General features: G+C 41.4%; 2 protein-coding genes and 1 long non-coding RNA gene across 9 annotated transcripts in view; 2 read left to right on the top strand and 1 right to left on the bottom strand.

Moving 5' to 3' along the window:
• Window positions 1–12,599: 12,599 nt before the first annotated feature.
• On the bottom strand, window positions 12,600–19,081 carry LOC142160262 (uncharacterized). Of its 3 annotated transcripts, none has more exons than XR_012693119.1 (4): window positions 19,016–19,081; window positions 16,816–16,966; window positions 13,880–14,085; window positions 12,600–13,195 (listed from the first exon to the last, which is right to left on the bottom strand). It is a non-coding gene; the product is annotated as an uncharacterized LOC142160262 (long non-coding RNA). The 3 variants fall into 3 exon arrangements; XR_012693120.1 differs by having other exon boundaries at window positions 13,880–14,079; XR_012693121.1 differs by lacking the exon at window positions 13,880–14,085.
• Window positions 19,082–19,108: 27 nt separating this feature from the next.
• ZFAND4 (zinc finger AN1-type containing 4) lies at window positions 19,109–44,898 on the top strand. Of its 3 annotated transcripts, none has more exons than XM_075216550.1 (10): window positions 19,109–19,246; window positions 22,566–22,851; window positions 29,202–29,277; window positions 29,391–29,458; window positions 31,144–31,330; window positions 33,524–33,671; window positions 34,217–35,314; window positions 38,670–38,724; window positions 42,060–42,177; window positions 43,285–44,898. In XM_075216550.1, the coding sequence occupies exons 2-10, from the start codon at window positions 22,668–22,670 to the stop codon at window positions 43,418–43,420; spliced, it is 2,070 nt and encodes a 689-aa protein (XP_075072651.1). In that variant the 5' UTR covers window positions 19,109–19,246; window positions 22,566–22,667; the 3' UTR covers window positions 43,421–44,898. The 3 variants fall into 3 exon arrangements, with proteins under 3 accessions (XP_075072651.1, XP_075072650.1, XP_075072652.1); XM_075216549.1 differs by having other exon boundaries at window positions 19,109–19,370; XM_075216551.1 differs by having other exon boundaries at window positions 19,115–19,172.
• A 23,266-nt stretch (window positions 44,899–68,164) lies between these two features.
• MARCHF8 (membrane associated ring-CH-type finger 8) overlaps window positions 68,165–72,089 on the top strand; it is a 177,065-nt gene continuing 173,140 nt past the window's right edge. Inside the window, exon 1 of one of the 3 annotated variants that reach the window (XM_075216545.1) lies at window positions 68,165–68,398. The gene's annotated coding sequence lies outside the window, so the exon portion shown is untranslated. The remainder of the gene's footprint in view (window positions 68,399–72,089) is intronic. The other 2 variants (XM_075216546.1, XM_075216548.1) reach the window with 2 other exon arrangements.

The following is a 72,089-nucleotide window of genomic DNA, read 5'->3' as shown; positions in this document are numbered from 1 at the left end:
GTCTTTAGAAGAATTATCCCTTTCAGTCTCTGACCGGACCTCTGAGTTTATTGCTACTTGGTTCAGTTGGCTGGAGTTTAAAGAAACAGACAAATTTCCTACAAAATCGCTTCCCCCATTTCCTCCACGCTGATAGCATAGCTTCTGAGAGGACATTGTAGTGCTCTTTCCATTGTTCTTCTTAAATGGTACTGTACTCCTACGGACCTATTAGCCACTTCCTATTTTAGTATTTGAGCACCTATCTACCCCCTTTACTCCACCCCCTCCCTTTCTCTTCCTTGTCTGTCTGTCTTTTCCCCAATGATTGTTTATGCTCTTATACACACTGAAAACTTTCTTATATTGCTGCCTCGTTATGTAAGTTCTATGCGAACCATTGTTAATTGTTATTGATTATTTTTTGCAACATATCAATAAAGAATATGTAAAAAAAAATAAAAAATCATTAGATTCCATTTTGTAATCCAGACTCAATTTTGTAAGCCAAACTGAATATTAAACAATTCTACATCACCCTAGCTACAAATTGGTGGGGATTGTGAGCATGAGATCTGCGCATATTGAGAGCAGCAGCACCAGCCTTGAGAAACCTACACAAAACAGGTCTGTGTGTGCTAGGAAAGCATAGTTGCAGGATTGATACGCTGGAGAGACAATTACAACATGACACATCCAAGGGCAACTCCAAGTGGTGTTTGGTCTGCACGATTGTGGAAACTGTTACAATTTAATGAGCCAGACCCTCCTTTTTGGAAAACCGTGCCAATACATGCTGATACGGTGTAAAATCGGCTACAAAGTTGCTGGTAATACCGGAAAACATGGAAGACATAGTTAAGATCTTGCTACAGGCTACATCGGTTCAGCAGGAAGCCATCAGGGCTCAGCAGGAATCTACCAGGGTGCAGCAATTGGCCATCGATGAAAACCACAGGCAACAGTGGCAAAACCGCAAAGTCTTGATTGAGGTGATACAATAGATGGCAGCGGTGGCTAAAAATGTGTCCTTTCAGCTCAGCTACTAGCTCCACTTCCATACGAGCTAGTCACTTTCTTCAAAAAATTACTATGGCTGACGACATGGAGGTGAATCTAACCACCTTCGAAAGAACCACTGAGCGTGAGAGGTGGCCTAAAGAACAGTGGGTTGGTCTGTTGCCACATTTTCTTGAAGAACCTCCTAAAGCCTATTTTGAGTTAAGCACTGTAGATGATGCTCAGGACTACTAAAAGTTAAAAACTGAAATCCTAACTCGCCTGGGAGTTATGCTGTCGGTTTGAGCGTAACTAGTGTACCACTGGATTTTATCCATGGACAAGCCTCCTTGCTCGCAACTGCACAACCTTATCCACCTGACCAAGAAATGGTTATACAGCCTGAGACATTAACTAGTCCGCAGATGGTTGAACAAGTTGTCATGGTCTGTTATTTGAGTACTCTGCCCATAGTTATGCGCAAGTGGGTGAGCCACAGAGACTCACAGACAGCTAACAAGTTGGTGGAGAGGTATCTGGCGGTTAGAGACTGTTGGCACTAGGCCTGGAGACTGGCCTTTGAGGCCAGGAAGGTCCCCACTAAACAAAAGACTTGACAATAATGTGCTGAAATGTTTTAGGTGTGGCATGCCAGGACATGTTATTGCTTATTGTCCATTTATTCAAGATGCAATGTGATGCTGCCTTTGACTATTGCAGAACGTCTATCTTTACTTAGTTAGCCTGTACTGTTTTACCTCTGGCTGAGCCAGAAAAACAAATGTGTGTAATTTTTATAGAGGGAAACCAGAGACAAACAGTTTTATTACCCTTGTGAAAGTGGGATTAGTAAACTCCTCAAAATTCCAGCGAACAACTGTTTGTGTAACTTGTATACATATTATGTCACATCTGAGGTCAACATTGAGACCTCTTTTGGTTCATCTGTTAAGTTCGGATTAATCCCTTTCTTGATGCATGATGCTATAACTGGGAGAGATTTCCCCACTTTTGGAAATTATAGGAATCCAATATGGTCTCAGGTGTAAATGATATAGAGCCGTTTCACTGCACTGATGGTCCACTGCTAATGGGTGTGTCCTGTGAACTCCTAGAGCCATTTCCGTTTGCTATTATGACTGGGGAAATAGCAAATGATGAGGGTCAAATGAGGTACATATGGGGGATAGAGAAGCTTTTGACAGAGCTGAAAGTATGCCTATCCTTGAAGTGAGGAAGGATCAGTTTGTATCAGAACAGTTAAATGACCCCACCCTAATAATAGCCAGAGAAAATGTGTACGTTATTAATGGGGAGTCCATAAAACCTGCTGACAGGCTTGCTTACCCACACATGGCCATTCATAATGAGTTTTTGTACAAAATGACAAAAAGGGGTGATAATGTGGTAGAACAGCTGGCATTTCCCCAGACATATAAGAGAAACGTATTAGATCTAGCTCATGGTCACATCACAGCAGGAAACGTAGGGGCAGAAAAGACCACTGAGAGGATTTTACAGTGGGTCTTTTAGCCAGGGGTGTTTAAAGGTTTCAGAATATTGTTCTTCCTGCCCAGAGTGCTAGTATCATGCTTCCAGCCCCCATTTCAGGAGCTCACTGGTGCTCATCTCTATTATAGAGATCCTATTTGACAGGGTAGTCAAGGATCTTGTTGGGCCCTTATTAAAGTCTGCTCGGGGGCATCAGTATATCATAGTGATAATGGATTATGCTACCTGGTATCCCGAGGCCATCCCTTTACACAATATCTCAACTAAGACGATAGCTAGAGAGCTGATGCATGTCTTCAGTAAAGTGGGAATACCTAAAGAAATCCTGACTGACCAAGGTACCCCCTTTTTGTCTAGAATCATGAAGGAAATGTACAAGTTGTTTAAGGTCACTTACCACAGGACATCTGATTACCATGCACAGACTGATGGGTTTGTAGAAAGGTTCAACAAAACCTTAAAAGCATGCTAAAAAAGGTTGTAAATAAAGAAAGGAAAAACTGGTATTATTTATTGCCATATTTATTACTGGCCATTAGAGAAGGTCCTCAGTCCTCTACAGGGTTCTTTCCATTGATTTGTGTCATGGGAGACACCCCAGAGGGTTGCTGGATGGATTGCTGCCATGATGCCCATTGTCAATGAGCACATGGAAAAGGCCCAACAAGCTCAACAGAGGGTGTATAATCGGAAAGCCCGGGTACATACGTTTGTCCCTGGGGACAGAACTCTTATATTGGTATATTGGGGGCCAAAGAGTGTGTTCAGCTTAAGGAAAAGCTGGTAAGGGTCACTGGGGTATAAATGGAGAGAAAAGGGTGGGCTCAATTCAGTAGGCCCTGTCCGGGTCCTCTGATCTTTTAGTCTGGCAGCAGACTGATTAATGGTTACACCTGTAAGGCGTGTTTAAAAATATGTCCGTGTTATCAGTCTGTCACACGCCGGTCCCATAGCTAGGATTGTGCTTGCTTCTGCTTTAGAGACATTACTTTCACACAGATGTTTCTTGCTACCTTGATCCGGACCTCCTCCCAAATCTCATTGGTCCTGAAGCACTATTTTAACCTCCCATGATTATGGAATCATTGCCTGTTCTTCGTGTTACTCACGCTGCATTGGAATCTGCTGTTTTACCTTGACCTTCCGTTTGTCTGTTACCTGCTCGCTGGGCTATACGTGCCGCCAAAGTTACCTGTCATCTTTGATTCCTGGTCGGCTCAGCTGGAACTCCTCTCCGCTGTTTATCTGCAAGCTGAAACTCCTCTCCACTGTTCATCTACATGCTGACTACTATCGTGAGTTATTGCTACATCTCGCTGATAGAGCTACAATCAAGTTACCTGTCACCTGTAGTTCCACGTCTTGCACGGTTCATCCTCACTCTGCTGTTAACCTATTTGCTGGACTGTTATTGTGAACTGCTTGCTGAGTCTGTGGCTATTACTTCAGCTCAAGTTGCGTGTCTCTGTTCAGCTGCCTCATACTACTGTGAACTTACCGTTGCATCTAAGACTGGAATATCTGTTACCTGTAGTCCCACGCACGGTTCAGATACTCCTCACTTCACTGCTACTCCTAGGCATCATTCTGCTGCATGTATCTGTGTTCATCCAAGTCCTTGGATGTGGTTTAACGCCTACTGCTCTGCTAGATAAGAATCACCGCGATACCAGTAACCACCTGCTATGTTGAATCATCTTTATTCTCGGACCAGCCAAGTTCTATATACTACTCTGTTTGGACTTTAGCTGTACTAGTGATTCACATTTATCTGCTGTGTTTCTTTGTTGGATCCAAGTGTTCTTATTCATCACCTCTGCGTTGAACTATTGAATTATTCATCTCATGCTGTTGCCAAGGGTTACCAACTATGAAGTAGCATATGTGATTTGTCTCTGCAATTTGACCAACTGCCGTGTGTTCATCTCTGCCGAGCTATATATATATATATATATATATATATATATATATTCTCTCATTCCTGTTGTACCATCAGTCAATACACTACTTTGCAGCACTACTATCATCTCCTGTGTTATTATTATCAGTGATGCTTATGAGCTGTGAACTTTTAAACCTGTGAATATCATTGTGTTCTACCTCCACCATCCTCTACTAATACTAGTCTGGGAGACCGCGACCTGCAGCATAGGAGCAGCGGAGACCATATTCCCTTGCGGGAATCCCTGGTGAAAACCTCCTATCCGTTAGACTCCGCACTCCTGGGCGAAGTTCCCTATAGTAGAGGCAAGGGATCCACTAAAATCGTTCAGAGCCGTGACAAAGTTTCAGTCTCTCTGATCTGCCTGGGAGAAGGGGCTGCAGGGTCTCTATAGGAGGAATACTGATATCGCTTGTGCGAAAACTATACGTGCTGGTACCTGTAATGTTTTCTTTCATTGTTTGACAGTCAGGACCGACCCAACAGGCAAGGTGTTTATTTTGAAGTTTTCTTTATTTTTTCTGCTTAATAAAACAGTTGTACCAAAACTTTATTGCGTGAGGCCTCTAACACTCTAATCTGTTCCCCGGCTGTCCTGTTATGAACCCAGTATCTCTGTGCCAATGTTCTGCCCGCTACCCAGCAGTCCTGAACCATATTTTCATGTAAGATGAATGCATACCACAGATGTATAATTTTGATATAGTATAAAGGCCGTGATTCAGCAAAGCTGAAATCTGCAGCAATCAGAAATCACAGAGGTGTACATGGTAACCTTTACTGATACCACAATAGATAATTGCTTCTGAAGCCATGCAATAAATGCATTCTAGCTTAATGACTGTACAGACGACAGTATAATTTTTTTTTAAATTTTAGCACATTTATAATCTTTTTTTGAGCCAAGTGAAATGATGACACTTTCTACAGAGATTACACTATACCATTACTTATTTAGGCCTGTGGATGTTGCAGAGGCAATTAGTTGTTAGTCGTTTTTTTTTTTTTCCTGAATTTTTTTATTATTTGTTTCATTTAATATGGGGAAACATAGTACTGTGATTCCAAACATTGCATTTCAATAAATAGTTTCTCATCTCAGTTTGTTCAAAATGTATGCTATTAAAATTGAAACCACTTGCCAGTGAGTTTGCATTGGCTAAAGCAAATTCCCCACAATCATTGACATCATCCTGTTCAGTGTTCTCCCCAGAAAATTTTCCCAGCCCAGGTGGCATTAAGAAGCAGCCGGGTGGGGGCAGTTCTAATACTTTGCAATAATAATGAAAAATGTTGGAGGTTATTGCCCACACCTGCCAGGACTGGTCAGACTGGTGGTTAGTGGTCCAACACACACTGCTGGATGTAGAGCTCACATAGTGCCTGTTATAATAGGAGAAACAATGGTTTATTCTATTATATTAGTACTCTGTTGGACTCCAAGACCCGGGTGTCAAGTAAAACCAGCCGGGGCAAGCACCCGGGAAAAAGGTGCTGGGGAGAACACTACTTCTTATGGCTATACGCCTAATTAATCTCAAGAACAGAGTATTTACCACTACAGCATAAAGATGCAATATATTTTTTGTCAAGGATCCCTGGATTTATCAATGATTTTACAATCATAAAGAGTCACTGATTTCTGAGAACTGAGTGACACTACCCTGCCTCCGCCCAATCGTGATATTTTTGTAACAAAACCATGGTTGAAAACACTTAAAACTAAATATCTAGTGCATTAACATTTATTGTGTGGCATGCGGGCGGCAGTTGGAGAAGGCTGCACGTTAGATCAGCTCTGTGTCTTTCCTCCCACAGAATTATCTGTCCACAATTATAAAACATCTAAAAACTTGTGAAGACAGTGGGAAATTATTGTGGGGGTACAAAGGAGTGTCATCATCACTCCAAAGACAAGGCCATACCATCTATCCCTGGCTTATCTGCATCAACTGACCTACTGTGTACCGACCCGGCTTGTCAGTTGGCCCTTCTCCTGCTGAATCCCTGGTTTATCTGCATCAACTGATCTACTGTGTACCGACCCGGCTTGTCAATTAACCCTTCTCCTGCCGAATACCTGGCTTATCTGCATCAACTGATCTACTGTGTACCGACCCGGCTTGTCAGTTAACCCTTCTCCTGCTGAATCCCTGGCTTATCTGCATCAACTGATCTACTGTGTACCGACCCGGCTTTTCAGTTAACCCTTCTCCTGCTGAATCCCTGGCTTATCTACATCAACTGATCTACTGTGTACCAACCCGGCTTATCAATTAACCCTTCTCCTGCTGAGTCCCTGGCTTATCTGTATCAACTGATCTACTGTGTACCGACCCGGCTTGTCAATTAACCCTTCTCCTGCTGAATCCTTGGCTTATCTGCATCAACTGATCTACTGTGTACCGACCCAGCTTGTCAGTTAACCCTTCTCCTGCTGAATCCCTGGCTTATCTACATCAACTGATCTACTGTGTACCGACCCGGCTTATCAATTAACCCTTCTCCTGCTGAGTCCCTGGCTTATCTGTATCAACTGATCTACTGTGTACCGACCTGGCTTGTCAATTAACCCTTCTCCTGCTGAATCCCTGGCTTATCTGCACCAACTGATCTACTGTATACCGACCCGGCTTGTCAGTTAACCCTTCTACTGCTGAATCCCTGGTTTATCTGCATCAACTGATCTACTGTGTACCGACCCGGCTTTTCAGTTAACCCTTCTCCTGCTGAATCCCTGGCTTATCTACATCAACTAACCTACTGTGTACCGACCCGGCTTGTCAATTAACCCTTCTCCTGCTGAGTCCCTGGCTTACCTGTATCAACTGATCTACTGTGTACCGACCCGGCTTGTCAATTAACCCTTCTCCTGCTGAATCCCTGGCTTATCTGCACCGGCTGATCTATTGTGTGCCGGCCCGGCTTGTCGGTTGGCCCTTCTCCTGCTGAATCCCTGGCTTATCTGTATCAACTGATCTACTGTGTACCGACCCGGCTTGTCAGTTAACCCTTCTCCTGCTGAATCCCTGGCTTATCTACATCAACTGATCTACTGTGTACCGACCCGGCTTGTCAATTGGCCCTTCTCCTGCTGAGTCCCTGGCTTATCTGTATCAACTGATCTACTGTGTACCGACCCGGCTTGTCAATTAACCCTTCTCCTGCTGAATCCCTGGCTTATCTGCACCAACTGATCTACTGTGTACCGACCCGCCTTGTCAATTAACCCTTCTCCTGCTGAATCCCTGGCTTATCTGCATCAACTGATCTACTGTGTACCGACCCGGCTTGTCAGTTAACCCTTCTCCTGCTGAATCCCTGGTTTATCTGCATCAACTGATCTACTGTGTACCGACCCGGCTTTTCAGTTAACCCTTCTCCTGCTGAATCCCTGGCTTATCTACATCAACTAACCTACTGTGTACCGACCCGGCTTGTCAATTAACCCTTCTCCTGCTGAGTCCCTGGCTTACCTGTATCAACTGATCTACTGTGTACCGACCCGGCTTGTCAATTAACCCTTCTCCTGCTGAATCCCTGGCTTATCTGCACCGGCTGATCTATTGTGTGCCGGCCCGGCTTGTCGGTTGGCCCTTCTCCTGCTGAATCCCTGGCTTATCTGTATCAACTGATCTACTGTGTACCGACCCGGCTTGTCAGTTAACCCTTCTCCTGCTGAATCCCTGGCTTATCTACATCAACTGATCTACTGTGTACCGACCCGGCTTGTCAATTGGCCCTTCTCCTGCTGAGTCCCTGGCTTATCTGTATCAACTGATCTACTGTGTACCGACCCGGCTTGTCAATTAACCCTTCTCCTGCTGAATCCCTGGCTTATCTGCACCAACTGATCTACTGTGTACCGACCCGCCTTGTCAATTAACCCTTCTCCTGCTGAATCCCTGGCTTATCTGCATCAACTGATCTACTGTGTACCGACCCGGCTTGTCAGTTAACCCTTCTTCTGCTGAATCCCTGGCTTATCTGCACCAACTGATCTACTGTGTACCGACCCGGCTTGTCAATTAACCCTTCTCCTGCTGAATCCCTGGCTTATCTGCATCAACTGATCTACTGTGTACCGACCCGGCTTGTCAATTAACCCTTCTCCTGCTGAATCCCTGGCTTATCTGCACCAACTGATCTACTGTGTACCGACCCGGCTTGTCAATTAACCCTTCTCCTGCTGAATCCCTGGCTTATCTGCAGCAACTGATCAACTGTGTACCGACCCGGCTTGTCAGTTAACCCTTCTCCTGCTGAATCCCTGGCTTAACTGCATCAACTGCATATAAAACATTATTTTATATGCCATTATTTTGTTTTTCCTGATTGTACATTTACAAGTTTCTACTTTTTACCTGTTATTATTCTACTATTTATATGCCTTTATCTTGTTTTTCCTGATTTTATATTTACCAGCAACTAGTTTTACCTGTTATTATTCTTGCCTATTTCCATTGTCCTTATTACCTCTCCTTCTATTATTCTTTGCCTTCCACGCCCTAATTGGTTATTGTCCTCCATCTTGCTATTGTCTCCCTGCTTATTCTTACCTGTTATCCGCTGTCCTTATTATCTTACTGTTCTGCTATCATTCTTACCTGTCTTCATTGTCCTTATTATCTCACTGTACTGTTGTTCCATGCCCTCCACGCCCTAATTCGTTATTATCTTCCACCTTTTCATTGTCTTCCTGCCTTTGTTCTTACCTGTTTTTCACTGTCCCCACTATCTCACTGTTCTGTTACTCTCTCTCCCTACTATGCCTCCCCGCTCTCACTCCATACCCATACTCTCCCCCCGCCCTACCTCTCCCGTTCCTCCCCGCCATCCCCCGCGCGCTGCTCATCTTGCTAACCTCATCCCCATTTCCCCCCTCTCCTCTCCCCCTTTCTTCTGTGCCCTCTGGAATGCCAGATCCGTCCGCAACAAGCTGACTGCTATCCACGACCTCTTTCTATCCAACTCCTTTAACCTTCTTGCCGTTACTGAAACCTGGCTCTCCGATTCTGATACTACTTCCCCCGCTGCCCTCTCCTATGGTGGCCTCTCCTTCACCCACTCCGCCAGGCCTGGTGCCCGCCCTGGCGGTGGAGTTGGCCTCCTCCTCTCCGCCACCTGTACTTTTCGTGTCATTCCCCCTGAACCCTCCCTCTCCTTCTCCTCTTTTGAAGCTCACTCCATCCGCCTCTTCTACCCCATCCATCTCCGCGTCACTGTCATCTACCGCCCCCCTGGCCCCACCTCCCTCTTCCTTGACAACTTTGCTAGCTGGCTTCCTCACTACCTCTCCTCCGATCTCCCCTCGATCATTCTCGGTGACTTTAATATCCCCATCGACAACCCCACCTACCCTGCTTCCAGCAAACTGCTCACCCTCTCTTCCTCCCTTGGTCTCACCCAATGGACCTCCTCCTCTACCCACTGCCTTGGTCACTCCCTTGATCTTGTCTTCTCCTACCTATGTAATCTCTCCGACTTCTCCATCTCTCCCTTTCCTCTATCCGACCACCATCTCCTCTCCTTCTCTCTCTCCTCTTCTCCTGCTCCCCTCCCCCTGCCCAAACCTACTCTGTCCATACGCAACCTCTATGCTCTTGACCCTGCCTCTCTGTCCTCCTCTCTCGATACCCTCCTTTCTCCCCTTTCCTCCCAGGCCTGCCCCAACCAGGCGGTCTCCCTCTACAATCACACCCTCACCTCCGCTCTGGACGCGGTTGCCCCTGCCCAGTCCGTCCACCCCCGCTGCTCCAAACCCCAACCCTGGCACTCCAAATTTACCCGCTTCCTCCAAAAATGCTCCCGTTCTGCCGAACGTCACTGGAGAAAATCCCGCTCCCTGGCTGACTTCCTCCACTTTAAATTCATCCTTTCATCCTACAGCTCTGCCCTCTCACTCGCTAAACAATCTTTCTTTAAATCCCTCATCTCTTCCCAGTCCTCTAACCCCCGCCGCCTCTTTGCCACCTTTAGCACTCTCCTGGCCCCCTCCCCTCCCCCCACCCCCTCCTCCCTGACTGCCTCTGATTTCGCCTCCTTCTTCTCCTCTAAAATAGAGGCCATCCGACTTGAAATCTCCTCCTCCACTCTCTCTTCCACCCCTCCCACTCTTCTGTCCTCCCCCCCCAACCACCTTCCCCTCCACTCCTTCCGTCCCACCACCGGCGAGGAAGTCCACTCTCTCATTTTATCATCCCCCCCCACTACCTGCCCCCTGGATCCCATCCCCTCCCACCTTCTTCGCTCCCTTTCCCCCACCACCTGCTCCCACCTCGCTCACCTCTTTAATCTCTCCCTCTCCACTGGCATCTTCCCCTCCTCCTTCAAACATGCTCTCGTATCCCCCATTCTTAAGAAACCTAATCTCGACTCCACTTCTCTCTCGAACTATCGCCCCATATCTCTTCTCCCATTTGCCTCCAAAATTCTTGAGAGGCTCGTCTGCAGCCGTCTCACCACCTACCTTTCTGAATACTCCCTCCTTGATCCTCTCCAGTCTGGTTTCCGCCCCCTCCACTCCACTGAAACTGCCCTGGCTAAAGTCACCAATGACCTCCTCTCTGCAAAAGCCAGGGGCCACTTCTCCCTTCTCATCCTCCTTGACCTCTCTGCAGCCTTTGACACCGTTGACCACCCCCTTCTCCTTCACACCCTCCAGTCTTTCGGCCTCTCCGGCCCAGTCCTGTCCTGGTTCACCTCTTACCTTACTCACCGTTCCTTCTCTGTCACCACCTCTGGGTCTCTCTCCCCCCCATCCACCCTTCCAGTCGGGGTCCCTCAGGGCTCTGTTCTGGGACCCTTACTCTTCTCTCTATACACCTCCTCCCTGGGTGAACTCATCAGCTCCTTCGGCTTCAGCTACCACCTTTACGCTGACGACACTCAACTATACCTCTCCTCTCCTAATCTCTCTCCCTCCCTCCTCTCTAGGGTGTCCGCCTGCCTCTCTGCCATCTCCTCCTGGATGTCCTCTCGATTCCTCAAACTTAACCTTGCCAAAACTGAGCTCATAGTTTTTCCTCCCTCTCATACCCCATCCCCTTCTGACCTCTCCATCACTGTCGACAACACCTCTATCTCCCCTGTCCCCCAACTTCGCTGCCTTGGTGTCATCCTCGACTCCTCTCTCTCCTTTGGCCCCCACATCCTCTCTCTTGCTAAATCCTGCCGCTTCCAGCTGCGCAACATCGCTCGCATCCGGCCCTTCCTCTCCCAAGATGCCACCAAATGCCTTATCCACTCTCTGATCATCTCCCGCCTGGACTACTGCAACCTCCTCCTCACTGGCCTCCCCCACTCTCATCTCGATCCCCTTCGATCCGTCCTTAACGCTGCAGCTAGGCTTATTTTCCTCTCTCGCCGCTCCTCTTTTGTCTCCCCCCTCTACCTAGCCCTTCACTGGCTCCCATTCCCCTTCAGAATCCTCTTTAAGCTCCTCACACTCACCTACAAGGCCCTCGCCAACTCCACTGCGCCCTACATCTCCACCCTCCTCTCTATTCATGCTCCAACCCGCCCTCTCCGTTCTGCCTCTGACCGTCGCCTCTCTTCCCCCCTTATAACCTCCTCCCACGCGCGTATCCAAGACTTCGCCCGCGCTGCCCCCCTCCACTGGAACAAGCTCCCTCCCTCCATCAGAACTTCCCCTAATTTATCCAGCTTCCAACGGGCCCTAAAAACCCACCTTTTTCTTAAAGCCTTTCTGTCTCCCACTTAACTTCCTACCTTATCTTCTGCCTCTGTCCCCCTACTCTCCCTCTCTCCCCTGCGTCTCTCTGTCTGTCCACCCCTCCCCTTAGATTGTACGCTCCTCTGAGCAGGGCCATCTCTCCTCCTGTTTCCACCACTTCTAACTCTGCTCTCCAGCTACTTAGCCCTCCTCCTCAAAGGTCCTCCACCCCACATCCACTTTCGCTCCCTCCTCCCCCCTGGGGGTCTCCCTGTCTTCCACGCCCCCCTTCTTGGGCCCCGTCATTTTCGGATCCTCCCTCCCCCTTCCCCGCCCTCTCTAGCTGTGCATTGAGCGTACTGAGTTGCTGTGTTTACTGTACTGTGCTGTCTCCCATTGTATTGTGATTTTGTTTGTCTCTGTACGGCGCTGCGGATGCCTTGTAGCGCCTTATAAATAAATATTAATAATAATAATAATAATAAAATTAACTAGGCAAATAAACAACTTCATCCTTTTCCCCCTCACAAATATGAGAAAGCTGCTTTAAATACAGCACGTATTCTTTATATATTCATGAGTGCTTGTTACAAAATATTCAAATATTATATATTACAAACCAGCTGTCTATAGTATGAAACATCACACAGAAGGCTTTGGTAATGTCCATTTTTAGTGTCAGGTAAATTATTCCACTTGCTAGCCCTTGTGATAACCAGTGACAACATAACTATCCCTCTTAGCATTCAATTAATCAGGTGTTATTTTCACCACTGTTTCTGGCGTTATCAAACTTTCGTAATATCACTTGATTTGATTTGATCAATTAATACCTTAAAGAGCAAAACCACATTAGAAAACTGCAGAACGTGTCCTGTCACCCTATAGAGCACTACTGTGGGATAAGTTAAGTCACAGAGATATGTACATCCAGAAGTCACAAGTACTATTTGAACACTTCCTTAAACAGATGAGCTTTCAGCAGGGTCTTGCAGTTAGAGACAATACTTTCTAGACATTCAGGTGAAGAGTTCCAGGAATAGTGTGCAGCATATGATAAGGGTGGCAGTCCTGAGAGCTGTGGTACCCTAGGAAGAGAAGGAAGGTTGGGAAGCTTTCCTGGGCATCGATAATGGTATTAGGCACTAATACAAATTGACAAATGCAATTGAAAATCTGGTGGGCAGAGGGAGCACGGGCGCTATGGAGACAGTGGTGGGCAGAGGGGGCGTTGCAGAGACGGTGGTGGGTGGAAGGGCCACCAGCAAACAGGAGATTGTCTGGGAAGTAGAGGGCATGTAAGAGAAAAGCTTGTGTGCAGGGGTGGCATGTGAGACAGTGAATGGTGGGAAAAGCGGACATGTGAGGGGAAAAAAAAAAAATCACATAGCCTCTACTCATACACCTACACCCTCATATTCACCAGATTCTCCCTTACATGCCCCCCATCCAACAAATGCCCCTCTCCCCACCAGCTTTAACCTCACTTTTCTCCATTTCCATTCCCTCACATGTCGTTTTGCCCACCAGCTTTTCTCTCGCATGCCCCCCCCCCCCCCCTGACCAGCATATGTGGTACGTTGTTATTTCCCTATTGTTATCCTGAGCCACAGTGCAAGGTATAGGGGTTACCCTAACGCTCGGTTCTTCATATCCTTAATGTGGTGACTTACTGCTCTTTCTACATAGGGCCTCCTGCAACTGGGTAAGACAAACATTACACAGATCATAGGCCATTCTTGTAAAAAACAGAAATACAGGGTTATGTGTACCTGAGTGTCAGCAGTTCATAACCATGTACTTTATCAGTCCAGGCAGTTCATCAACAAGTGCTGGGTACCAACAACTTAACTACGAAGGTAACGGAGATCCTGAAGCAGCTGAATGGCTGTTTCAGTTGCTGTTGTCTCTAAAATCCCAGCTTTGTAAGATTTGACATGGATTTACATACTTCTTGTTCTCATTTGTGACACTGTTACTTAGGAAAAATACAAAAATTACAAAGATATTTAAACCCAAAAATATATGACCAACTGGATCTGTGTTGTAGGGAAAAAGTTGTTTTCTCTTCCTGAATTGTGTATTCCTAAGTTAATAATGTTGTAAGTAGTGGTGCTGTAAACCAGAGTATATCCACTCTCCCTCAATTACCACCATCAGTCCATATTTTGAGCACGCTCTTTTCTTTTTTTTATGCAAACATGAACTAATGCATTTGATTGAACCAGTAATTATCCCACTTGTTCCTGAGTTGTAATGACCTTGGCACATGGGTGGCAAATGTAAAAAGCACTTTACCAATTGCACATTACTTTGGAGAATGCTGGTCCAATCACATACAGGCACTTTTAAGCGTGCCGTATTAAGTGCTTTGGTAGCAAAATACTATCTTCAAAGAAAATGCTTTCATATTTCATATTTTGGAAAATCCGTGTGCCACTCCATATTGAGGGGCCGAAACCACACCAGGGTTGTTAATTATAGGTACCAGCGGTACCGAGGGAAAGTAGTAGTCACATGTCTTTGGGAAAGGTATTTCATATTGTTATGATTCCATCATGTTTGGTATTTAAATGTGCAGGAGATTATGACCGGTTTGTTGACAGGGGAGTTATGTCTCTGGGATATACCTGAGAAAAGTTACGACAGGTCAAAACTTGAGGAATAGTTTTGAACAAACCCTAGTTGACACGCTGGAGACACCTCCACCCCCCACATTAGCATCCACATTGCCCATGTGAATGCAGTCCCATACGATTTTGCTTAAAAACCTGTGTTGTGAAGGAACAAAGGGACATCTCTTGGGGATCAATCTAATTGAAGGACTGTCCATCTCTTCTGCCTGCCCCAGGCATACAGATTATTATACGGGAGTAATTCTCTGTATTTTCATCCCATTTGTGTTTATAATTGTTATGCAATTTTTTATTTGTATGTCAATTGTTTATTAATTGTTTTCATAACCTGGAAGCATTGTACTTTTTGTATATTAAATAAAAAAAAATATTAGTGATGTCCTTATTGCTCTAAACAAGTTCACTGCCAATTTAGAAAAGAGAGATTGCTTGGCTGATTTAACTCTATAAAAACCAGTGTGTGAGGTATTAACTGTTTAGCTATACGAGCACAGAGTGTGCACAATTGGATAATTAAGTCATAGGTTTGCTATGGGCCTTATATGTAGCTGGTGGTAGTTGAAGAGAGGTGTGAAGTGTATCGTCTGTGTTGGGAAAGGGACCAGTTAAACCTGTAGCCTAAGAGATAGGTGAGAGTGAGGTTTAGGCTCAAATCCTGTGTGTTGCCTCACAGTAAGCTTCAAAGTCACGAGTGCAGTTTGTGACAGATAAAGGGGGTCAGGAGAGGTTTCCTAACAAATTAGAGGTGCTATATTGTTTGACTGTGTGAATATATGATAAGATATTAAATCAGGGAGTGGCTAGAGGTCGCTATTCGTGACAATTGCTGGCAGTTTTGGAATTATTTTAATTTTTAGAGCATTATGTGCTGGGTTTAATTATTTATTCCCTGCACTTAAGAACTGGTAGTATCCTTGCGAAGAATACAGCCGTGTTCATAAGGACAAAACTCAATGCTTATAATTTTTTAAGACATACGTGCAAAACAGTTCCCCTCCCTTCTCTCTTTTTTCTTTCCTATCTTTTATTTTGCAAAGTAACTGCAAGGATGGCAGCTGCTTATAAGAAAAATGCCAACTAAGTTTTAATTGTCCTGTGTGAGCAGCAAGGTCTCGACTGGACAGATAAAACTAAAAAAGTGCTGGTTTGCGCATCATTAGAGCATGATGCAGAGAAGCAATGTGTTATGGAACCTAAGCTGGGGACCAAGAGAGCACCAGAGGATCAAAGTGTGGATATTGTCCCAGATAGCAGACCACACTTATCTACGTCCTATACTTCCAGATGGGTATGAAGGTATCATGAGATGAATCCTATACTTCCCTGAAAAATCTCAGGGTCCAATAAACAGGCTACCTATCTGGTATTATAAACGCTATGAATGATTTATATTAACCAAGGGCATAGCTAAAGGTGCCGAACCCCTGGAGTCTAAATATATTAATGCAAGTCCTTGCAACCCTTTTCTATAGAGGAGGACAACAAGGCGAACACTGCCGTGTGTTACACATAAACAGCATTTTCAGGGCAAACAGAGAGTCAGTCTAGCTATAAGAGCACAGAGTGTGCACAATTGGATAATTAAGTCATAGGTTTGCTATGGGCCTTATATGTAGCTGGTGGTAGTTGAAAAGAGGTGTGAAGTGTGTCGTCTGTGTTGGGAAAGGGACCAGTTAAACCTGTAGCCTAAGAGATAGGTGAGAGTGAGGTTTAGGCTCAAATCCTGTGTGTTCCCTTACAGTAAGCTTCAAAGTCACGAGTGCAGTTTGAGACAGATAAAGGGGGTCAGGAGAGGTTTCCTAACAATTGCTTTAAATAGCCTATCGGCCAAGCCCCCTCCATACGTCATCCGTTCCATCCATTCATTAGTTAATCCAGTTTACAGTGATTGATATGTCTCTCATGCAATTAGCAAGGGCTAAGTCTTATGAGTCACACCTATAATGTGCCCTTTGGTTTTATATTTTGCATACTTTTCATGATTAGGATCAATTCCTATCTTAAATATGTTTGTTAAAAAGTATAATCTTTATTAGACTTACAACTACATGCCAGTGTGCCCAGGTACTCACTTCTTTTTTTCTTCTTTTCCTCTCAGGTTGGAATATTGTCAATATATTCTGAGTAATAGTACTGACATAAATATATTTATTTAGGGATGTCTAATTATCTGTATACCTAGTGCAGTTGTTTTCCTTCTCTGCTGCAAAGTACTTACTACATCTGAAAAAGGAAGGAGAGGAAAGTACTATATAAACTTTACTAGAGCGTCTATGTAGCACATCTAACCTTGAGCGAAAAAAAATACAAAGCAAAACAACTTAGTCTTTCATTTTGTTCGGTAAATATATATATATATATATATATATATATATATATATATATATATATAACTTTTTATTGAAAGCACTGGGAGCTACTTTTTAACAGACTTGAAATTAAATCCCAGTGTGCCCCGGTACTCACTTCTTTTTTTTTCTTCTTTGTGTAGTAAGTAATTCGTACTTGCCTACTCTCCCTGATTTTCTGAAGAGTAGGCAAACCTCCCGTACCCCGAAATTCAGGGCATTGAATAGCGGGGACAGGGCTTAATTGCGTCATTAAGCCCCACCCCCGCTAGCTATTCAATACCTTGAATTTCTATATATATGGTAGTGGCGGGGCTATAGTGACGTAATGACATCATCACGCCCCTCCTACCCTCTGTCACATGCTCTGTACAGATTTAAAAAGTAGGCAAGTATGAAGTAATTTGTCCATGATGGTTAAAGTTTCAACCCTTCAAGTTAATGATGTCATCAGGTTTAATCTGAGTGGCACAAATTACTTTCTTGACTGTATTATGTTGCCAAGATGACATAGTGGAGGGACTAGTCATACTGGACTCATAGCAGCTGCCCTCTTGAAGAAGACAGGAGTTGCAGGACATGTTAGTGCTATGTATAATATACTACAGCGTTTTTATAGCAAATGCTTACAGATAGCAGTTACATTTGCAAAATAAACCATAGGGTCTATCCCCAAACTCTGAGAAAGTGGTGTTTTCCTTTTAGTGAATAAAAGGAACCCCATTATCTTTGACCTTGAGGGTCAAAGGTTTTCATGGAAAGGTCACATCTATGTTTGCAGGCTCTTAAACATGTCATCCAATGAACTACAAAAAAGCCGGATCACAAAAAACTCATTAGGGCTGTGGATGGCAAACCTTTGTTATGCAATGTCTGTCTGCATCCCCTAGAATGGAATGCAGGATATTGCATTATCCATTAAGTGCTAAGAGGACAAGATTGTCTTACTTCTTTTCTCTAAAGTTTTCCTGTTACAGAGCACAATGACTATTACCAAAGTCTTTTACATTTCTCCAAAGCATGGGAGACATTCTCTATTGATATCGAATATTACCCATCATTAACTTATAGTGTAAGCCCCAATGGAGCAGGAACTGATGTGAATGACAAATATTCTCTGTACAGCGCTGCAGAACTATGGGCACAATATAGATAAATGGTAACGGTGATGATGATGAAGATTAACTGCAATGCATGTATTGACTTTAACACCCTTTACATTTGAACAGTCCATTCATACATTTTTAAAATGTGAATTTACCTCATAGCAGTTATTTTTTCACAATACATATTTTTTTGCTTTTGGTTTTTACCTGTTACGTTACCTGTCAAGTGAAGAAATATAAAAGTACTGTTACCATAGAGACCTAGAAGTCTATGTATGCTATTTGGTCAGCATGAAAAATAAGCAGTACTCACATATGATAGTTTTGTAACAAGACCTCAAAGCTCTCAGAAAGCACTTATTAAATTTGCCTCATTTCTTTTCACCATAACCTTTATTCTATTGTTTTTAAAGTACTGCAATCTGAAAGAGTTAAGTAAATTTGTGTCTCTCCATTATTGGGACAGGACCCACTGCGGAATTCACTATGGGATTCATAAGAGGACTAGAGCAAAGCCAAGGCACAATTAGGATTGATTACTGTCCATTATTAAGTATATTTCATTTAGTGTTAGCACCAAAAAACATAGGACATGCAATGCAAGTTTGGGAATACTCTTTCACAGTGTTAGAATAGTCAAATTGCTGACATGTAAACTGGCTAATGCACTTTAATGTGTCCTGTTTTTAAGACTGTTCTCTGGGATTAATTAATGCCTAAAAGCACCTCACACGTGAATAACCATGACAGGGAAAACTATTTTTCCATCTGAATTCAGCAGAAATATTGCAATGTTTGCTGCCAGCACATTGCTCTACCTGATTCTTCATTACTTTCAGCAGCTACACACTACCATGAGCAGCAGCAGCCCGCCTTCCCTGTACCATGTGACTACATCAGTCACATGACCTGGTGACGTCAGAAGGTCCTTGCGATGAAGGGGATGTAGCCATTACCGAGCTTTTTTTCTTTTTTGTTAGTGCCTGGAAAGGTGTTGGAGGGAGATCCGAGACAAGGGGTCCTACAGGCCGGTCTAAAAGCCATAGGGTGTGAGTGTATCCGCTACAGGTGCTGGTGGGGTGTGCAGGGGCGCAGTGCCCGGGGAGCCCATCTGGTGCCTCCACCATTCAGTCCCCCTGTTGCCCCTCGCTGTGAGATCTGCAGTTAGACATGGTGAGATCGGTCATGACCTCCACTATAGCATGGGAAATAGACTGTGAGCTCTTCGGGTCATTGCCTAGCTATTATCTATTATTAGTCATTTTAGAATTGTAGAACACACGATGAATGAGTTTTGTTGATCAGATGCATTACTGTAGATGCTATCCTGGACTGACTGTGCCAGAAGACAGATGTATAGTGCATACAGAGCGTGACAACTTAACCTATTGTTTTATGACTTGTGAGCATCTGAAGTTGTCAGTTGGTAACTATACATAACCGACTTCTTTCTCTTAAAATATCATGTAGACCTAGAGCAGCACCTGCTAAGCCAGTGTGAATTTTACACCAATGTCATTGTTTCTCTGTCCGTTTAAAATGCATTTGTCACTTACTGTTAGGTAAGGGTGGAGTTGCACAGGTGCTTTTCAATGCCACCTTATTACAGCTGGAGAAACGGGACAGTCTGAACAGTGGTGTGTAACATTGGATAGGAAATAGTGTTTCCTTGTTACATGAATGGCTTCAACTGTGAGCATATTGCAAGCATTGTTTTTCAGCTTAAATGCTAAGATGTGGCATGGGAATGGTGTCTCAGTCTTATCTGTCACTACCTGAGTGTTTCACAGCTTATTAGCACTTCTAAAGCCCTGATATATTATGTAGTTCTGTACATTGGATGGATCATGACACAAATATATTACATATTGGGGCATATTCAATTGTTGCCGTTTCCCGCGGCGTAAAATATATTACCGTTATTATGGTAATTCTAAGCCGGATTTCAGCTTGCAGCTCCGTGGGCATATTCAGTTGTTGGAGTTACATGTAAAAGTAACGCGACGTGCGTACTATTACCGTCATTATTGTAATAGTGCGCGTAACTACCGTTTTACGGTACCTTTAACGCTGGATTTCAGCTCGCAGCGCTGAAATCCGGCTTAGAATTACCGTAATAACGGTAATATATTCAACACAGCGAGAAACGGCAACAAATGAATATGCCCCATAGTGGCATGAAGGTAAACATAGCCATGCACATTTCAGTTTACAATATAAGAGGTATAGGAAAAAATTGATACATACGCTAGCTACATAATAATTGTAGCTGGTGAAGGGGAAAGTGTGTGTGACTACTTTTAATGCAGTAGAAATATATATGCTAGCCATATTAAAGCAACCAATGGCAATGGGCATTTCTGTGCAACTATAAGAGGCGTGGTACAGTCAGAAGGAAGAGAGACCGTGGAAGTCAGCTGCTGATAACAAAGCTGCCATTTACCATTCATTTATATTGGACTTCTTCTTTTAGTTCTGGAAAATGCTTTTGCATAGGTACATGATTCATGTACGGGGTCAATAGCATCAAATCCGAGAGCTCTCCTTGTGGCCAGTGCTGGTGTTTGTTCTTGGGGTGCCCCCTCCCCATCGGAAATGGGGCCCTACCCCCAGTGCTGCTTACTATAGCAGGTGGAAAGTGCTGGAGGCATCCTCTGCTCCTCAGTGGGAATGTGGTGCAAGTGTCTAGCCCACCACAGACATGCAGCAGCTTGGCAGCTTCATAGGTAAAAAGCTGCCTGTTGCTTCTCCTTGTTTGCAGCCAACGCTCTTAGTGGAGGGCCACTGCTGGGCCTTAAGAACATTAAATGACTGTCACTTATTCAATGTTTTATGCACCCTTTAAACCTTGGTACCCTAGGCAAGTGCTGAGTTTTACCTAATGGCATTTCTGGCCTTGCCTGTGCCCATTTCATCATCAACATTTACTTATATAGCGATTTACAATTGTATCCTTTAATTTGGTGTCAGATGAGTGATTGTGCTGCTATATGCCATCAGTGTGTTCCTGACCATTTTGGATTTGTTGATACATATTATTCCTTTCCTTATAGCTATCTGCCAGTTTGAGCTATCTTACCTGTGTTTTTCTTGCCACTGGACATAGAGCTGGGACACTTGTCCTCCATGTTTGCAGATAAGCAATTTTTTCTCCTGTTTTTTTAGATGATAGTCTTTGACGTTACCTTGTAATTTCCCACTTCCTTATATATTTTTAGCTGTTTTATATTTGCGGGAAGCTTATACTTAAAAATGTAGCATTTTTCTCCCTCTCACATGATACGACCTTCAAAGATGTTTGAGATAAAATTATCCATGGGAGCACGAGACTCATTCTAAAATATCCATGTGTTGCTTTTATCACCTGTCACCTTGAGTAGGTGGTGAAAAACTGTTTTTGAATTAAGAACATGGCTAAAGAACTGTTGTATATGAGCCAAATGGTTGCATGTTTTGTAATCATTTTATTTGCATTATAATAACCATCTTTTGAGTTTTGCATTTGTGTATCCTCAGGTCTTTAGTGGTGGTAGTTTTAAGAACAAATAAAAGTGTAATTTTCAATGTTTTGGACAGTTCTTATCTTAGGTAATACTTAGGTGTTCATGACTTATGTTAAATTCAGCATCACAGAAATTTCTTAAAAAGAATGGTACAGTTCAAGCGGGTTGGCCTCTTCTGAAGAGATGGGTCAGATAAGCAGAATAAGTGGCTTAAGTATTTTGCAAAACACATCATACAGATTGGGTTCCATTTTAGTCAGCAGTCAATTAACCTACCATGTATGTATTTGGAGTGTAGAAGGGAAACGCTGACAAGTATGGGGAGAACTTTTAAACGCCCCAAGATAGGGCACTGATTTGGAATCTAACGCATGACTCCAGCGTTCTGAGGGTCTAGCCACTGTGCCGCCTTCACTACCACCTTGGACCCCTGGATACTGCTCTGTACAGCTCTTTTCCTTATAGTCCTGCTGAAAACCGAGGATAGGGTGAACGAGAAGACCAGTCACAAAACATAAATGCTTCGTCTTGCAGTGATAGTTGTACAGCTTGATGTGAGTGGGAATAGGGTGAACACACGGACCAATAAGAACCTGCAATCGCAGAGAATGCAGTTTATTGGTCGTCTTATTTACATTCTTCTCCGCATTCATTTTTAAAAGGGTCTCCCATCTAAAACTGGTTTAGATAGTACGTCTAGACCATTTATTAATAAAGATAAGTTGTCGTTGTAGAAATTAAATATCACATTTGATATTTACCCAATTACACATTTACTATTTAAAGGGGGTTTCTGCCATCAGATGACATCAACTTTTTACCAAATACATTTCTGTAACTTTTTTTTATTTCTTTGTCTCTCTAGGTTTCCACGTTTAAAGATGAAGAGCAATAATATGAAATTTTTCTGCGGTTCTGATGTTTCCTAAATTTATTTCTACCCATTCCAAATGTTATATGCTGTGCAATGGCAAACAAAAAGGAACCTCCTTTTTTTAATGAAGATGAAATCGGATCACTCAATTACAAGCTACCTTTTTTTGAAACAATTGAACTCGTCATTGAAACCCTTACAGGGACGTGCTTTGAGCTATGGGTGTCTCCATTTGAAACTGTGGTCTGTGTAAAAGCTAAAATTCAGAGGCTGGAAGGTAACATTTTATTTTTATTTATTAGGGTTTAGCTAACTTAGTGAAGTATCAGAACTGTAGATTATCACTAGGTCTAGTTTATTATAATGTTATACCTACTTTCAACATATTATTCGAGAAGCATTTGAGTATATGGAACTAAATAACATATTGCATAGGGCAAGTCTTGCTGTACACATTAATACCTTTTTAATAAGATATATAACCTTAAGGTAAATTGCCCACATGCATAATCGCATATTCACTTCTGCATCCATCAGCGTCCTAGCTCTTCCTGTTCATGAATGACACATAATGAAGACTAATTTGAATGTGTGTATCTCTAGCTCATGTTAAGTAGTACTGTTGTCACGATGATGGAATATTGCAATGCAGCTTACATATTTTCATACCAGTTTGACAGGCGTGCTACATTATTGTCCTGTGCTACTACTAGGTTTAGATTCTTAAAATGACTAAATATTAGCCTAGCCCAGGGTTTCCCAAACTCAGTCCTCAGGGCTCCCCAACAGTGCAGGTTTTCTGGATCACATGTGACATAATTAGGACCACCCGTGGATCTGTTACAATGTGTCAGTCAGTAATGAATACACCTGTGCTCCAGCAAGGAGATATGGAAAACCTGCACTGTTGGGGAGCCCTGAGGACTGGGTTTGGGAAACCCTGGCCTAGCCCCTCCAACTTTAAACCTGCCTGCAGTTGGACATGCAGACTTTTTTTCCCATTTACTTTTTAATGCTCTGATTTGCTACAGGTTGTTCTAGCCCCATATATAAATTACACATGGGTGTGCAAAACATTAAGAATAAATAGAATAGGAGCTGTGACACTACCCAAATTAACCTAAAAAGTGAAGTTGATGGTCAAACAACGATTAGAGCTATTTTACAAAGTCCAAACTTTGACAGATCTTTAGCAACCTACAAGTGCTTAATTTTAGAAAGTGACAGTTTATAAAAATGGTTTATAATGTATTACAAAATTTGTACAAAATTGTTGGGGGTTTTTTTGTGCTTTTTTTTTTTTTTTTTTTTTTTTTTGTCTGTTAGGGGAGATTGAGTTCAGAGCGTAAGATGTCTCTGCAGACGTTCCGATGTTATGGTTGGAATCTCTGCTTACCCCATAGAGGTGGAAGGATAAATAAGTGGAGATTACTACAGTAATTGCAACATATATATTCTCATTCATGGCAGAAACACCTTTATTGCAGAGATTAATGTTGGCCAAACATTTAAAATATTACAAAGAAGTGTGTGCAGAGAAGAAATAGTGAAATTAAAAACAGAATCTCAGGAATAATGGTGTTTCTGACATGCATGAGAATATATATGTTGATTTACTTATGAGAGATTTGATTTGAAGATTATTAACTAGTGGGCTGGAGTGCCTTTTTTCTGTGGTCTTATATTGAATTATATTGGAAGAGCACCCCTTGATGATATAGTCAAAATAATACTTTTGATTTTTAATTTTTTTTTCATAAGGTCAGTTCTCTTCCTTGTGCGATAACAATTCTTTTCACATGTCCCAAATAGTAGCATGTTTTGTCTTGTATGACAAGAGGTCATGTATGATGAAACGGGAAGTGATTCTTGCAGTATTTATTTAAGGCTTTCTATCTAGGCATTTAAATGATGTTCACATATAGCCATTATCTTTGAATTGAAATCATAAACATATTTTTTATTACTTGGAAATGTGTTAAGGCATGACATTGAATCAATCTTGGTATAATATATGTTTCTTCCTGCTTCAAAGTAATTCTCTATTGTACCGGAAGTAGATGATGAATGATCCCCTACACAGGGCAAATTTTATATCATAACCAGCTAATTCCAAAACCAGGGTTAAGGAAATTGCATATTCAATATACTCCTTTTTAGCTGCAAGACATGATGATTATGAACGAAGCTAAACTAACAGTTGACAAGTAAGCTTAGCTGAGTATCCATTCTGTTTATGGCATCTTCTGTCATTGTGTTCTTAGGTTTTTCACTTGTGATAATTATTGTACTGTTACTAAGGGGCATGACGTGAGCAGTACTTCCAGAAAATCCAGCTTTTTATTCTCCCCTGCTGACTTCAATACATTTAAAACTCTCCTCTACGAAAACTATATTTTGCTACAGGTCATTTTTAAATCCCCTTTCCCTTAATTTTTACCATAAAATATCTTAGTCAATTGGAAACCAATATCTGATTTTAAAGCCTAAAAGAAAACATGAACAAAATTTTGTCACATCTTTTACCACCATGTTTGGGGGGGAATTCAATTGGCCGCGTTACGGGTAAAAGTAACCCGGCCTGTGCATTATTACCGTTATTATGGTAGTTTCAACGCCGGCTTTTTACTCGCGGGCAGAAAGCCGGGTTAAAACTACCGTAATAACTTTAACGGCACGCAAATTTGGGGGAATTGAATTCCCCCCTTTTAGTCATGTTATGGCAGGGTACATGTAGACAGCATTCATATATCCCTCACAGTATCCAGGTAGTAGCAAATTTCTAATAACAGAACTGCTCTGAAGCTGAACAACAGAAATGCTGTTGATATTCTCAATGGTAGAACATGTGCTTGATTTTGCAAGCTGCTGTCAGTGTCCTTCATTTTCTGGGAACACTTGGGTGTAAATGTATGAAACTGCGTGTTTAAAAAGTGGAGATGTTGCCTGTTTTCTAGTTATCATTTATTTAGTACATTCTATAAAATGATAGCCAGAATCTGATTGGTTGCAACAGCACCGCTTTTCAAACCCACCCGAACTCTCAGCTTGATGCATGTACCACCAGCTGTTTTCTAAAGTGCTTTATAACTTTAAATGGAGAAATTTATTTGTTATCACTTCTTAAGTTTACAGCACCTTTGGTAAAAATCTACTGCATATTTCATATCTTTTCAACCATGTCTGGTCCCTTTTGCTGTTATCCTTTTTAAAATAGAAATATCTCTATTTTCAAAATCCTATATATCTAGTGGCCCCCATGTCACACGTGATCGTCTTTGACATGTGGTTTATAATCGGCACATGGAGATGGGGGGGTGGGGGTAGAGGAAGATCCGTTGACTCCCTTTTGTCCATTTGCAAGTAAATGGAATCGGCAGCCGCCAAAAAATGTATACGCCGCTCCCTACTGTAACTAAGCAAGTAGGTGTAGAGTCATTGGGACTAATAGATTCCATTCCCATTCCGGTTAACATGCTGAGCATATCTGTTTTCTCCTTAAATCAAGAAACTGGTACATTTTTTATTTTTAAACTTTTTTTTATATTTATCAAAGAAATATATGTAAACAATCACAATAAACAATATTGAACAAGTAACGGGACTGTTTCTTTGTTTTTGTTTTGTTTGTTTTTTTTCACCCAAAAGGGATTAATGGGGTGGTGGGGAAAAGGGAGGGATGGAGAATGGGAGAGAACAGGTACTAATCAATAAACAAGCAATATACAAAATATTAGGCTAGCGCAAATATAAACATAAAAAACAAAGGTAACAAGAAGATCGTAGGTTATCAATAGTATCCCAAATCTCAAAGAAAGATTCAGTACTGACCCATCCAAGGATGTGCGGCAAAAGCTTTGAATAGTTAAAGTAGGGAGGGTGTCTTAAGAGGGGACGGATGGTTACAAGATTTGTCTGGAGGAGGACCCAAGTCCCTTTACCACTCCCTTTTGTGATAGCCCTGAGAGCCAAGAGGAATATCAAGTAACAAGTTCTAAATTGAGGAAATCATACCCTTGCAAATCAGTGACTTCAAACACATTTTTTTTGAAATGAGTAAGGTACCTTAAAGTATCAGCAGGGGAAGAGACATGAGGAAAGTGTCTCCCCTGGAAGAATTAAAAAAACAGGGTGGAAATGGGAAAACTTTTGTTGGATATCGCTAAGGGAACTTCCAATGATTACCGATGTCATAGTCATTAGCTACTCTAATCCCATTGGAATGTGGGTGATTTTAATTGTGATGATCCTCCCCAGCCACAAAATGATGTATTTCCTCCATGTATTGAGATACAAGTTAATTCTGAATATAAGCTTGAGAAAATTCTCCTGGTATAAATAATCGTAGGAGGAGGGGATGAGTACCCTTAGATATTGTATTTTGCGTTTTTGCCACTTGAGCTTACAGTTTGACTTTATATCTTTTATTTGCATGTAGCAGCATGGCCTCAGATTGGGAGAAGTTGGTTTTATAGCCCGATAGGATGCCACACTCTTCCATTAGCCGATAGATGGGCGGTAAAGAATTCTGGGGCTGAATGAGGGATTGAAGTTTATCATTTGCAAACAAGGAGGTTTTAAATTCCTGGGACCCCACTACCAACCTAGGGTATTAAATCTGAACCAGGGCAAATACCTGGGGCAATAAGGGATAGGCTTATCTAGTCCCATTGAAGATTGGTATTGTGTCAGAAAGGGAACTGCCAATGAATAGTTTACTGGTGGGAATGGTGTATAGGACACTGATTCCGTATGCTTGGTAAGTGTTTTAAGCATGAATTTCAATAAATAGATGGAATTATTGCAAGTTATTTCTTTTATTTACAATTTGTACGAGATCTATCTATTTTCTTGTGCGTCGCTGGCCTGATGCCCTGGAAGAAACCCCACTTGATAATTTATGAATCCTTACTGGAAGGATTTAGATTGAACAGTTGGCAAAGAACAATGTAAAGTTTTATATCCGTATTAACCAATGAGAGAGGTCTATAGATGGCACACTCATGAGGATCCTTCCCTGACTTGCGTATCACCGCTATCCTGAATTCCAACATAGTTTTATTCAGGTGATCCCCATGAAGCACAGCATTAAGCAAACTCTGGAGGTGGAGGACCAGGATGTGCGAGAATTTCTTATAGTGAGCTGCAGAAAAGCCAACTAAGCCAGAGGTTTCGGATGCTTTACGATATTTAATAGCTATAATTTTTGGGCTGCTGGGCATGAGAGCTTCAGAAGCTTTGGATTTTGAAGGAAATAATTAATGTCTTCCTCTAACGTGGATTTTTTTTTTTATTGTAAGCTTCCTAGGTTATATGATTTGGAATAGAAATATTGAAACTATTTTATAGTAAGCTCTGGGTTATACATGAGTTTACCCTTGGAGGTTTTAATACCTATAATGTTTTGCGAACTTATAAATGTTTTTTTTTGTTTTTTTTTTTGTTTTTTTATTATTTTAGCCTAGATTTCTGTGTTGATGGAACAGTCAAATCAAGTTCCTATTTTGTTAGACTTTTGAATTATACATGCTTTTCATTGTTTGGTTAAACTAGGGAACCACCAGTTCTGTGCTCACATCATGTATTCAAATCATTCCACAGATTGATGATGGGGGTTAAGGTTTGGGCTTTGACTGGGCCACTCCAGGACATTGTATTTAAAAAAAAAAAAAATCTATTTAACCCACTGCTATCTGCCTTTTGCTGTTTGCTCTTGCTCATTGTCATAATGGAATATAATCTACTGCTGAAGTTCTAGATCTATTTCAGATTGCAACAGGTCCCCCCCCCCCCCCCCTCCCCTACACGATTTGTGTCTAAGATTTTACTCCATCCATTTTGCCCCTCTGCTTTAGGGACTGGAACCCAATCTGGAATCCACAGATATATTTTTAGAGATACATATTCCCAGGAACAAATGGTCTTTTAAGTGTTGGTAATTTTTTAATTTATATAGTATTTGGTTTTTTCATGGACATTGTCTCTGGAACCTATTCAGTGTTAGAACCAATGACATGCAAATCCTTGTTAAGCAAGAGCCACTTGTTGCTGGTAATTAAAAACAATGAAACTGTGTGGGATGAGATGTCATGAGAGCAGTACAAGCAGTAACTAAAATATTAATGAGTGCATTTTGTAATTTCAGAATGTTTGCTGTTGGTATATTGTTGGGGAAAGGACTTGTGTTGTTTTTTTGTTTTGTTTTGCGTAAACCCTCTCTCAATAAACAAAATGCCCTGAAATCTTGTGGTTACATGGAACACTGCCTTGCTTTTCCTCTTGTTTTTATAATTGCATTGTTCACAATATCAGCCATTGTTTATACCAAATTTTCTGCATTAGTGCTAATATTCTTTATATTTATAATGACTATTATTCCTAGTATCCTTTTACATTCAGTGGATGGAAAATGGATATCATATTTTTTATTTTTTTTTAGTAAATGCAATTGTGAACTATAGACCAGCAACTTGATTTCAATATTCTTGTGAATTTTTTTAATAATATGTATATAGTTCTTGTGGCACCTTCTACATAAACATTAACCACAATAAGAAGTTACTTGGCTGTAGATGTTTTATAGTAAATATTATACGCTTGCCTCACTTTTTTTATTCCCTTTTCTAGGCATTCCTATTAGTCAACAACATTTAATTTGGAACAACATGGAACTAGAGGATGAATTTTGCTTGAATGACTATAAGTAAGTGACCATAAACTGAAATATTTTTCTGCTGGCCAGACATTGATTTTGGTGTTCTTGAAACTTAGGCTGACCATGGTATTTTTTATATTTATTTTTTTCCCCCCTTCTAGCATCTCTGGAGGTTCTACTTTGAAGTTGGTGTTGGCTATGAGAGGTGGTCCAATTAACACACGGAGAGGTATGTACAGGTGATGCCAATAACCTGTGCTGTTTTTGGCATCAAATAGTCTATTATTTAAAGTTGGATATTTCCAGACATAGCTACTACATCCTATCTCTAGAATGAGCCACTGAAATGGAATCACTGTTTTTTGGTTTACTGACTTTAACCTTTGAGTGTTCCTTGTACTGTCAGGTTGATCTAGAAGGTGGACACTAGTAAAAGCAATAGTTTTTAGGTGGAGTTAGTAAGGATCAAGTACTAATGTGTTGCCTAATCTCCCTTTCTCGCTTATCCTTCTCCCATGTTTGTTTACAAAATGGGTGAGGGTAGTTCATGTTGAAATTATTGGTATGTGTGGTGTAGAAGCAAGATGTGCAACAAGGACAAATTTGATTGTTAAAAACTAAATGTTTTGGGGGGAGGAGATGATGTGCCAGATGTAGAAACGCTAAAGAAATGGTTCAACGAACCAGGAAAGAACTGTCACGAAGGCCAATGGAGTGAAGGGTGTGTAGGAGAAGACGGTGGGCAACAGTGTCAAAAGCAGCAGAGAGGTCCAGGAGAATGATTTGAAATGAATGCTTGTCCTATATCTTCCCTTCAGCCTAACATGACTGCATGTTATAGATGTATGTATTGCATATCATTAATTGGTAAGAATCATTACTTATTGAGTGAGACTTCATCCAAATTAAAGTTGTGGCCATTGAGGACTAACTGGTTATCAATGGCACAAGCCCATTACCAAGCTAGGTTAGTGTGTCATTTAATATTAATTTACATTTATATGAAATATCTAGGCATTGGAAAAGTATGCATGTATATTCTAGCTTTGCACTCCCCTTCTAATGTCATTTATTTATGTAGTACCACCATATACAGTGTTTTACAGAGAATATTTAATTCCCATCAATGCTTAGATGCTAAATTCTTCAAAACACACACACACACACACACACACACACACACACACACACACACACACACACACACACACACACACACGAATAAATCAACCCACCAATATATTATTGGACTGTGGGAGAAAACTTGAGCACCTGGAGGAAACCCACACAATCGCGGGTAGAACAAACTTCAGAGAAGATTGAGGCTTTTTTTGTGATTGCAATGGATAATAGTTTTTCTTTAAAATGAGCACTTGTGTCTGAACTTCACAAAATGCTTTTTTCCTTTTTTAAATTGTCTCTCTCCTATCTTGAGATCAAATGCTAACTGATCTGTTCTATACCACAAAATGAGCAGATGTTTATACTTAATATGGGGAATATTAAGCCCTGACAATAGCTGTATTACAGGAAGAGGTGGTTGACAGAAAGGAAGTGTCCAAGAAATGGACATTAGACACCCCACTCAAATTGAAATAAGTCCTCATGTACTTTTCAAGATGGGAAAAAAACCAAACCTATTTAGACAGTAAGTCTGATTGTGTACATGTTATTTGACTATCTATTAAATGGTGTTCTATATGCTGGGCCTTTAATATAAGAAGGAGCTGAACAACTCCTATAAGCATGGTTTCTTCCCTCCTAAACTGTGAAAGCTATTCATACACTGGTCAAAAAGAAAATCTCATGTTGAAAATATGTCTGTACTAAACATCAAAACACACAAAAAAATGAAGACCTCCATTACATAATTACTGACTGTTGATGTATTTGTCCCTTGAATTGCATGTTCAGTGCCTCTGGTAGATCCAATCAGGGAGAAAGCAGAGTCCATGGATCCTCTGCCAGATGATATGTGGGAAAAGGCCCCCTCAAATAAGCAGGCTACTTTTTTGGTATACCGTGAAGGTGATCAACTGAATTTCTTCCGTGTGGTGGACAGAAAGGATGGTACCTTAACTCCGTTGTCAGAATCTCTCAGGTAAACCCCACCTTTGTTTTCTTAATGCAGGCCTCTCAGACATGCTTTGGGGGAGTTGACTTGTGTAATTGAAACTGGTTAGTGATGTCTTGGGAACAACTGATTGCAGACAAACTGGATTATAATAGAATGGAAAGTGTTCTAATATAATGGCTGTTTTTCATTCAAACCTATTGGCTGCTCTGTGATAGATAGTAGTTATTAACAACTGTCTCATACTGTACCTCAGTTTATGCTGGGAAAAGCCTGGGTCACATGTGCTTGAATGTACATCTAGACCAGTTAATGAGTGTGATGTCATCTGAAGAGCCAATCTGAAGCTACAATTAAGAGATTGTATCTGAGGTGTTGGGGCACGTTCGTAAAAATCTTCTTTGTAGGTGGTAGATTGAAGAATGACATTTTTCATAGTCTAGGTGTAGCTGTCTTATTTGGAGAATTTCCTTACTTGCAGATATATTTCCAAATCCATTTGTAGTGTAGTTTAATGGCAAAAACTGCCAAACTGCTGTCATGATTAAACCTCAGTGAAGGGTGCAGACCCAATAAGATTAGTGAAGAATATAACATTGCGGCTATGTGAATGTGACCCCATGTTGATCTTGAGTTCCTTATTGGCACAAGTTTTTTTTTAAAGATTCCCTGCAATATTTTGCAGATTGCATGCCCGAAAGGTAAACTTTCTACACACAGTTGCCAAAGACACTTTTACTTCTGTTCAGATGCATCTCTGCGTATAATGTGCACTGTCCAAAATTAAATTGACCATTGGATATGAGCATAGTACAATTTTAAATAAAATGTAACACCTTCACTAAATCTTTACTTATTTGCATAATCCCCAATGTAAAGATGGGGTGATTGATATAAATAGATGTGGTTTATGCATTGAATCAATATTTGAAAACTGCAATTTAGACTGTTTTATCTTCAGCAGAATTATTTTTTTTTTTTTTTTACTACTAAATAGTGAGGCATAGTGACATCAGACGCTACTATCTGGCCTCCCACCTTTAGTTATGGTGTGGCTATTTTTGTCACAAGTATTACAGTGGGTTGAACTGGAAACATCACTTTTAGGTGGAGTTAGGTTATCTTTTAATGATCTTGGTTCTGGTCATACTTGCCAAAAAGTGAACAGTTAACTTTCACCTGGTTAATAATCTTTCATGACTGATCTGGGACTAGTTTAGATCATGTTTTTTACTTCTATCTTCCCTTCTTCTTCATTCCCCTATCGAACAATCCAGACTTTGTTCTGGGCCACCTACCAATTTGTTTCATTCTTTGCCAATATATGGGAATTAGGATGTTGACAAATATACTATAGGAAGGTGCGTAAGCCCATTGACTAGCTGACAATAAACACAAGAGCTGGAGGATATTAGACCTTTAGGGCCAATTCAATTCAGCCACGCTATTCCTATATTATTTAAATTATTACACTCCCTCCTGAAAGATCTTTTATCCTTCCCGATATATGGACTTGGAAAATACGAAGATTAGTTGGCCTTCCAGACAAAGCTGACAGGGTGCAAAATGGTACATGCTTGGGTAAATTTAGAACAAGCTGTCATTTTCTGTAGTTGCCTTGCTTCAACATACAAGGTTATAAATAAAACTGCACAAATCTAAATCTTTTCACTCATTACCTGTTCCCAATCCTGGTTACCAGAGTTTTTTCGGGCTGTACCCATTCTGTGGGTTTTCCTTCTTCACACAACAACTTTCCTCTACCCTCCATATCTTAAAAGTTTTCCATGAAAACCAACCTCTTCAGGTAAGGTTATCAAATTCCCAAACTATCCTCTCAACCTAAGTAGGCTCTTCCAGCCTATTACCACCCCTATACACAGTTCACACAAACCTCTGACCCCCTAAACCGCATTGATGTATAGCTGGATGACAGAGCCTCATAAAGCACTTTTTCCTATTGCAGTCTGTCTGCACCAATATGCAATATGAGGCATTTCTCATGCATAGAAATCCTATTGTCCTATGGATTGTAAGCTTACCTCTTTGTTTGGCTTTTCTAATACCTAGTCTTGTTTTATTACTGGGTTTCTTTCCAATTGTAAAGTGCTAAGGAATATGTTGGCACCATATAAATGTTAATAATAACAATCTATGTGTTTTATTTTTCTTACACGTGAATCTATCCTGTAAACTGATCTGTTTCTGTCTTCTCTGCAGTGGAGGTTCAGTATATAACTTATACCCTGAAGATGAGGATGAAATTGAGGCCTCTCCATCTGGCCAACAGATCATAGAAAATTCAATCACTATGAACAAAATGAAGTTGTTAAAATCAAATATGGAGAGCATGAACCTGAATAAAAAGGTCATTAAAGTGACACAATAAATGATTTATTTTACCAAGTACAGTTCTGCCAAATTATATTGCAAGATTGGAGCTTTTTTTTTTTACACTCATTATGTAGCACTGTACATAAAGGATATCATGATGCAAACAAATTATCTTCCGTTTCATATCAATGTACGTAATGATGGCCCTGCCTAAATTACCTTAAAATCTTAGAGGTGTGCTGAACACTTGATAGACAAAGTACAATTACAATTATAGCTGTTAGTGGGGAAGTGGGAACTGCTTATATTTAAGCATTTACAATTTTGAAAGTAATATATTAAATCGTTTAAAGGCCACTTAATATGTCTTTAAAATTGAATTTAACTGCTGTATCCTATTCTCTAATAATGAGCTTTCATGATTCCTTAACATTCAAACAGTTTAAGCTACTTCCATGAGTACATTACATACAGCTTAACATTTGTAACGTTTCCTGCTTTTTATACCTTTATACTGCTGTACCATACGTTCCTGCATGTTTTGGTTTTTTTTTAACTTCCTTTTTTTTCTTAATGTAGCCTAAAAAGACATCTAAATTGAAACCTCGACCTCCCATAGTTCCACGTCCCTCAACGGCTTCATTGACATCTGCTCATCACAGGCTTTTAAGAGTTCTCCCCCACATTGGGCAGACTTGCCTACCTCCCGGGAATCCACAAACCACTGAGTCTTCCTACAATGCACTTTCCACTCTAACTGCTGCTACTAGGATAATCCCTTCCATGACTGGTGACTACCTGAATGAAGATGAGACTTGGGAAAACTCACCACTGATTTCATCACTCATTGGTATTAAATTACCTTCCAAATTATCCTGTGTAGATCTTGAAAATGACAGACATTCAACAAATACAGTACTCCCCCCTGTTACTAATCTGTCTACGAAAGATGTGTTGACAAAAGAAAGTGACCCTGTCTTGTGTCAAAATCTAAATATGCTGTCTTCTGAAGAAACTTCTAGGTCAATTGCAGAGTCCTTTGCATTATTAACTGATATAGGTTCTGCTGAGCAGTATGGAGAACTATGCAACTTGGGAAAGGTGACATCAGAATTTGAATTGACAGAAGGAAGCAATGAACATCCATCTATTGAGACACATCAGGCAACAGTCTCAAAATTTTTAAACTCTGATTTGATGGAGACTTCCATCAATACCACAGAACTGAGTCCTCCAAGAAGTAAATTTTTGTCACCCATTCATTTCACCACACACATCAATGACAATACCTTTTCAAAGCCACAACAGCAACCTAAATGTTTCGAACTGGGAAGCTTGAGGCCACCTACTTCATACAGGAAATTTCGAAATATAGCTGATCCCACATTTTCCAGGACTACTAGATTTAGAGGAGTAAAAGTTGAATCTCCAGGGAAGCAGTCTGATGTGATTTCCAAAATGGAAGCTAGGGACATGACTGAAGCAGCTAATAAGGCTTCTAAAGAACCCATGGGCTCACTGAATAACTTTGGATTCTTTGCTTCGCTGGCTCGAAGCACAAGTAGGGACAACTCCAGCATCGGCATACCTGGCAGACTCCAAAATGTTGCTGCTCCACCTGGCAGTCTTCTGGAAAAGAAAATGTCTCCGTCAATTGACAATTTGAACATCTTAATTGTGAGTGTGTGCGTTTTGTATTGTTTTAATATATCAAAGCTCAATGGATTCTCCATAGAGCTGACTTACAATTCATTTTTAGTTTAATTTACCAAAAAATAGGAAAGCCTAAACACAGAGGGCCTGATTCCTTACAGAAAGTAAGGCAAAAAAAAGAGTACATTTTCTCCGGGACAAACCAGTTACAATGCAAGGGGTTCATATTAGTTGATTATTTTGTACAAAAGAAAAGTACTAGCTGATTTTTTTTTTTATTCATGTAGCACACACATACATAATAGCTTTATTTCTACACTGAAATTTAAAGTTGATCTAGGCCATGCCCTGCCCCAATTATAAATCTGTTTCCACATTTTAAATTTACCTCCCCCTCCAATGCAGCATGGTTTTGGCAACCTGCAAAGTTACTCTTTTTTTGCTTTACTTTCCTTAATGAATCAGGCCCAGCATGTATATATTTGTTTTACTCTGTAATTTAGATACAGCTTTATACATTTCAAGATTGCTTATATCTTCGACTTTTGTGCTGATGTTCTCTCAATTCTCGCAGTTTTCTTTGCAGTTGGGAGCACTCCTTCTGACATGAGTGATACTGGCCTAGTAAACAGGAGTGGATACGTGTTTTATGCAGCAGTTTTGAGTGAGGGCTTGAGATCAGCATTATGCTTGTTTGCTAACTATTCCTGCTACATTACCTGCAAATTTGCCAGAATTGAATTTCACTATGACTTCTACTTGATTTGGCTTTTTAGCTCCAGAGGAATCTGAACTCCAGGTTGAAATAGCTAATAAAGCTTCTGAAGAACCCAGGGGCTCACTGAATGACCTTGAGTTTCTTTCATTGACTTGAACCACAAGTCCAGCACCAGTATCCCTGTCAGATGCAGCTGACGTTGATGCTTTCCCTGCCAGTCCTGTGGCCATAATTGAGTATTACGGTGTCATGACCATGTGTAGATGGTTATTTATAAATTGTATACCCCCTTCATTTGTTTTCTTCTTATTATGTAGAGTTATATCATGCCTCTACATTCTTCCCCTGTGCCTAAATAGTCTACTCAAATCTACAATCTGCAAAACCTGCGGAATTCTGGAGTGTTTCTCAAATTTAAATAATTGGTTGCCTGGTGTCACTCAGCCAATAGGGAGCCACTGGGGATGTTCAGGTGGCCACATGCACACATTATTAGCCAACAAGATCATTGTTCGGTTTGACCAAACAAATTGCCAGATTAAACAGGCTTCAACCTTTTGGCACTCTGGTCAGGCCACTCTCCTTGACACTGGGGCCTAATTTTGCAGGACGACCACACACAGAAGTTAGTAGAAGTTGTCCTCTGACCGCATTTGCCAAAAGACCCGATTGATTTCTGATGGGATCCTTTTCCTTGCAGCCATTTTAAGGCCATATTCAATGCAATATTGGGCCAATTGCCTTATATTGCTAGCCTATGTGGCTTATGTTACACTGCACATCAGTTTCGATAATAGGATAAATACATTAATAAAACCACTTTTTCCTCTCTATGGTCAGGTCCTAAGTTAGACCTTGAGATAACTGAACATTGAGAGGTACATATGTTACATGCCACTGAAATTTGCATTGACTGAACATATCTTTAGTTTCATATCCCCCACCCCCTCCCTCAATTTTGATATTTGAGACCATTACCATTGTCATTACTGAAGGATTATTTGTTAGAGAAACTGACAATTGGAAACATGTATTTGATTAAGGTTGGTGAAATGTAAAACGTGAGTCTGGTGTTTTGCTACTTGATAGGAGGGGAAGTAATAACATGCGTAGTATTGATTAATGATCCATTGGATGAATTGTACAACAAAAATGTAAGATGCTATATGTAACATTGTACATGGCTAAGAACTAACCATATTTATATATACTGACCTGCTTGCATGTTTGTTATGAAACCTCATGTGCCTCAATACTTATTTCGAGAAAACCTACAGCTTAGAATTTTGTTTTTAGAACTTCTGGTAAAACAATTAGCGATTTGTTATTGTCATTTTTATTGGTATATAGAACTCGCTGTGTGTTGCACAGTAAACGCAAAAGGTTGAACACAATGCACTCTGTAAACGGTAGTACAAAGTGGCCTAGGGAATGGTGACACTAAACAGTGGTTTCTTGTGTCGGACCCACTGAACATCTGCTCCTTAATAAACAGACTTCACCCAACGAATACACTTTGTTTTCAGAGTACATAAAATGCTTTACCTTCTGCCTAGTTTAGTTGTCCTAATAGTAGACCTTGAATAATGTTAACATTAAAATACAAAACGTAACCATAGAGATCTTCAGAAAGACACATGTGACCATGTCAGGCAGGGAAATGGAATGATCTACATGATGGTACGTTAGACTGAACAACCAAGTAGCTCTTTATAATCCTGAAACATTTTCTCCTTCAAAGGTCTTTGTTAGAGGGCAATGCACACACAAATGCTTGACTTTTATAAACATGACTAAAATATAAAACATGGTTGTAGCAAAGGATCATGGCCACTGTAATTACTGCAATATTGGAAAGTGTCATTACAATCCGCACCGTAGATTTTCCTATTTAACAGTTGAAAAATTGCTCCATACTATCGAAAGGATTGTTTTCTTCAGGTGTCTGTCTTGTTAAACTGCTTTAATTTCGATTGGATGGATATTTCTAAAACTTCCACATTGTCGCTCTGATTTCTAAATCCAAAATTTCAAGCGGATTGGTAATTTTACATTAGTTATTAACTGGTGCAGTGCTGTACGAGCAAGCGGGCACACACTGCGGTCAGATCTTACACTACCTGGTTGTAGCTATTGGTGATGCAGTAACAGATAAGTAAGCTTTGAAAATTAGAGGGCTGTGGGAACTTCAGAGTGGATTGGACAGAAATTGCAAGTCTATCTGTACTAGAATGAAATCGGTTATTTATGAAAAGTTGATCAGTGGGTCGCAGAGTTGATTCAAAGGCATAATTCAATGTGCTGTGTTCATGGGCCATATAATGAATACCAAAATGCATGACTATATAAAAATAAACCATGCAAAAGAGGTGTTTTACTTGCATTATCTGAAAAGTTCATAAGATGTGGTTACGTATATTGGCCAACCTCAGGTTTGTACATGCAAACATGCACTTCAACTCTATTTGAACAGAAGAACTTCTTACCATATGTTTTGCACAGTTTGTATACAAAAGTAACCCAAAATTGATCCATAGTTATACAATAGTTGCTATTTATTCTTTCAGCTTTTATTAACTATTTTGAGGGGAATGTTTCATGCACCTCGTGTACATCTGGATTATACTGCACACACACCCATATATATATTTTTTTCCCTAGACCCCTCATGGACTTGGAGAAAGTGTGCAAAATACTAGTTGTGGAAAAAGCACAGGTAAAAAATATAACCCTTTTTATATTTCTTTTTTGTGCATGAACTGATGGTCACTGCATGATGGACTAAATCCAGTTGCTATGTAATGCGTTGTCAATGTATTGTGTATATGAAAGCAAAGAAGGACGAAATGGAGAGTGTGGTGTGATCAACATAGGCCCTGTCTGCAGACCTAGCATTCCTCCTTCCATCACAACCCCAATCACAGCATATATACTGCACCTGCCACAGAACATGGCAATGAAACTCTCCACATCCATATACCTAGATCACTCCACCCCAGCCGCCTCCTTCTCCTCTTTCTAATAAGCCATCATTCTTCACACCATGCTTGCCTAATCCCAAATCTCCCTACCCTACTTCCTTCACACATGCAATGACTGCTAAACACCCTCTCTCCCTCATACTTATTTTGGTTCCTGTAACCACCCTGCTCACAGTCACTAACCATGGTTCCCAAACATCCCCTTTCTTCCTCGCTCCCTCATACCCTGATCAGTTTAGCGGTGTCTGACGAGCCTTCCTGCCTCTTTCTTTACTGATCTCTGTGTATGCAGTTCCATGTTAAGATATAATATGAAGCTGTGATCAGAATCCATCTCCTTCACAAGGCAGTAATTCTCAAACACTGGGAGTCTGAGCTGGAGAGCGATCCTTGCCCCACTACAGATACCCTGTTTGATGTGCCCATTTAATGGGGCTACATAGAACTATATTATTTATTATTATAATTATTATTATTATTATTATTTACAAGGTGTCCGTAGCGCCGTACAGGGACAAACAAATTACAATACAATGGGAGACAGCACAGTACAGTAAACAGTAAGCACAGTAACTCAATAAGCTCAATGCACAGCTAGAGAGGGCGGGGGAGGGAGGATCCGCAAACGACGGGGCCCAAGAAGGAGGGCGCGGAAGACAGGGAGACCCCCAGGGGGGGGGGAGTAGGGAGCATATTAGGGCCATCATGAGGCTACATGTTGATATTATGTGAGTACAGTGGCGTCGTAACACTATATCCCAGCGCCATTGAAGCTATATTCTGGGATAAGGGTTTTTTGAAGCTGAGGTATACAGACTCCATGTCTCTCTATAGGTTACCAAACTGCTACTAACACACTGATTCAGGTGGAAGCACACAGTGATAGGTCAATGAATGGCAATACACTGCAAGCTTCCTCTTGTGTAGTAGGAACCAGATGGTGAGGACTCCAATAGAAGAACAGTGGAGGGAGAGATGGAAACGCCAAGAGGGAGGCAAAACCATCCACCTCAGATAGCTCCTGGGTATCATGGTATGGCTACATAGGGTCATGATTGGCTTCTAATATGGCGGTGTTTTAATTTGTGTACAGCTGTCACCTCTCATTGGGCAACAACCGGGTCACTTGTGCTAGTAATAGACTATTGTAGTGCTGCCCGGATGAGGTGAATCACTCCGTAAATAGCTTGTCGGTCAGATCCTATTTAAATAAACTGGTATGATGGCTCTGGAGGTCTCTGGTATTCTCAAGTCCAAATGAACCATTTTGGACAGCCCATAAGCCCCTATCTACCACAGTTTTCACATTCTTCATGGGAAAATCATGTGTTAAGAGTGCATACCAGCCTGGGTCCTATTATGTTTATATTAAGAGTATGTTTGTTTGTCCCTTCTTTTTTGTTTTTCTTTTAACACCACCAACCCCATTTTATAATGCTACAATTGCTTCCCACCCAATATGCTCTTTACTCAAATGTGTTAAAGTGTACACGTTGCACGGCAGTTTACCTAATCCTCAATCCGTTTAAAGGTTGTGGAATTAGTGCTTGTGCATTAGGGCACACAGATTGTGTATGAGAATTTTAACATATGATTATTATTTTCCCCATTGTTTTATAAATATGAATTTGTTATTATTTCTGTTTGATTTATATTGCAAAATTGCAATAAAATGTTCCTGTTTTTTAAACAAGGAAAAAAATAAAAATAATTTGCCAAACATTTTGTAAAAATTAAAACGCACATCCAATCTTCGTCTTTGTACACACTACAGGTTTTTTACTCAATCTTTGGGCCGGTTACACGATAAACAACATTTGTATCGATTTGATTTTAGAAACAGACTAAAAATCTCTATAAACAATAGAACGATGTCGTGCCAATTCTGCAGTGTGTACATACGACCATCTGTCCGACAACCTGCCGATAGTTCCTCCAACAGCGATGCCTTTCTGGGAGTGTATATTTAAATTTATTATGTTGTCTCTTAAGTCTCATGTGGTGCGTTGTCTAAACGTGAAGCACATGGAAATAGTGATCTTTTAATGGCGTATCAATAATAAACCTTTTTTACATGCTGCATATGTCATCATAGTGTTCCTGTATGCAAGTGTATACAACAGGAATTGTTAACACATGTGAAAATACATATATTAATATTAAAAGCCAGATTTATTTACTCATGTGACATGTCCATTTCTTCAATTCTGTGTCATCTACCTGTAATTTTGCCTGCTATCATACCGTTTTATATATTTATAGATATGTATCATTTATTTTGCGCCTTGTTTTATTATTGTACCTGTTATGGCCATGATTAAACATATGGACAAGTCCATAGGTTCAGTATACCTGTGTCTGTTCCACATGCATGTCCAACAAATCAAGATCATTTTTCTCCAGTTTGAGTAATTTCTTCTTCACCTCATTTTAAATTTGGCCTCAGTTCGTTAAAATATTTATTCAGCTTTTCCATCTTCTCTGCCACATCTTTTCCATGTATGTTTGTGGGTGTTAAGTGCGCTTTTTATTTAAATTAATTTAGCCTATTTCTGTAGGCATGGCTGATTATATGTAGAGCGTGTACGGAGTCACGATACTTTGAGGCGATGGTTATGACAGATGAAAATCACAGATCTGATGGAAAATCGTGTAAAAGTCTATAGTGTGTACACATGAATCTGCACACTGATCGGGGTCTTTCATTCATTGGTAAAATCATTAAGGAGATCGCATCGGGAGAAATTTTCTGTAGTGTGTGCCCAGCCTTACTCTAATCTTCGGTTTCAAGTTGTCTGGCAAATTTGCATTAAAATGTTGCTATTCAAATTTCTGCCCGGCAAACTAGATATTGCTGCAGCCAATAATAGTGCTAGGCGAACAAACCTCTGGATACAGCGATTAGACTAATTGTGGCTGTGCTGCCTAATGCAGACTTGCATTATTGTACTGTGCTACAATACAAAGCTGATGTTCATCATATATTCTAAGAAAGTCCCTCACTTAGAACAAGGTACCCGGTATATATTACTGGATAGTTTTATTCTAAAAATATTCCCTGTTTTCACAGTTGAAGCAACACCCTTATTCCCACCTGTTAAGTCTGCTCTTCGGAATAAGAAGAAAACAACAAAGCACTGTTGTCTATGTGGGAAGAAAACTGGCTTGACGACTAGCTTTGATTGCAGGTGATCACTTCATAATTCAGCTTAATTTCATCCAGACATATCATAAAAATGTTTAAACTAATCAAAGTAGGCCAGGTAATGTCTTATGCTGGGTATAGGAGAAGAAAAAACAGATACTGTACTCTATAGATGCTGAAGGTTTGTGGCTGCAGGCTGTATCTCATTCATTTTGTTCACTATTTTATGTATAATGCTAAATCTTACTTTGGGTTTTTCCTGACAAAGATTTATGTGTATGTTATCGATCTATTTGTTTTTTGTGGGTTTTTTTACAAAAAATCTGATTTACTAAATAAAATTACCCAAGAGCAGCCTGGCAAATGTTAAATATAGTAAATTTATGAATCATTTAAGAGGAATATCGGCAAAATGTGTCTGCAGCATGCACAAATGCGTGGGGTTTAGTAAAGTGCGTTCATAGAACTTTAACACTCAGTCAGTTTGCTTACTGTTTATTGATGTTCAACAGCAATAAATGCCATCACTACACAGGGAACACTTGTATATTCTCTATGCTCAAAGAATTGTCCTCTGAAGGTGTTATCCACCCAATCGTACAAAGGTGTATGTGTATTGTACACTTTTATGCAATTCTATTCGTTTACCTTTTCAGGTTCCTGTTTTCAGCTGCTTTCTTCCATGGTGCATGATAGTCTGGCTAGTAGCCCAACAGACATTACAGATCACATACTGGATGTCCCAGTGTTCTACACAAATGTTTTATGTTTGATCTTTATTTTAGTTGGTTTGCTATGTAGTCTCTGCTGCATATTAACCACAGGGTCTCTCCGAAATAACAGTCCTTGGATTAAAGCAACTGATAAGTGGCTCAAGGTAGGAGCCTTGATGGGGAGTTTAGGTTTGTGTTTTTGTTTTGTCTTTTTATAATTATATTTATATGCCTTTTTTACAATGTAAGCTACAGGAGGTTAAAGAGGAGACTTTCCCAATGTTCTGGATATGTAATATATATGTGGTGGCTGAATGTGTGTTTGGATTTTCATCATTGCTTCTTTGGATTTGGTATCCAGGACTGTAAGTTAACTGCATTACTCCCCTCTATATGAGTCTCCTGCCATCACTCCTAACCCTATTTTTCTTTTATAGGTGTGGAAACAATTTTTGTGCCAGTCATCGTTATGCAGAAACTCACAACTGTACCTATGACTACAAAACAGCTGGACGGAGGTATCTGCAGGAAGTGAACCCTCTGATAACTGCGCCAAAACTCCCTAAGATCTAACTGCCCCCACATGCGCGGTGCGCACTCCAGGCCAACACACACCAATAAAACGTTTTGCTAATCGTACATAAATTTTTGCCACTTTCAACAACTTTGCTCCAGCTAGGCAATTTATTTTATTATATAATATCCAGAGAATCCAGCACTCGGGAACCTCAAACAAATATAATTCCAATATGGTGTGTAATGTTACAACAATTAGTGCCAAAAGTAAATCTTTACATATCAAACTCGCACAGAAAATATATATTCATGGTGTATAATCCATATTACATAATTAAAGAAAAAAAACATCACAATAGTGTACTCCACAGGTTTACACTCTTGTGTTGTGAGTGAGAGATTTGCTTTGGAAAACAATTCTATGTGTCTTCTTCCATGTGTACAGTCTAGCGTATAGTGCCCATATTGTCCACACAGATTTTAAAAACCAGCGAGGTAAGGATTCCGTTCACTCGAGCTGTGTCGTGATGAGGACCTTTTTAATAACTCAGTATATTGCTTGTCAGATAGTCTTGCCTGCTTCAGCAGGCTGGCAATCTGAAAACGATATACTGAGTTATTAGAAAAGTCCTGATGAAGACACCGTTCAGGTGAGTGTAATCCTTTCTGCAATTCTGGTGGTTTTAAATCTGTGTGTACACAAATTTGTGTTAGCACATTCACAAGATTGGTTATTGACATGGAATAATATAAATAGCACAGAGTTTTCCAAAGAGGATGTCTTGCCCACACCAGGTTACACATAATCCTGTTTTATATATCCTGGACTTGAGGGATCAGATAAATGCACCCTTGTTTTATACGTCATAACTACACATTTTCTGGGTGAACCGGACTTTCTGGATATTTTGTTCACACCTGGACCTACATTGGGAGCACCACCTCTTTATCCAGGCTGCAAAGGACATCACAGAACAAATCTTACAAAATAACCTACACCCGTTAAGGAGCCTGGTCTACTTTTAACTTTAGTTATCAAATAATGTGGATAACACTTTATGTAGATACTTTCAATGAATGTGGAAAGAAAAAAAATCACATCTCCATTTTAATTCACATTGTGTGAAGTTTTTTAGATTGGCAAGAAAAATGCTATTTCACTAGACAAGTCTTTCAAAAGATGCACTTTACTGAAAAAATATTTACTGTATAATCTGAGGATGTGGTAAGAGGGAGTCTTGTATTCATCTTATTTTTGTCTTTTTTTTTTGCTTGTTTAAATTATTTCTACAATATTTCAAGCTCCACACTACAAATAAATAATTGGTATGATCCATTCAACTATAAAATATTTAACATATATTACAATTAATACCAGACATGCAGTTGGGTTTGCAATGAAGTGTTTCGTGTATGCCATTAAATTTAAGCATTTTTATTCTTTTGTAATCTTAAATTTTTAAATGTCAGGGTTTCCCTCCTAAAATACAGATTGTTGTCATAAAAATTGAAATAAAAATTTTCTTTTTAATATGTTTCATTTGTATTCATTCTCTGTTTAGCATATCAAGGCATTCCATTCTGTTTTGTAAACTGCAATATTAGGATATCATAGAAAAAATGATTACTGACTTTATACATAATTAGGTTTGATCAACATGCGGGCTTTGTTTTTAGAGATTAGGAGGGTAGTGCTTCTCAATATTGCAGCAGTGCAAGCCAGGGCTTGTGAGAATGGTTAGCGTGCCTGCAGAGTGGTGGATTTATAACCAGGGTAGGGTATATATGTGTGTGTGTGTATATTAATATATACAGTATATAACCGTAGAAGAACCACATACACATACAAAGTATTGAATCAATTGAGGTAGCTCAGTAGAAATTTTTGTAACCAAATCCAAGTATAACAATACCAGATAACTAGCACTCCAGCAAAAAACGATACTTATCCAGGAACCATGTTGTTAATGGAAAGTATGAGGATGGCCGTTGGAGTAAGCATTACTACCACAAAAAAATCAGGGTGTTGGGCTGCTGGCCCTGATCACCAACCCACAGATCTAGATGACGCCTTTCTCTTAGAGCTAGATGCGCTCACCGGTACTCGGATGCCCCCAGGACTTGGCTCCAGGTGTAGTGTGGGTTGGTAATACAGGACCACAGCAGCGGGCCAGGAGACTGGTAGAAAGCAGCGGGTAGTCAAAACGATAGCCAAGGTCAAGGGTCATGAGCAAACAGGGTAATCGGTAAACACGCCAGAGGTCGGGGTCACGGGCTAGGTAGCAGAGTCCAAGGTACAAGCCAAAAGGGTCAGGGTCACAGGAAACAACAGGCAGGGTCCAAATCCAGACAAGGGGTCATACACAGGCAATCCAGCAGAGTATCCACAGTACAGGGACAAAGGGCAGAGCAGGTCAGCAAACTGGTAACAGGAAGCTATAACTGGCAGTGAGGCTGCAGACCTCACTGCATTAAATACACAGATGGCCCAATCAGAGCTTGTATGCACCCTTGCAGACTAATTAGCAGTACAGAGCCAGACCAATTGGGGCTTGTCCCTGACACAGTTGCAGGCTAATGCCTGTAAATTCAGCCCCCTATATTAATTAGCCCACAGGCTGTGCCTGTTTTCGCGCATGCGCCCGTTGTCCAGCACTGCCGGGACGCAGCGCTATGTGAGAGGCAGGAACCGGAAATGATGTCCCGGTTGTCAAGGTGACGGCCGGGATGCCAGGGGGCACCAGAAGCGAGCCGCGGCGGGTGTGAGTACCGCCGCGGCTCGTGACACAGGGTACTCTGTTTCATAGTGGAGAAAAAAAAATAATGAAGTTGATGCTCTATTACTGAGACAAAGTTGAATTGACTTCATTTATTGGGCGAACTACTGTATGTAGTTCAGAATAATTCTCTGAGAATGTCCGTGATAAAGGAGATACTGTATCACTTGAGAGAAAGTATTAAAAAAAAATCCATAACTAATAGCATAATAACAAGTTTCTTAAATGCATTCCTTTCGTTACTGAACACAAAGCAGACAAATTCAGTGCATGTTTTATATCAAATAAAACATGGCAATATATTAAATCTTTTACTAGATGAAATGTAAAGTGTATTTTTAAGTGGATGTTGGATGACATTTAAAGTACATGTCTTTCATATGTTTTATTTTACATTTAATTTGAAGCCACACTATAACAATAGGAGCAAAGTATCTATTTGTCTATAAATCCTATAATTTGCAGCTTGATATACCCAAGTGTCTAAATCACAACATATGGCCCTCAAGACAAATTGCTATGCTTCAAGAGCATGCTGTTTACATTTGTAAGATACAGATCTTTGACTTGGCAGATACAAATTTCTATGCAGTGAAGACTTTTAATGCCTTGTGACTCATATGTCAATATGGACTAGGAAACAAAGAACCTCAAGACTTACCACTAATATCCAGTGGCCTGGCTGTAAAGCAAACAGGAATAGTTAGATAGCATGGAGCTTGAAGGTGTGACTTATTCACTTATCTGCTGTTGAAGTGTGTAAACATGCCTTGTGTGAGCTCCTGTCCCTGGTGTTTTGGGAGGTCCAAAGCTTCTAACCAATGGCACTGAGAAGTCTGAGTCCAGGGCCTGGGCTTGAAGGCAGTGAACTACTGAACCACCCGCTAACATATCCCCATGCCACTGGGGTTGAATTAAAGAGTAAGGGGACAACTACAGTAGAGAGAAAGACCTGGGACAGTTTCAGTTTCTGACTGCCAGAGGGAATCAAGTGCAGTCAATGCCATCTACAGCCATCATAGCAGGCAAGAATTAAGAGGACTTAGCAGAGACACATGGAGATCCCAGTCAGCAAAACATTCAGCCAAAATTATGTTGAAATACAGACATAACAATATGAAACTGAAGAACAAGAGAAATAAAATGTTTGAGGAAGCAAAGCGGTAAGCTGAGTTATAGGTATGCAAATAGTGAAAGAATGTTTAACGAACAACATTAAAATGAGGAAAAACAGATGATGACGAAATGAAAAATAACTGCAATAGACCTTCATCAACCCCTCATCACCCAATAAAACTCAGGACTAAAGTTTACCTGGAACAAGGGTGTATACTAGAGGAAATACAGAGACAGGAATACCCTAACTTGCACTCAGATATATTTGTTTTCAAAACTGACAAGTATGATAAAAAGAAGAATACAAGACAGTAACATCCTTTATCTAACCTGATTTAAACCAAAATGTCTCAAGTGCTTGTATCAATGGAATGGAAGGGACTACAGGATTTAACCCTCAAAGAAAGCAATGTCTCTCACCAAGTACTTACACAGCCAGTCAGCACCCAACAGCTATCAAACAATATCCAGCCTCTCTTAGGCAAGGCAGGTACTACCATTAATCGACGCCTAAAACCCCCAAACCTTCTAGCCTATCCATAATGTACAGTTTGGTGTTTACTGAACTACATCTGATAACTGGATGGTGCAGGACACTCTCTGCATAGCTTAGTTTGTTCCCTTCTTTTAAATATTTTAAACAGCAGTTATGGTGAACATGGATCCTTTCTATGCAGATAAATAGGTAAGAAAAGATGCATAGTCCACTGACATTATGGGGGGCAATAATTGAGAGCTTGGGGCATAATAAATGTTAATTCGTGAAAAATGGATGTTCAGCGCTCTTAATTGTGTCGTGTCAGTGGGTAAGCAGCCACCTGGGAGTGGGGGGATAAAGGGATAGCTCAACCCTATTGGAAGATTGGATCAATGTAACTCCCTGGCGCTTGAAATGAAGGTGATAGAGGGAGAATAACGGGAGGGGATAGACGGATGGCACCATCAAGTATACATTTATATCACTCCCTGGGCGGTTAACAAAAAGTCAGATGGAAAATAAATATACAGATTTATTGATAGGCAGTATATGTGGGTGGCAACCCTCAGCGTGAATCACACTGACATAATAGGTTAAAATAAACAAGGTACATTAGCATAATTGCTTATCATGAAAGCTTTCATGTATACTTGATGGTGCCATCCGTCTATCCCCTCCCGTTATTCACCCTCTATCACCTTCATTTCAAGCGCCAGGGAGTTACATTGATCCCATAATAAATGTTAATGTGCAAAATGAAAATGTTCATCTAGGGATTGATATCTTCGTGTTAAAAAAAACAACCCACAATGTTAATTCATAGACAATGTTAATGTGTATAGGCTGAAGTGCATAATGCTGTTTCTGTTATACAGGAAGGGACCCAGTCATTTTTAGCCATTGGTTTCAATTCCTCAATCTCTATAACTTCCCCATATCATATACACGTTAGTACTAAGGTTTAATATGCTGACACACACCTATGTTTTCTGGTCACTTAAATTTACATTACTACTTAGGAAACATTTCTTGTCCCCAGTGACTAACTCATTCCTTCCGCATTTCATTTCACTAGATGATCTTGGCCCCTCCCTCTAGCCGGACCCTCATGCTGCTCTGTGCTGCTGTTTTTCTGGGGCTCCTCTGAATCTCTCACAGCCCTGGTTGAAAGCATGTACTACAGAACCCTATATGCTGGGGAAATGGTTTAACAGATTCATTAATGCCATCTTGTGCCATTACTGACCACTACTACTATTGTTGCTCCACCTCACTCACCAACTGCACATCAGATGTAAGAGTGTAATCGCTGCCACCACAATGCTCCTTAACTGGCATGTGAAACCGCTTCCTTCTGGGTATTGTGTGTAATTGCTGCAGCACTTTTCTGTTGGTGATTGTGGCAACCCTCTTTTTGCTCACAGTCATGTTTAGAGGGGGTTTTGCCATTCTCCACTCTGGTGCCACTTAGTCTGGGTTGGGAGATTTATTAATATGTTGTTTGTACTTACAGACCATGAGTGTTTATGCACGCTGGCACTTTTAGAACTACAAGCACCAGCATGCACATGGGCAGCCCTATATACTAGCACTTGTAGTGCCACAAATGTGCACTACAAGTTTTGCCCCTATAAGAGATTAATAACTAATGTGCCCATAACTGAATAAATATACAATGCCCCCATATTTGAATTAATATATGCTGTGCCCAGTCCAACTCACAAGATAGTAAATCCACATTAGATGTATAGGGGTTTGAAAACAACACCAAAAAAAAGCCCAATAGTAAATCTCCCCCTTAATCTTTAAATCCCCAGCTCAAATTACATCCAGAAAAAAGGTCTAGCTCCCTTCATCAAGAAGAAATAGACTCCAGCGTGTGGGAGGCCTTGCGACTCCCAGGAGGCAATGTGTCGCCTGGATTCAAGTGAAACCAGGGTGTGCCATCATAAGCCACTCCTGTACTGTGGCTGCTGGCTAGGGCTGAAATGCCACTAATGTATACACTACATATTATACATATATTTATTTTTGTACAGAAACGTGACACTGGGTGTCAGTGACCTCCAGTCATCAGAGAAGTAAACTCAGTGTCAATTAGTATTTCAGATGCTGCTATGAACTTACAGGACAGAGCCACTGAAGGTGTGCATTATTTTAATGTTATTAAGAAGTGAAGCATTGGCTATGGCCACTCCGTTGCTGGAAAGACAAGATCCGCTACTGAATTTATTTTCCAGCCATTGGAAAATGTTTTGGTGGTCCACGTCATGCGGCAACCATGGAATCTGTTTTGTCCAATTTGCGCAAGGGCAGTTTCCTCTAGTGACAGTATTAAAGATGATGTCCCCGAATTGACCATACATTAGATATGGATAAATTAATTGATTGCTGTATTACCATAGATACCAGACTGACTGAACATGTGTGAGAAGGGCAAAATTTAAGTTATTTCTATGTTTGCACACATGTTCCACATTCCAAGCCTTTTACAATTAAAGCCCCAGTTTCCTGAAACTGAACCAATGCAGTTTGGCAGTCTTCAGGACCCATTATCAGTGCAAGATAAAACAAGAAGAGAAATTAACTTATGTCTTTATTGTGCCAGCTCTACACATTTCTCAGCGGAATATCCACTTTGAGAAAAGAATATCCATAGAACATGGACAAAAATTGGGTATTAATGAACAGAACATTTATGCAGTATTGGGAAATAAAATATAAATGAAAATTAAATTCTCTCAAATAAATGAGTGAGATAGCAGTGTGCAATCCAGTGGGGTGGGTGATTTGTTTATCAGATAAGTTTGTTGGTGTATGGGGAAATCAGCTTGAAGCAGATTTCCTTAAAGAAAGGAGAGAGGGTGGTAAAAGTGCAGAGGTTTATTAACATTAAAATTGCCATAACCACTTACATAGTGGTGTTAGAAAATCTGTGGTCTTGTTGGCTGCTCCGGCAGTCAATCCCCAACTGCAAAAAGAGTCCATCTCCACATGAGCTTGCTTACTTCCTGGTTGCTGCCTTGTACGGAAGCCTAGTGGTGACAAGAAGGCTTTCGACTGGTTTCAGTAAAATATCTTATTCATACTTGCCGACTTCCTGAACTCAGCGTCCGGGAGCTGCCTGAGGAGGGAGTGTGTGTGGGCGGGGCTAAGCAAATCTCCCTATTTTGGTCCCGCCCCCAACGCGAACGCATCATTTTACAGCAGGGGTCGGGGCCAAATGCCGCAATTCCCTGAGAATCGCAGCATTTTGGATCTAATTCTGCCCACTTCACTAGCAAGTGGGCAGATGCAGGAGACTGCCATACTCTGCCGGAATGTCTGGGAGACTCCCGGATTCCGGGTAGGTCTCACAGACATCCCGGGAGAGTTGGCATGTATGATCTTATAGCTTTCCCTAGGGGTTTCAGTAACGACTTCCTCATGGGATCACATTAGTTCACATCAGCGACAGTGCAGAGATTGTGTGTCTTTCTTAGTTGTTGCATGCACTGCATATAAACCTGGGAGGCTGGGGCAAACAGTGGGCAGCTGTGGCGCCCCCATCAGTCTTGTGCAGCTGCATTTTCTTGAGCCTCTTGTTGTTCCCGGAGGATATGGAAGTCTAGTTTTACCTGCTGGAGCTCTTCATCAGTTATCACCTAATTTTTGTTTCTAGCGGATCTGTTCTGCCCCCTAATTCTTTTATCTCTGATTTGAACGGGCTTTTTGAACCTCAACAAGTACTGCCAAACAAATGTGTTTTACTTGCAAAGTGTGTAAGTCTTTGCAGGTAAAGGATGAAAGTTATTCCTCATCACAATGAGTGACCTCTTATGTTTATCCATTTTAAAATCAGTGGGTGCACGTTTTGAGAGGTATTGAGTTAATCTAGAAGCTGTTGGTTTCTTCCCTTTTGGCATCTTTCAATGAGAAGGTTTCACAGGTTTCCACAGTTATAGCAGAGAATACAAACTATGATTGATAATATTCTTTTGCTTTTACACTGTTAAACAGAGCTTGGATTCCAGGATGGAGGAGAAGTTAAGAGAATCACAGCATTTCCTCAGTAAATAAGGTGGTAGCTGAGCCACAAATCCAGTAGATGGCGATGCTGTATAGGAGCAGATGTAGACAGAATGCTTATTCAGAAACCGCACTGATAAGTTAGTCACACAGTGGGCCTGATTCATGAAGGAATGCAAAGTGAAGGCAATTTGCGCTTTTAAAAATTTGGACGGAAATTGCATACACATACGATCATATTTAAGTACAAGAGAATCTCAAGAAATGTTTGTATTTGAATACAGGTATAAGTACGCTCTGGCAATAGGGTACTTGCCGTATGCAGATAGACAAAACACACTGCTGAATATGCACAATGCATACATTCAAGTCCATAAATATTGGGACATCGACACAATTCTCATATTTTGGGCTCTATACACCACCACAATGGATTTAAAATGAAACTAGCAAGATGTACTTTAACTGCAGACTTTCAGCTTTAATTTGAGGGTATTTACATCCAAATCAGGTGAACGGTGTAGGAATTACAACAGTTTCTATATCTGCCTCCCACTTTTTAAGGGACCAAAAGTAATGGGACAATCGACTCAAAAGCTATTTCATGGACATGTGTGGGCCATTCCCTCATTATTTCATCATCAATTAAGCAGGTAAAAGGTCTGGAGTTGATTCTAGGTGTGACATTTGCATTTGGAATCTGTTGCTGTCAACTCTCAATATGAGATCCAAAGAGCTGTCACTATCAGTGAAGCAAGCCATCATTAGGCTGAAAAATCAAAACAAACCCATCAGAGAGATAGCAAAAACATTAGGTGTGGCCAAATCAACAGTTTGGAACATTCTTAAAAAGAAAGAACGCACCGGAGAGCTCAGCAACACCAAAGGACCTGGGAGACCACGGAAAACAACTGTGGTGGATGACAGAACAATTTTTTTCCTGGTGAAGAAAAACCCCTTCACAACAGTTGGCCAAATCAAGAACACTCTCCAGGAGGTAGGTGTATATGAGTCAAAGTCAACAATCAAGAGAAGACTTCACAAGAGTGAATATAGAGGGTTCATCACAAGATGTAAACCATTTGTGAGCCACAAAAACAGGAAGACCAGATTAGAGTTTGGCAAACAACATCTAAAAAAGCCATTACAGTTCTGGAACAACATCCTATGGACAGATGAGACAAAGATCAACTTGTACCAGAGTGATAGGAAGAGAAGAGTATTGAGAAGGAAAGGAACTGCTCATGATCCAAAACATACCACCTCATCAGTGAAGCATGGTGGTGGTAGTGTCATGGCGTGGGCATGTATGGCTGCCAAAGGAACTGGTTCCCTTGTATTTATTGATGATGTGACTGCTGACAAAAGCAGCAGGATGAATTCTGAAGTGTTTCAGGCAATATTATCTGCTCATATTCAGTCAAATGCTTCAGAACTCACTGGACGGCGCTTCACAGTGCAGATGGACAATAACCCGAAGCATACTGCAAAAGCAACCAAAGAGTTTTTTAAGGCTAACAAGTGGAATGTTATGCAATGGCCAAGTCAATCACCTGACCTGAATCCCATTGTATGCATTTCACTTGATGAAGACAAAACTGAAGGGAAAATGCCCCAAGAACAAGCAGGAACTGAAGACATTTGCAGTAGAGGCCTGGCAGAGCATCACCAGGGATGAAACCCAGCGTCTGGTGATGTCTATGCCTTCCAGACTTCAGGCTGTAATTGACTGCAAAGGATTTGCAATAAAGTATTAAAAAGGAAAAGTTTGATGTAGGATTGTTTAGTTTGTCCCATTACTTTTGGTCCCTTAAAAAGTGGGAGGCATATATAGAAACCGTTGTAATTCCTACACTGTTCACCTGATTTGGATATAAATTCCCTCAAATTAAAGCTAAAAGTTTGCAGTTAAAGCAAATCTTGTTTGTTTCATTTCAAATCCATTGTGGTGGTGTATAGAGCCCAAAATATGAGAATTGTGTCGATGTCCTTAATGCTTACTGTATATAAAATGCATTTTTACATTTTGTCTTAATTGCAAGGTGGAGCATTTTGTCTTAATTTTGTGGTGCAAGTGATGCAGGTGCCTAGACACGCCCAAGCCCACATCTAAGCATGCGCGGAGCAATTTCATGTGGAGTTTAGCATGCAACAGGACATAAGTGGTATATCAGAAGGCTGCTTTATGCCTATTGTGGGCTAGTTATGTATGTGCTTTTAAGTCCTGGTCAGTATGAACAGTCCCTCTAAAGGTAATAACAATTGTAAGTGAAAGCACTATTGGAGGACAAAGTCCTTTTATATAAGCTACATCGGTCGAATGGCAGATAACCGGTATATTGAAGACATGTCCACTTTGCAAACCCGACGGAAACCTCAGCTTGATACATTTACCCGACCCCCAGTGTCTTCTCCTCTTGGTAATTGTAAAGGAGGGGAAAGTATAATAATGGGTGCTGATACGACAATACAATACACAATGCATGATATACCTTCCTACTCTGGCGCCGGCGCGCCAACACCTGATGATGTCAGCGCGTCGCCAAAAGTTTAAATGGCCGGCGGGGAGCGCTGATTGGCTCCCCAACTCAGCGACATGCGCCGCAGCTCTCACATTTCCCCCGTTTTCCGCTGCAGTCCCTGCAATGACGAATTGTGACCAATCAAAGTGCGGGTCTGCAAACCGTGAACCCAGGACGCCTCGGTTACTCCTTTGGGATTGCTGAGATGCCAGTATGGGTTCCGGAGTCGTGGGGATGGGGTTCTCCTCCTTCTGTTCCTTCCTTCACGGATCAGGGGCAGGTTCTTCTGGTCGACCCCCAATCTCCACCCTCTTCCACTTCCGTGGAGCCGAATGTGTCCTCCTCAGCTCTGGGAGTTGGCAGGGATCGTTGTGGCAGAGCCACCCACCACTCTTTGCCTCCTGGCAGTGATGTGGTGACGCTTTCTTCCGCCACCGAAACCGCTGGGGGGGTCTTTGCCGGAGACTTATATAGACGCCAGTGCGCCGATGCCTGATGATGTCAGCGCATCGTTGCATCATCCTGCCCCATATCATTACACTTTGGCACTGCCACGAGCCAATCCGGGCTCGTGGAGGCGCCAAAGTTTAAATGGCCAGCCGGGGAGTGTTGATTGGCTCCCCGACCCAGCAGCATGCTCCACGGCTCTCATATATTTGCTAAGCACTGTGTGACCATTACTTGTGTACCAGACCCGGCTATATGTCTGACCACCGTTACTTGCTATTGCTCACTTGTTACCGGAGAACAAGATCCCTGCTAAATACTTCAACTACTATAATCCACTGCTCATATACCTGTGAATGTTTGATATTATGCTGTAGTTACTCTGGTAAGGCACATGTATGATCGGAGTCGAAAGGGCAGAATCTGTCCAGAATGAGGAAATACTCTGTGCATAATTTATTAAGGTACTGGTACTGTGTTTAAAATGATTCAATGTGATTATAAACATTGTGCTCTCATTATTTTGGTATGAATTAGAGAGAAATATTTGAGACACTGTGGAGAATTCACCTGTTATGGTAATTGATTCAGAACAGCATTTTGAACATTAAATTTGAATGAGCATAAGATATACATTTCTTTACAAAGATACTGCTTTGGAATATAGTAATATTTTTACAACCCTATATAACACATTTCATTGATCATAAACTGATCTATCTATACATGAAGTCACAGAAAGACTTGGGGTATATTTAATAAACTGCGGGTTTGAAAAGGTGGAGATGTTGCCCAGGGCTGGCAGACTTTAGCCCTGGGGACAAGCACTGGCCCATAAGTAGCGGCCCATCCTTAAAGGGTAGCTTTTGGTACAATATATATTTATATATATAAAAAGAGGCTATTTTAGTGTTGCTTAATCCATATATATATTTTTATGCCCAGGCCCAGAGCTGGATTAAGGCTCTGGGGGGCTTGGGCACTTGGACAGGGTAACCCCCTATGAAGTAGCATGGTTATCATTTTAGACAAGAACACAGGCAATACTGTGTGCACTACTGTTAGGGGCACACAGTTCTGCCTTCACGAGCAGTACACGGTGAAGCAGGACATATCTCTATATTTATATACTGCCCCACCACCACACACACTATATTTATATACTGACCCCCACACTCACATACTATAGTTTATATACTGCCCCCACACACACACATACACACAATATATATAGTGCCCACACACACACAATATAAATATATATATATAGTGCCCCCACACACACACAATATATTTATATATAGTGCTCACACACGCACAATATATATAGTGCCCACACACACAATATATATAGTGTCCACACACACACACACACAATATATATAGTCCCCACACACACACAATATATATAGTGCCCACACAAACACAATATATATAGTGCCCACACACACACAATATATATATAGTGCCCACACACACAATATATATACTGCCCCCCCCACACACACACACAATACATACGTCACACACACACACACAATATATGCTTCAGACACACACTTACCTTATTCCACCCACGGCACTGCACTGTTCAGACATGGGACGGCACCTGTCACGTGGTGCGCGTCCCATGTGACAAGCCAAGGTGTGGGGGAGGGTCCGCGGAAGCGGCCAATGGTGGAAGGTGGCTAGTCACGCAGGAAGGGCCAGCCACCAAATAATAGAGACTTGGGCCGGTTTATGCACCGGTCCAAAATATAAATTTTCTGTTCGGCCCCTGCCCCCCGGCCCAGCCCGCCCCTGATGTTGCCTATAGCAACCAATCAGATTCTTGATGTCATTTTGTAGAGTGTACTAAACAAATGATAGCTAGACTCTGATTGGTTGTTATTCGCTTCTAGAGAGACTTACCTACACTCACCTCACACGCTTCCTTTCCACAATCTATTGGATCTTCTTCAGTCTGGCTTTCTTTCTTAACACTCCACAGTACTACAACTCAGGTGTTCTTTAGCGATGATTTTAGCACCATTAGCAGGTTCTAGAAGTCATGGGGCTAAATCATTAAAAGGAGGCTGTGCCCCGCTGTCAGCCACAGGATATTTAATAAGATGACTGGTCCTAGAGTGTGGCCAGCTATTCAGCAAGGACGCCAATGTAAGGGTTTTTATTTTTATAAGCCCAAAACAACTAAACCAGAACCTTGGATACCAAACCCCAGCCTACCCATCTAAATCAACAATGAAAACATACATTAAAATAAGAAAAGAAATTATAAAAATAGGTGAGAATGGCAGGCCCATTGTCAGTACCAGCAGTCTTAGACATCACTAGCCTGCCTTCAACACTCAGCAGTCCACAGATTGCTAGCCTTCCCAATTAGAATCCTTAACAGAATGCAGCTAGGCTCAGCCTCAGCCTAGAAATGACATAAACATCTCTCTCAAGTGTTACCACTAACCTTCAGTACTGATGACAGATGTGGGGAATCCCCAATCAACCAGCCACTATAAGAACCTGCTCCATGCCCTCCTCTTTGCCTGAATATCAACTGTGTCCAACATCAATACTGCCACCCCAGGACTATGCTAGGAAGTATAACAGCTCAACTCCTGTGTCCAGTCTCCCCAACAGCAGCACACCCATACCCCCATTTACATCAGAGGTGTTTTCGACAGAGTGCTCATACCAGCTTAGTACTTTTTTACAGAGGGAACCAACTAGACTGGGCTGCGACCTGGGTCCTCACTGAGCGAAGTCCATATCCTCTTGCGGGGATCCCTGTTGAAGTAGTGTATTTGGTTGTGTCAATCCTTTCTGCTAGTTATAATCATCTGTGTGTGTGCACTTGGCTACACTTGCTGTTTATCTCTGTTCTACACAGGCACTGTGATATACTCCATTGTAATCATTTGTTTTATGCCTTTACAGTGCCACCACCTCTGTATAACTTATTGCAGGCTATGTGCTGTTCAACCAGTGCCACCACCTTTGTGTACCTTAGTACACCCTACTCGCTACCAGGACAGCGTCTACAAACTCTGTGTACTCCGTTGCATGTTACCAACCCCCCACACTTCATGTAGGTAGCTCTACTCTCAGCAGTTTGCCTAGAGTGTCAAACTAGAGATGTTTACTGACCCCCGTATTCTGGTTTTGGTTTTGGATCTAGATTAACTTTGTGTTTTGGTTTTGGCAAAACTGCCCTTGCGTGTTTTGGTTTTGGTTCCCGTTTTTTTCCCCTAAAATCCTGTTTTTTTTTTTCTAAAATCCCGTTTTTTTTTCTTCTAAAATCCAGATTTTTGTGTTGTTGCTAAAATCACATATTTTCTCTCCCCCCCCCTACATTATTATTAACCTTAATAACACTAATTTCAAGTCATTTGCAGTCAATTTTGACCACCTCACAGGTCACAATATTATTTTCATACACTTTCAAACAAAGACTGCAGCGACCTGGCTGGGTGCTAAGCGACAGAGCAATGACACAAACACACGGCATTTCATAGCACATCTAGGAAACATTGCCACACACGCACTGGCAGAAAAGAAAAGTGGTACAAGATGGAATTGTCCTTGGATCATGAAATCAGTTATGGTTCATTTGTTCGCTCCACCCATTCTTTGGATAACTGTGGTAATTCTACAGCTAATACATGGCGATGAGCGCTGACCTCCCCTTCCCCTGGGATTCGTGCTTTTATCAGACCCAGACCAATCCAGGGTGCCAGACAATGCACTAAAAAGAGCCATTGTAATTCACAGCAAAAAGCAAGTTCATCACTGTGATTCGAATCAGCCCCAATTCCCAAAAAATTATAATATAGTTAGGTACTTTTGACGTAAAGTGCAGATTACAAACACTTTTTGCAATACTGTTGAGACAGCAGCAAAGTGGAAGGTAATACATATACACGTCTATTTAGACATCAATGCTTATATTACTGTGACTTTACAAACGCTACAAATGACTACACAACTGTTGTCAGGATTTGGGTAAAAATAATTCCACACATAAGAGGTGGATTTTTTTGGTCTTATGCCCAGGCATGACAATGGCCTTCTTCTTATCACATGCAAGAACTGCTTCCACTGGTGCAGGACTTACACAAACAACATCGGCTTTTACACGTAAAAGTATTTGGACACCACTTTTGGAGTCCAAATGACAAGGTCTTGCTTGGTCATGACTGTCCTTACAAGAAGATGCCTCAATGACAGTTGCAGAACAAGCACTCATAGAGAAAGGCTTCATTCTTTCCTTGCCACTGCGTGTGTAGAATGGCATGTTGGCAATTCTATTTTTTCTGCAGATAACTTTACCTGGATTACAGGTCTTTTTTTCTTGATCAAGGTAAAAGGTGTTTTTTTACATTTTTGTTTCCCTAACTTAAAAACATTATGCACTTTTACATAGGTTTTAGATGATGTAGAGGGATTACTATCATCATGAGTGGTACCAGCAGCTGCTTAGTGCTCCTGGTCTTCTGTGTACTGCTGTGAATCCATTTTTATAACACAGTACAATGTGACTGCAGATTAAGAACAACACTGCCAACCCTTTTATTTCAGCAAAGACAATTAGCAATGGAGCTCTCCTCTTTGTCTGTTACCTATATAACACTGTACAATTTGACTGCAAATTTAGAAGACCGAGAAGGCCAGCACTATTATTTCTATTTCAGCAATGACAATTAGCAATGGAGTTCTCCTCTTTGTGTGTAACCTATATAACACCGTACAATTTGACCGCAAGTTTAGAACACTGAGCCTGCCAGCCCTATTATTTCTATTTCAGCAATGATAAGAAGACTGCAATCAACAAGGATGCCCTCCTGGCCAGAAGATCTGAAGATTTTTACAAGCATGGACTTTTGGAATTACAAATTTATTTGGACATGGTTTACAAGCATTTTTGGATTAAAAGCTGCTGACGAAAGAAGAAGAAATCTGATTGGTGAGTATATTGGGGTTTTCTTATTTTTAATAAATTTATGTGGTATGAATGAGGGTGTGTATTGTATATATTGGGGTTTTATTATTTTTATTAAAATGTTGTGGTTAAAAACAGGGAGTTGTGGTTTATTTAACATTTGGTTTTGTGGAACTACAGGACTCAGCCAGCCCTGGGTGTTAGCGCATGTTGGCACTTGTGGTTCTCCAAGTGCCAGCATGCCCTGGCTGCCATGGGTATTCTGGTGCTTGTAGTTATACAAGCATCAGCATGCCCACACTGTTTATGGCAGCCCGGGCTGGCTGGGACTTATAGTTCCACAAAACAAAATGGTGTCTGTTTTTTGTTTTTTTTTAACTTAATTTTCACCGCTATTACGCTACACCCACCGCCCAGGGGTGTAGGAAGAGTCCTAGTGCTTTCATCACTGGGCTGGGTGCCCCTAGAGGGGGGGCCCGCTCATTTTCTGAACATCCTGGGGTTGGTTGTCATTATGGCAGGGAGACCCCTGCCTCGTGTCCTCCTGTTATAGTGCTACCCACCCCGGCTGGTTTGCCTTGTGCTGGTTATGTAAAAATCGGGGGGACCACACGCAAATTTTTCCCTGATTTTCACGCAACCAGCAGTAGCCCCCCCCCCCCCCCCCCCCGCCTTTTTTAAAAAAACTTTTATCTATTTTTAAACTTTTGACAGCTCTGGCTGTATAGACAGGCAGTGTAACAGTGATGTGTTTACTAATCACACTGCTAGGCTGCAGTGTGTTGTATCTAGCAATTTTTAAAGCAAACTCAGGAGAGTTTGCTTAATCGTAGCTTCATACATTAAAGACTAAAGACTTGTATAGCTAGAGTGGCAAACAGTCGGGACTTTAATCTCTATCTATTTTGGAAACAGCGATTTTGACAGAAACACATCTCTGGCGATTTTACATGAAATCTTAGCTTCATACATCTGCAAGTTTCAACTCTCCCGAAAAAATCGCTGGATTTTCAAAATCGGAGCTTGATACATTTAACCCCGGGTCTTTTCAAAACTTCCTGCATTCACTTGATTGGCTAATTGCCTATCAGCCCTGTCTATTTAAAGCACCTGTCTCCCTACTAAGGTACCAGATTTTCAGGTCTCCTTACCTGTTAGGATGTTGCCTCCTCTGGCTCCTGTTTATTGCTTACACCTTGTTGTTCGTTGTATTTAGCAACAATGCTGCAGATTGTTGCACATCACCTCTGATCCTGCTCCAGGGCTTCCAGCTTATCAGGACTTCACCATCCTGCAACCTTGCTTTTTTTGTGCATACCTGATTCACCTTCTCCACGGTCTAGAGATGCTGCTGTCTCTCTGCAGACCATTGTGCCTCTCCTCCGATCCTACTCTAGGGCCATCCTGTTCACCAGAATTTTGGTGCAGCAGCACCCCATAGACTGTTGCTCTCTCTTGTTATCTAAAACTACCACTTACTGTTGGACTTGCCTCAATGCTCTGACATATCCACATTGCCACCTTTATCTCCTGACCACCCATCTAGTCTCGCTTATCGCCCCCTTAAAGGACCGTGACCTGCAGTTAGAGACCTGCTAAGCCGGTGGTTCCCAAACTGTGTGCCGCGGCTACCAGGGGTGCCGCGGCGCTGTGACAGGGGTGCCGCAGGCCAGACAGGGAATAAACTACAAAACAAAAACTTACACCGGGACCCAGCATCCTCCTCTCTCACGCAGCGTGAGAGAGGAAGATGCTGGGTCCCGGCACCCGGCGCCGCGCAGATTTGTACATTAACAAGCTGCATGAGAGAGGAGGATGCTGGGTCCCGGCACCCGGCGGATTTGTAAGTTTTTGTTTTGTTGTTTTTTCCCTGGCTGGCCCACGGCACCACTGTGGCAGAGGGCAGGGAACAGCGTGGCAGAGGAGGGGGACAGCGTGGCAGAGGAGGGGGACAGCGTGGCAGAGGGCAGAGGAGGGGGACAGCGTGGCAGAGGAGGGGGACAGCGTGGCAGAGGAGGGAGACAGTGTGGCAGAGGGCAGAGGAGAGGGACAGTGTGGCAGAGGAGGGGGATAGTGTGGCAGAGGAGGGGGACAGCGTGGCAGAGGGCAGATGAGGGGGACAGTGTGGCTGAGGGCAGAGGGGGCAGCGTGAGAGGGGGCAGAGTGTCTGGATGCAGAGGGGGCAGAGTGTCTGGATGCAGAGGGGCATTTTTGCATACAACTAAATAAGTATTTCTGTCCTGACCTAAATACTTATTAAATTTTTTTGACCCAACCACTTCTAAAACAGGACTGCTCGGTAATTATTTTGGAGGGGTGCCTTGAAACAATTATGGAGACTCTAAGGGTGCCGCGAACTGCAAAAGTTTGGGAACCACTGCGCTAAGCCCATATCCCCTTGCAGGGATCCCTGGTGAAAACCTCTCTTCCCGTTAGACTCTGCACCTCTCTGGGGGTAGTATCCACCTGAGCAGAATTCGAGGCCCATTCTGACTCTGAATCGGTGACAGGCACTAATTCGCTCATTTGGCCTACAGTACCACCTCTATGCTGATGACACCCAAATCTATATCTCTTCCCCTGTCCTCTCCTTCTGTACTGTCTCGTGTAACCAACTATCTTTCAGCTATCTGCACATGGATGTACCAACGCTACCTAAAGCTCAACATATCCAAAACAGAGCTTATTATCTTCCCTTCTGCCAGAATCACCATCTCCCCTCAAATCTCCCTCACTGTTAATAACACTACAAATTCCTCAGTATCCCAAGCCCGCTGCCTTGGTGTCACATTTGACTCCACCTTCTGCTTTATTCGTCTCACTCGCTCCTACAAGACTTCTCCTGTGCTGCTCCCCACTTATGGAATTCCCTACCACGCCCAATCAGGCTTTCCCACAGCCTTCAAATCTTTAGACGTTTTCTAACAACCCATCTCTTTTTTTTAAAGTTTACCTTATCCCTGATGATACTATTCACACTAATACACACTCACAGCTGTCTCAAACTCCTCTCTAAGCCACACTCGCTCCTTTTGTTTCAGCTGTGCCCTTTCCACCTAGAAGCTCTCTAATGGGCAGGGTCCTCTACCGTTTGTTTTCATATCTGCTTGTATTTTGTCTGCCTTGTATATCCTTGTTTTATTCATGTCCTTGTTTTATGAATGTCCTATTTTCCCTACTGTACAGCGCTGCGGAGCACTGTGGCACCTTACAAAACTACAATAATAATAATAATAATAATATTAGGACTAACAGTAATTCATACAGTGAACACTATATTGGTCAATAAAATAGCAACAAAAAAGAAAATATGATGCTTTCAGCTTTGAAACTTCACAATGCTTAGGGTTATTTGGAATCTTACTTAGGAATCTTAATTTGGCTGTGTTCCAAATTAAGATTCCAAATTAAGGGGGGAAAAAAACATGTACCCATTATCTAACTACTAAGTGAAAACTAACTACAGGAAATAAATGCTAAATATTGCTAAATAATGCTAAACATTATTTACTTGGTCTATTTACATATATTTACAAATGGCATATACCGATAGTGGACAAAAAAATAGAAATCTGTGACAGGATGGACCACCTATACCACCCTGTCTGTTGTCGCTGGCAACCGGCTGGGCTTACTTTGCCACCTTTCTCTTTCGTTATCCCAAATGCGCCCTCTCACTGCAGTAGGAGGGGCTTACAAATGCTGCCACCACTGGACTCCTTTACCGGCATCCAGAACCCGGTTTCTTTTGGATAATTGAAACTGCGAGTGTACCTGGGCTGGTACTCCTGACCTCTTCCTATGGATCAGGGTTGCTGTGGATGGATCCCCCCTAGCCTATCACATTGGCCAGAGCTGCTGGGTAGCGGACAGAGTGGTGGTACTGGATGCTGGGTCCAAACTTCAGAAACAGCCGGGAACGGATTAGATTTTGTGTCTAATCTGTAGGTCACAGGATTTTCAGAATGGACGATGTTTTCAAGCAGGTCTTTGAAGCAAGTGATGTTTATTTGCAGTTACACTGGTTGAAGGTTCAAGTGATCAGGTCAGATGGAACCAGAAGAACGACTTTTAATACAAAACAGAGCCTTTTTTATACACATTTGGAGATTAGTCTTATCAGGAGGCAATCCGGCCTCCTGTCCCTTTAACCAATCTGGGTTTATTCATGCAGCCTGCATATGAATCAACCCAGAGAGGTCAACACCTTTAGCATTGCTGCTAATGGCAGAGGGGAGTGTACTTCACCCCTGTCCTTAAACTGCTAGGGAGAGGAGGGCTCAGCCCACTCTCCTCCCCTGGTGCCTGTCTGTCTGGGGTGAGAGATTTATCTTTTAAATCTCCCGCCTAAAGTTACTTCCAGGGACCGTGCTCTGGGGTCTGGCTCTGCTCCCTGGCCAAAAATAGTACCATGGGAGAGCAGCCAGATTCCGGGGCAGCAGTCCTTGCCCTGTCGCTAGTTGAAGCTCTCTGAGCTCCAGCTAGGGACTTAGGTTCCCGGGACCCCCAGGAGGTGCTGCACCTCCCGGAGGTGTTTGATTGCAGGAGGCTAGTGTTACAGTCCCTCCGGCAGCCACTGAAGCCGGCTGCCGGGGGGTGAGGGATCCAGGGCTGCTCCTGCAGCCCCTTCTGGACCACCAGGGACAGGGTAAATGTTTATCTTTATTTATATACATTTCCATTCACTTTATACACATACATCCTACATTTAAACACATTTACAGTTAATGTACATATAATCACGCTCTCGGCGCCTAGCACTGGGAGTTAACCCCTCTGGTGCTGCACGCCGGTTAGCTATCGGCGATGCAGCACCGACACTCTAAATATTTACATGTATTTTTATTTTAATTACACTTTTACACTTGATGGGGTTTAACCCTTTCCCTGCTGCAGTGCTGGGTGTGCGCTGCAGCGCACATCTTAAAATACATTTTTATTTACATTTAAAACATTTTAACATACTTGCTTATACCCGTGGCGCCTAGCGCTGGGGCTATAACCCCTCTGGCGCCAAGTATTAACCCTCCCGGCGGCGGAGACCATTTCAAGATGGCACTTGGGGGACCCGGCCATACTCCACCCCCCTCTAGTCCATGCGTTCTATCAGCGAGCCATGACCCCACGATTTGACTCCTGGTCCCGCAGTCTCTTAGGGTTAGCTGGGGTGCCCTGTGGGATCTGGCTCTTCCTGCCGAGACAGTCCATCCACATTGCTGTGAACCGTTCCTTGCTTGTGAATTATGTGAAAGTCATAAATTTGAAGGGCAAGGCATCAACGCGGCAATCTGCCATTTTCCTCTAAAGTGTGTTTTAGCCACTTTAAAGGATTATGATCAGTCACCACAGTAAAATGTTGCTCATACAAATAAGGTTGAAGTTTTTTCACTGCCCAAGCAATGGCCAAACCTTCCTTCTCAATTGTGGCATACCCCACCTCCCGGTTTAGCAGTTCTCTGGTCAAATAGGCCACAGGGTGCTCCTGCCCATCTGGCTCCATCTGGTTAAGTACTGCTCCCAGTCCATACTGTGACGCATCAGTTTGCACAATAAAGTCCTTGTCATAATTGGGCGCCAGCAGTATTGAAGCACGAACCAGGGCTTCCTTTAATGATTGAAATGCCAGCTCACAAGCAGATATCCAGTCATCTACTTTGGGGAGTTTCTTCTTAGTGATATCTGTCAGGGGCTTTGCTACAGTGCTGAAGTCTGGGATGAAATGTCTGTAGTACCCTGCAGTCCCTAAGAAAGCCAGTACTTGTCTTTGGATTGTGGGGCGGGGCCAGTCTCGGATTGCCTCTACCTTAGCTGGTTCTGGCTTAACACTACCTCCCCCCACAGGACAACCCAGGTACTGCACCTCTGACATCCCATTATCTGTGTGGAGTTTGTATGTTTTCCCTGTGTTTGCGTGGGTTTCCTCCGGGTGCTCCGGTTTCCTCCCACTCTCCAAAAACATACTGGTAGGTTAATTGGCTGCTGACAAATTGACCCAAGTCTGTGTGTGTGTGTTAGGGAATTTAGACTGTAAGCTCCAATGGGGCAGGGACTGATGTGAATGAGTTCTCTGTAAAGCGCTGCAGAATTAATGGCACTATGTAAATGATGATGAAATGGAAATGTCTGGGTAAATGAGGAACACTAAGTATATTGAAATCAAGCATTTAATTAAGCAAATAATATCCAGCATTGTCAGGGTTGTGTATAAAAATGCTGGAGTATGCTGGTTTACTAAATTTATGGCTAACGTGGCTGTAAAGGGGTAACTGTTGCAGTGCATTTGGAAGGCACTTTAGTGACAAGGACAGCTCACTTTACCAATGTTTCACAAGCAACTGTGCTTAAGATGATATTAGTATGATTAGTACATCAGCAAAGGGCAACAGTGGACATATGAGCATACTCCAGGACCACATTGTTAACTTTCCATAAAGAAGATTTTGCCAGAAAATCTGCCACCGACAGGTTTGTGTTAGCAGGATTATTGCTGGCAGTAAACCTTTAATGTATAGAGCGAAAACTAAAGAAGCCCTATCATCTGTGAAGACTCCCATATTCGGTGGTAATAGGTCTTTTTTCCCTTTCATAAATTTGCCTGAAAGTGCATACATCCTCAGTAAGGAATAACCCACCAACTGTGTTTCAAAAATCTATCAACAGAAGGGGAAATGGGGTTTTGAGATTCAGGAAGAGGATTGAATTCTTCTCCTTCTTCCCCTTCTCACTATCTGTGTCTGTTTCTCAATAAAGGCTTGGGCCTGTGACTCACCATCTCTTCCCACTCCATTCTTCCCCCACCACGATGCTTGACGTTTATTGAATGTCTTGCCTTTAATTATGAACACTCCCTTATTTATGTCTGTCTATCAATAAAGCTTCGGGCCTGTGATCACCCTACCCTACCCCCTTCACCTACCTTCCCCTTCACATCCATTGCCTGTTGAAACCGTTATATTGTATGCCATATGTCTTGTGTTGTACTATAAAGTATGTCTAATTTATGTTTCACATCACTCTTTAATGTAATTTCTTATATTTGTTTTTTGTACCTTTATTCAACAAAAAAATTGGGTTTTGAGATGGATGAATAAAAATGGGGTTTTCAGATTTTTGACTAGGAACCATAATATTGTGCTTACCTGCCAGGTTCAGTTATGTGGTGTTGGACATGATTATGCCTCCATTCATCTTCACCATTTCTGATCGGCAGCCACCAAACTCCATTGACTTCAGCAGAACAGGATGAGGTGAAGAGTGGCCACATGCTGCCTCCATGTGGGAAGAGGTAGCATGCGATTAGTTGCTCAGAGGAATGGGGTTGGTCTAACTGACGCTCCCTTAGTGTACAATTCCAAATGACGGCTGTGTCTATACTGCACCCTCTGTACTGCCTGCCTCTGACATCTGGGGGCCTCCTGAATGAGTGGGGCCCAGAAATCGTGCTCTCTGTGCCCCCCTCTTTAATCCAGCACTGAGGACAATGGGATGCTCTTTGTATTGAATGGTAGTCGCAATATTTATGTATTGTAGGGCGGACACTAGGATTCTTTATGTATTGTATATCTATTACTAGGATGGTTTCTGTACTGTAAATCTATTACTATGATGTATTCTGTATTGTATCTATTACTAGGGTGACCTCTTTATTGTTATTACTAGGATGCTCTCTGTATTGTATGGGGGTCACTAGGATGCTCTCTGTATTGTATGGTGGTTGCTGGGAAATTCTCTATATTGTATGGTGGATATTATGATGATTATGGTGTATAAGGATGCACTTTGTATTTAATATATATAACTAATATGCTCTCTGTATTGAATATTTTTCGCTAGAACACTTTGTATTAAATATCTGTAACTAGAATGCTTTCTGCATTGCATGCTCTCTATATTATAAGGCTGTCACTATGATGCTCTCTGTGTTGTATATTAATCATTAGGATGCTCTCTGTGATGTATACTGGTCACTAGAATGCTATCGGTATTGTACACGTGTCACTAAGCTGCACTTTGTATTGTATGGAGGTCATTAAGATGGTTTCTGCATTATATGGTTATCACTACGATGCAGTTTGTATTGTACTCTAGGATGCTCTCTGCATTGTATGGAGAGAACTAGGATGTAATCTGTATTTTATGAAGGTCACTAGCATGGTCTGTTATGGATAATGGTGTGCTAATCCTACCTACTTTTGTGTTGACCCTGCTAACATGAGGCCACTTCAAGATTTTTTTCCAGGTCCACTTAAAGTCCCAATATGCCCTTGTATTCTACCGGATTAATAGTTCTTGTTGGATGAATGTTCAAAAGATTTCCATCCATCCAACTACATCCATTCTATATTCATATCACGAACTGCTGTATGATACATAAAATATATATATTTCTATTCCACTGTTGAACATTTTAACTCCAGACTCTGGTAAACACCCAATAATAGTATGTCTAATAGAGCGATAGTAACGTCCATCGCCCTCTACTGACTAATGGCAGGAAGAACACGGAGCCTGTTCTTGCCCGTCCGTCATTGGCCGCCAGGCCGCAGCACAACGCGGAAGTATTGCTGTCAGTTGTCATCTGGCGCACCTGAGCTGTACTGTCTGACGCGAGCAGCTGATAGGTCTGTGACATTCCCTGGTGTGGTAGCTGTGTGCTCCGGGCCATTCCCTGTATGAGCAGCGGGTATCTCTGCCTCCTGCATTCTCTGTGACGACGGCTGGGACCGGAGACTAACGGACACCGTCTTCACACAGGTCGGAACTTCATGCATGTTTACACAACATTTGTGCAGTTTAGGCTATACTGCAGAAGGGGGTCAATGTGGCTTCCAGCTGTTGTGGGACTACAAGTCACAGCATACAACACGCAGGGACCAGTAGTTCCACATCAGCTGGAGAGCCATCGTTTGCCCCCTTCTGCTCTGCAGTCTGTGCATTACGTGCAGCAACAACACCCCTCCCAGTTACCTGATACGATTATGTCACTCTAGTTCTAGAAAATGCAGTATGTACATAAGCACCGATGATATAATGTTATGCAGATATTGATAAGTTGAATGCATATGTTTTTACAGTTTTAGATTATGTGTACGGCTGTACTTGTTATATAGCTGTCTATATTCTGGGTATGGTTTGTTGTGTTCATGCCTAGATAACTCTTCAGTGATTATAGGGCACGACTGTGAAGTCCCTCTTTTACTTATCTGAAAAACAACAACTCCACTTAAACAATGTTTTGTTCATTGTCCTTACAGTTCCCATTTTTCTATATGTATCTAACATCTTTGTCAATTCCTCAGTGTGTAGCAGTATTCTATGCACGGTATTGTGGTAACCATATTAAGAGATTTTTATCCATGTTCTCATTTGCAGAGAGAATACTTTGGGATAATTGTATGTAAATATCTTGCTGAAGTGACTGTTTTTTAAATGGTGTATTAAGCTATGTCACTTTTGTGTTGCGTTTTGCTGATATGTTATTTGTCATCAGTATTGTGGGACTGCAAAATGGCCTTTTTTACTTTATTTGCATTCATACAATAAAAAGTACCAATTCAGATATCCGACATGTTATGAATTATGGCAAATGACCAATAGGAGAAACACAATTTGAAAGTGTTTTTGCCTGTTATAATTCAGAGGGAATATATTTATTTTGACATTTAAAATGTGTTATATGTTCCCTGTTATCTCAGTCCAGATTATAGATAGTGTTGGAATGTATGAATGTGGCATATTCAGTTCTACAGTGTATGGTTCCTGTGTTCACACTGACTGATAAGTTAATTATGTGCCATGTCGCAGCTATTCTGTAGCAATTCTTCTGTATATTTCCTGAACAGTTCTGCTAGCAATCCAGTGATTGCTGTGAGTGTGCTACAAATGGATTACAAGCTTGGCTGTCATCTATGTGACACTAATCTAATTATACCAGGGTAGCGTAATGCTGAGATCTGTTTCTACTACACATAGTTATGCTGTTTTTGTTTGTTTTGTTTAATCTTATAAACAAAAAGCTTCTCAAATCATATGCAACAATAATTGAGTAAATATGAGGAGACTCCGAGTAATAATACAACAAAATATTGTGTATGTAATGCTAAGTATGCAGAAGCTGCACTTCTGTTTGTATCAGAATATTAGTAATCGCATAGCCTGTGTATGCCCTTAAGGATATCATATCGTTTGCACACTAAGAGCGGAAATAAAGTACATAAAAACCCATCTAGTGCTCAAGTAAACAATAAAAGCTCTTGACCAATTTTGGCCAATCAGACCAGCCTTGTATTTATGTTTGTATATATGTCTGAGTGCTGGTATCCCTCCCAGTGATTTTCCTACTAACCAAATAAGATTCCTGCATTGTGCTCCCGAAAGCATGGCCTGGTACAGAGCAAAGCCTTTATACTTATACCTAAATGGGGTAATGTTGGTAATTCTATTAGGTTCTGCATCTTTTCTCTGGGTTCACTTGCAGCTCTCTTTAGTATGTACCACTTACTGAGCTTTGCGCTTTGATTACTGCAGATCGGTGACTGCGATGAGTACTCGCTTTGAATGGTTAATGGTATTTATGCTTTACAGAAATGGCACATCCTTTACTTATGTTTTAAATATAATCTGCTGCAACAATACAGCAGTCATGTGGGAAATACAAACTGTATTTGTTGTGTTGGTGATATAAGGTTAAGATTGTTGTTGACCCCCTTGTACTTTATTTTTTCTTTGAAGTCAATAAATAATACTACACAAACAACATTTATCAATTTGTTATATTGTTTCGGCATAGAAATATGGGCTTATACAATTTTATTGTGAGCAATAGCAAGGTGGCCCAGTGGTTAGCATTGCTACCTCACAGCGTTGAGGTCATGGATTAAATTCCCACCATGGCCCTATTGGTGTGGGGTTTGTATGTTCTTCCAAGTGTTAATGTTGCTCCCTCCGGGAATTCCGGTTTCCTACCACACAGTCCAAAAAACATACTGGTTAGTTAATTGGCCATAGTGTGCGTTAGGGAATTTAGACTGCAAGCTCCGTTTGGGCAGGGAATGACTCCATAGCATAGCAGCTGAGTGCGGCCAAGATGGCTGTCTCACCTTATGCAACATTGTAAAGTTCTTTGAGTTCTATTGACTGAAAGTTGCTATATCAATAAAGAACAAATATTATTATTAGCAACCAATCAGATGTGAGTTTTTAACATTGTTGAGTAGTTCCACTATTAAAACCTAATGTCTGCTTGCTATTGGTTACAGCACATACGTTTTATATGTAATATTTTATTTACTGAAAAGTAGTTTGCCGTAAACTACCATTATGCCATGCATGTTATGCTTGTCAAGCATTATCTTGTATACATTTTAAATGGCCTCCTCATTTTCTGCCTAATGCCGGTGACATTCACATATAAAGTAGCTACAACATTATAACTGTATATAAAGAAATGTTGCACTGGCTCTGTGCGTTTGGAGTGGAAAAGGTAATTTAAAATTCCTTTGTGTTATTAACAAAGGGTCTTGTTTAATAAAAGGGATACTAAGAACATATGCTGTTATGAATATTAACACATAACATGTTCACCTTGTTTAGGATGATAGCCCTATACTGATAAAAGCTGATTGGTTGCTATGGGTATCAGCACATCAATACTTTATGGACCAGAGCCTTCACCTGCGGCCCACAGCTCCTTCGTGTTCTATTGGCAGATTGGTTTGTTATAACTTGTAACACTTATTTAAAATGCCTGCTGATATGTTATTACAGAGAGGTGTCTCTCTGTTTAAATGTATTGTTTTATCGTATTACTGAAATTAAAGACAATGGGCCTGATTCATTAAAGAAAGTAAAGCAAAAAATATGAGTAACTTTGCACCTTGGCAAAACCATGTTGCTTTGAAGGGGAGATGAATATAAAATTTGGGGGCACCCTTATAATTGGGGTAGGGCATGTCCTAGATCAACTTTAAATGTCAGTGTAAAAATAAAGCTATCAAGTATGTGTGTGCTACATGAAAAAACAGCCAGTATTTTCCTTATGTGCAAAACAATAAACTAATTTGCAACCCTTGCATTGTAACATGGTTTTGCCAAGGTTCAAAGTTACTATTTTTTTGCTTTACTTTCATTAATGAATCAGGCCCAATGTGTGGCTCTTTTGAAGGTTAGAGGGCCGTACAATGGGGCCTCCAAAGTGTATCATGTTGCCCATTATTGGTATGGACCATGTTGGTAATTATACCCCATAGCAGTGGTCAAAGTGGGCATATATACGGTGGTATGCTAGAATACCTACCAACTTTCCCACCGAACGGGACAAAGGTGTCCCGACCGTGATGGAGAGACAGAGCCCTTACATCGAGACTGTCCCTCCTAAATTGAGAAGTTTGGGAAGTATGCCATAGACAACTAGCAAAGCCTTATATGTTTTGTGTGTGTATGTTGA

The sequence above is a fragment of the Mixophyes fleayi genome, chromosome 6 (assembly GCF_038048845.1).
Source record: "Mixophyes fleayi isolate aMixFle1 chromosome 6, aMixFle1.hap1, whole genome shotgun sequence".
Taxonomy (NCBI): domain Eukaryota; kingdom Metazoa; phylum Chordata; class Amphibia; order Anura; family Limnodynastidae; genus Mixophyes; species Mixophyes fleayi.
This window is presented reverse-complemented; position numbering and strand designations above follow the sequence as displayed.

Bases quoted from the DNA above. Each gene is read 5' to 3' on its own strand.
- ZFAND4 (XM_075216550.1), top strand. From the start codon at position 22,668: ATGGCAAACAAAAAGGAACCTCCTTTTTTTAATGAAGATGAAATCGGA. The intron at 29,278-29,390 runs GTAAGTGACCAT...CCCCCCTTCTAG, and splicing joins TTTTGCTTGAATGACTATAA to CATCTCTGGAGGTTCTACTT. The intron at 38,725-42,059 runs GTAAAAAATATA...CTGTTTTCACAG, and splicing joins TAGTTGTGGAAAAAGCACAG to TTGAAGCAACACCCTTATTC.